Source organism: Micropterus salmoides, unplaced genomic scaffold (assembly GCF_014851395.1).
Source record: "Micropterus salmoides isolate LMB-PRFRI ecotype aquatic unplaced genomic scaffold, ASM1485139v1 Ms_hic_scaffold_10, whole genome shotgun sequence".
Classification (NCBI taxonomy): Eukaryota; Metazoa; Chordata; class Actinopteri; order Centrarchiformes; family Centrarchidae; genus Micropterus; species Micropterus salmoides.
The window spans coordinates 18,689,572-18,761,660 of record NW_024040041.1 but is presented as its reverse complement, the minus strand read 5'-3'; the positions used below and the strand labels follow the sequence as shown (position 1 = coordinate 18,761,660).

Genomic DNA, 72,089 nt, shown 5'->3' with positions numbered 1-72,089 from the left:
ACATCTCTGTGGAAGGTGGAGTGCGTGTGTGTTTGTGGGTGCGTGTGAAATTGTGTTAGAGGTAGTGTATGTGTGTGAGTGTTTGTATTTGCTTACTTAATGAGCATGAAGTTTCGTCTCTGCAGAGACAGCAACAAAACATAAGTGGCAGAACTAAAAACAGACTCTGTGCTCCGCACGCGCGCGCACACACACATGCACACACACACACAAATCATTTATCCAGGAGGGCGATGCAAGCTAGAATTCCTTTAATCAAGTTGTTTACGATTTTGAGTTTGACATTGGCTCACTTGGGAACATTTTCTCCCCTTTTAAGACAAAATGTGAAATTATATGAAATTAGAGGCAGCAGCAGGACTCAGGCACTTATGCACTAAAGACACCCCAAGCCTCAATATATCATTTCCATATGCAGAGGCAGACACAGGGTGGACAAGATCGCCTCTCCTCACTCTCTCAGTTTCTCTTTATGATCCCGCCCTCTCTGAGTGGTTCTGCGCAATGAGGAGGGGGAGGGGGGGGCAGTTAGGGAAGGGGTCCTCTCTGGGCCCAGACTTGTCAGGAAGCACCTGATGTTCATGGTAGAGGCAGAGGGGGGGGGAGTCCCCTGCCTGGTGGGTGGGGTGGGCCACACACACACAGACACACACATGCAGTGAACATTACCACACAAGTCATACACACCTCCTTAAGTATGACCCCATGAAATATGTACAGTGTATGTCACACACAATTAATCATAGATTATCCGGGAGTGCAGATTCATTTTTTGTTTCCATATTTTATAATCATGAAATTTGGCAGTACTAATATTTGTTCACTTTTGAGCCTTAAAGACCGGTGGCAGCATTTAAAAGTGCTTCAATTACATATGACCAATGAATGAGCTACATGCACCCATGTGGGCAAAACACAAGTTAAAGTAAAATGAAAACCTGTGAATTCAGGTGGAAAAGAAAGAAATGGACTGCAGACTAGTAAAACATAATAACAAGGAAAGTGCAATAAATCTTCAAAATCTCTGACAAGTACAGTTTTCCAAGACTCTGTAGCAGCTCTCCAAAGCAGTCATTATTTGAATTCCCTTAGATTAGGACTAATGTTAGACAGTATGAGCAAGACTTTAAGTAACCATATTTTATTGATAAAAGGGAGAATATATATCACTGTACCAAACTGCAATAAATCAGATCTCTTCTGCTGCTTGAAACTAAGCCATTACAATCACAATATTTAGCAGAACAATCGCAATTACCATCTTCATTATCATACAATGTGAGAGAGTGTGTCGGTGAATGTCTCTCCTCTTTTTATCTTACAGGGCAGCACACTGAGGAAGAGAAAGATGTACGAAGAGTTCCTTAGCAAGGTCTCTATCCTTGGTATGTCTGTATCAAAATGTTTCACATCATAAAGACTTTCAATGACATTTCTGTTTTTGTGTGCATTTATGAATGCAGTGTAGTGTGATATGTTTGCATGTGTATGCCATGTTATGCATTCACTTTTTACACAGTGTAGTCTAGAGTGCATTCAGTTAAAGCGCAACATACAGTATACTGTAGATTAGCCCACATAAACACAATTCTCACACAAGGCCCATAGCTGAGTAGGGTCTGTGTGTACAGTCCTAATCTCCTCGCACTGTTCATACCAAAGCCAGTCACACTCTGCAATGTCGCTGTGCGGACAATTAAAGAATAGGGAGTTAAGCTAAGCCTCTCTTTTCCTACTGGAATTTGGATAAAACCAGCCTACACAGGCCATTGAGTTTGGAGGAATGGCGAATGAGATTCATTCAGACTTTCAAAACGAGTTGCAATTGGAACTGACGTCTCATCCCTTCCACTTGATTGTGTGTGTGTGGTGTATAGAGTAAGGCCATGCCCTCTGAGTTATTAGCTGGCTGAGTAAACACATACACTCAATTCAGGTCTTAGGAGAACATCTCTGCAAGGTCCCCTCTGTTTTCATTCGCCTCCTTTCTTCTGCTTCTCCCTTTTTGAGAGCCTTGTCGAGGCCTGTATTCAAATGCCCGCCTCCCTCTTCGAAGTGCTTTTCCTCTCTTTATTCCTCTTCCTGCCACTCTGCTTCTCTGCTCTACCTCTTTCAATCGGAGGAGGGGTAGGAGGCGGGAGTGTTTTTGTTTGTCTTTGATTTTTGAGATAGCCACGAAATTGGGCACAAGCCCTTGATGTCGAGGAGTGAAGGGGGGGAAAAACAACGTGTTCTTTGTCACACACACAGAGGCTTCATCCCAATGGTCAATGGCATACTATGTATGTGTGAAGCAAGGTGATCCAACTTGGTGCAGGCTCTGCGAAGCGTGAAATGTAGGTTCTTTAGTCTGCACATTTGTGTATCATGTTACGTGGCTAGCTGTTAAGGATCACTACTATAGGACCTGCTGCCTTTAACTTGCCGCCAGACAGAGGACATCCATCTGGGGCCAACAGGCACCACGGCCCCAACGGGAGCGACAATGGACACCTCCAACCGACCAGACTTCTCCTTTGTTAATCCTAAATACATACACATTTACACACACATAAATAGACACACCGGGATCAGTTACTGAGCACATCAGGAGACAACAGTCTCAGACTAAGAGATTCTGCTTTAGTTTTACGCGTCTAACTCACCTCTTAGTCAAATCAAAACAATGAATCATCCTTTTATCTAGACAAAGCTATAGATGAGGAGTGTTTTCACTGCAGATAAGTCACATTCCACACGTAGATGAATATAGACTGTTAAGATTGGGCAACGATAATCTGCTGAATTCTGAAAGAAGGATGAGCTCATTGGGCGAATATTCTATGTGCAGGTATTTAATTATTAGTGAGTCATCTTTCTATAAATATCAATAGTTCTGTGTTGCTCGAGACTCCTTTAGTTGGAATATTTTTCCCAGTCAGAATGTGTAACCATCTGTGTTTTTGGTTTTAGCTTGAATACCAACAGTTTCTAGAAATATCCCAGGCTAACCACGTCACTGTACATGTGGTTGGACGGTCGGAAAGACAGCTGTCGCCACCAGCTCTCAGGATCAACAAAAAAATGAAAAAGATAGATCCTATCACAAGTTTTTGGCAGGACTTATTTACAAATGGTCAGTTGTCTTCATGTATGTATGTATATTTAAAATGTAGTGGAGCCTTAGAAATAAATCTGCTCCTAGGTTTCATAGTCACCTATCAATCTAAATTAGTTTTAATAATTTACTTGATTTCGTTAAGTTGATTCAGCCACTGAACAAAAATTGTTTTCACTTTGGTTTACACTACACTATATTTATTTGATTACAATTTATCCTATACATATTCACTTTTACAAGCACCCAAACACCATTTTATCCTGAGCGAGCATCTCTCTCAAGGATACCTGACTGTACTGTGTGGTCAGACATGGATAATCCTCAAAGAGGACAGCTCTCTGTCACCACACTCCAGCATCAGTAGAGTTGAGGTCTTATAGATTTAGGGGTTAGTTTCAAGGTGTTTAGCTCCATGAGGCTCCATGAGAGGAGGGAGGAGGCAGGGGGATCTTAGATGTAATGGTCCCTGATGAATGACTGGATTAGCCCGAGGTAGGAATTACCGTTCCCACCAGCTTCCTGGACTTGTGCAAGAGACAACCCCACAGACCATGGAACACACACAAACAAATAGAGCATGTGTGTTTGTGTACCTACTGTTGCATTCATCAGCGTAAGCAGCACATTGTTCTTACTGATCTGTATGTATTTTCCATTCACAGAGTCTTTGGATAAGTGGGAACGTCTGACTGTGGCCGATGCTCTGGAGCCAGTTCAGTTTGAGGATGGGGAGAAGATAGTGGTGCAAGGAGAACCTGGTGATGACTTCTTCATTATTACAGAGGTGAGGTCTGTGGGAGGGTGTGTGTGTGCGTGTGTGGGGGGTTGTGTAAGATAGGATGTGTGGAAAATTTCCTTTACCGTCACATTTCATTTAAGCTGTATGCGTGACATGTGGGCCCCAAGACAGTGTATGTGTTGTTAGGTGGGCACCCAGGCTGATGTACATGTCATCATGCAGAGACGTTGGTGGGCTCTTTGCTGAGATCGAAACGGATCCCATTTTATTGCCACCAGCAGACAGACTACCAGTGGTGTTCCCCAGCCCCGGACCACAACCACGATTTCTGCGTGAAAAACCCCCTCACACTGCAGGCTTTGTGGAGCTGGGGCCCCTGCCGGAGCGTCATGAAGGGCCCCCTGCCTGTCATCCTAACACACTTTTGATTAACTCCATACTTATACAGCTTTCACCAGGGTCAAGTCAAGAGAGCCCTGTCAAGAGGGGGGGGGCGGCACAATCTGCTGTGGTTTTGTCCTTGCCTCCTACTTTCCCCTCTCATTCTCATACTCACTTGAAGGCTAGTCTCTGTCAGTTGCTCTGCTCTCTGTCTAATTCTATGTCCAACAATAGTGCTTGTGAGGCGCGCATTGGTTACAGCGCATGGGAGTGGTTAGGTGCGGTTAAAGGATTTTTATCAAAGGTGCTGATTGATGTAGCGCTCCTTATACCTCTTTTGGCTCGCTCTCGTTCTCTCTCTCCACCTGTGCCCCTCTCCTCTGCATCCTTCTTTCATCTATTCTTTCACTCTCCAAGTTATGCCTCTCTTTAAACATGTGCATTGCCATCTGTGAGTATTTGGACATCGATATACTTTCTGTTCTAATGCAGCACATTGCAGTTGAAATGCAACAATTAATATATGGTTAAAGATCTGAGTTTCAGCTCTAAAGATTTGATAGGGTCACATACATTGTTGGATGAATGGTATAGAACTTTGTTTTATACATAACCCACAATAAATCCAGTTTAGCAACTGTTTTACATGCTGAAAACCAGACTGAAGGTTAAAAAGGGAAGATATGTAGATCCACTGATCAAAAGTAATTTAAATGTACATATATATATATGTATTTATAAAAATGACTAATCTTTCTACATTGTTCATCTGATGTGAAGCCTCTTTAGACTCCTTCATATTAAAGCAAGCCAATGTAACTTTAGCTGAACTTTGTTCAGTGTGGTCACAAGTGACATTTACAGGATAATGATAAATGCTAAAACATAGTGTAACAATAGTAAAAGTTGAGAAGAGCCATAAATCCAGCGAACTGACTCAGTAAAGAGATACAGAAACATCTATCTAAATTTTGCTTACATTAGCCACCATTGATCATACCAGACCAAGTAAGGCTGTAGCAGCAAAAGCACTGAGTGTATTGAATTGAGCAAGGGTGAAAGGTTTTGCTTATATATAAAATTTTTATTTGTTTTTGTAAGCAAAAGAATGTATTGTTTCTTCTTTCAAAAGTTTTAATTCAGGAGCTCGTTGGCTTTTTAACCTCATAGACCATTGTTTCATATCAAATATAATTTGCTAAAGTACAAAGCCAAGCAACAAAAAAATGCAGCCCTGTCCAAATATTTATAGACTACTCTGTATATATCTCATACACACCTCCCATTATCCGACCAGTGTTGGTCAAGTTCGGAGCCTCCAATTGAAGCCTCCTGAAGTTGCAGAAATCCTTTAAAAGCCAGTTTGACTTTGCAGAAGATGGACTCAGTTTGGGTTTTAGGACACAAATATAGCAGTTAGCAATTCATGACTCATCAATCTGAGACTTGAACATTCCAGAGAGGAGAAAGGGCGAAATATGCAGAGGAATCTTGAGAGAGGGGGGGGTTATAGGATGGAGAGACGGAGCAGGAAGAACAGAAGAGCGGAAGGAGTCTTAGCAGGCAGCTCGTTCCAGTTTGTCATCGAGGTCTGTGTGAGTGTGTCACATCAGACACCAAGCCTCATCATTATTTAGAATAGGCGGGATGCATCCACACTCGTCGCTAAGGAAGAGGGGCAACTTCCCAACTTTCTTATTCTTTTCCTGAACAAGCGTAATAGTTTTTTAGCGGCTCCGTCTTTTATGTCATCACCCTGCAGTAGTTTTTGCCTCTTTCTTTAATCCACTTTCCCTTTCACCTATCACCCATTTTACTCTAAACTCTCTCTCTCAGTCCTTACCATCCTCGCTCTCTCACCCTATCTCTCTCTCTCTCTCTGTCTCTCATGCAGCGGGGCCTAAATTTCCCAGAGCAGGGTGGACCGTGGTGGAATGTGTGTTGCTGACTTTCACACGGGGTCAGAGGACCCAGCCTCCCGTGAGGGAGACGAGAGAGAGAGAGGGAGAGAGACACGATGAGTCAGAGAGGGCAGGGAGGGACATATAGTGAGAGAGGATGATTCGAACAGGACCACAAGTAAGGCAGGAGGGAAAGATTTTGTGTGAGATTGTCCTACAGTAATATCAGTCTCGCCACAACTTTCCTCCTTCGCCATCCTCTCCTCTTTTCCTTCATGCGCATGCCTCTATGTCTTTTCATTAAACCAGGTTGATTTCGGTGCTCTGTTCAGTCAAAACTCTCCCATTTCCCTCACTCTCACTCCCCCGCCTCCCTGTTCCTCTCTCTGTCTCTTCTCACTCTTTTGTTGTTTCTGCGGTTTTGGAGCATCAGCCAAAGACCAACCCCACAATCACTAATTACATGCTGCTGATGGGGAGGATTAACAAAACGGAGGTACAGTATAGAGACATCACTTTCTCTGCCCGGTGGGGGGAATGGGACTCTAATCAAAACTGACATGTTTACATTTTTTTCTCACACTGTACTAACAAGCCTTTACAGCACTCCGAGCGCCGTGAAGACTCAGCCTCACCTTCCCTCGCATGCCCTCCCTCCTCTCTTCCCTCCATTTCCTCCCTTCCTCAGGGCTTATGCCCCTAAGCACCCAGTATGCACACTCTTTCTCCCTCATGTTCATACGCTCAAGCCCAGCACCCTGTCATCTGTGGTCTCACCACTGCCACCTAAAACGGTGCATATGAAAAGAGGGAGAAGGAGTTGTGAGGAAGCTTGTTGAACATCAGAGAGGCAGACGTCAGTGAGCGTTTTGAAACGGTGTTGAAAAGAAACATGTTGGATATGCTGCTTGTTACGTACACGGTTGTCTTTCAGTTTTCTTTACGTGTTTTCTTTACTAATCTTTTAGCAGAGGTGGGACAGAGTTGCTGTTTTGCACAAGTCACAAGTAAATCTCTTTTTCATCTCTTTAAGTTAATGGGAGGGCAATTTTACATTTCTGAAAAACACTCAGCATGGCACAAGTCTGAAGTGAGTGTCGTCAGATTAACGCAAAGCAGCACAACATTAAAAACACACGAAGATTTAATGCTCATCTGATTAAAATCAAGGTAATACATTTATTATGGTAGTAAATAGAATCAATTTAACAAACTCAGATTTCTCTCATGTTAGATCAGTCTATGAAATGTTTTCCCCTCCCGACCACACTAATAATCAGGCCAGTCAGAACTGTATTCTTATATTTTCACCTTTTATGTTTCATTGAATACATGAATATCCAGAAAAGCCTTTCGCATGTGAGCGAATAGGAAGTAAATAAGAGTCCCAACTTAACGCCTTGACGTCACTTTATGCTTTGCCACTGTCTGACATTATAAAAGAGGCAGCAGAATTTGCTATTTAATAAATAATAAATCTGAGAATTTATCAGGGCGGGGGCGAGTGCTCCTCATGCTGCATCTGAGTGTTATCACATGAGGGATATATTTAAAATCTTATTTATCTTATTTTTAATCTTTAAATTATGAGTCATCTGTGTTTTATTTTGAAGTCAAGTCAATCAGACTAACGACTTGAGTCTTCCTTATGCCCAAGTCATGTGATTCCTGCCTCTGGATGAAAATTCAGTAAAGATAGGCGACGTGTTCATCCTCTCTGCTAATGCATTTACTCTCATCTCCTCCCATCATCAATCTAAACAACAACTCAGTGTGTTATCATATATTTGTCCTTTGACCCTTCACAAAAGTAATCACACTGAGGGGATCTGAAGGGTCCCTGTGGGTCATACAGCAGAGAAATCCCCTGTGGGCTGTCTACAATATGTGGCCTGTTCCTGTAACCTATGTGTATGCGCTGACATGCAATTTAGCTGATGGAGCCAAACACAGCTTTTGTAGACTGGAGATCAATTCAGCTAAGGAATTAAGTCAGTTTTGTCTAAGTGCAGGAATACAGTCACAAGAACAAAGATAAAGATTAACAGGTCTTTAATTTTTTGAGAGTGGAAGAGTGGAATCGTTGTCTATGTGCGTGCGTGTGTGTGTGTGTGTGTGTGTATATATGTGTGTTGGCGTTTCAGTGAGAAGGTGCAGACACTGCCGGTGCTGGGTGGCCTTGTGAACAGGCTACTCAGGATATCACCTTTCTTCCTCCATCTCTGCTTGTGCCTCTGTCTCTCTTTCTCTGTGCCTGTTGTGGATCTAGCGGTTGTTACTTCCTAGTACATGCAAGACGCTACATTTTGACATGCCACCACGAGCCGACTCGCTACGCTCTGCATGTGGTATGAGTGGGTGCGAGTGTACATATTGGTTAAGGACTGGAAGGAGTGTCATCTGACCAGCAACACCCCTGCTCTTTAAGTTGTTTCACACTCTTTTCCTCTCCTCACTCCATTTCTCTTGTTTACTTGTTTACTATTCATTCATTCATACTTTCTGTTTGCTTTCCCTTTCTTCTGTTGTTGCCTGTTCTTGGCACCCTGTGTCAGACAGCGTGGTGAGGAGAACCTTCGATGTTTACAAAAGAAATATCTGTCCCTGGGGTGGTGCAGTATGCGATGGTTATCTGGACCACACTGGGTGAGGCCTGTTCACGAATGAACTACTGTACGTGACGGTGCTGCACTGTCTCACTTTCTTTGTTTGGACATGAATGGAAAGGAGAGGAATCAACTGGTTGTAAACACAGGAGCTTCGATGCCCCATCCCCCTCATCCTCTCCCCATTCACATCTCTTTCTGTTTCATACCACTTTTGCACTGAGACCGCTTGTTTAGTGCGGTGTGATGAATTTCAGTAAAGTTAAACTTCAGATCAAACATGGGAGATGGTACAGACTTAGTATAATTCATGGTATTTCCTTTCTTTGGTCATCTTATGAAATGTCAATGCAATAACCTTCACTCAGCAATGATGGGTAACTATCTGTCATTGTGTTAACATCCCCTGTTGGAAATAAAAAAAAAAGAAGTGCAAAAATGTTTTTACTCTTGGCTGAGGTGGAAAAGTTCATGTAATAGTGGGAACGGACTTAGCGAATAAATCACAACTGACATGAAGCCCACAGCTTTTTTATCTCAACACACTGATCTTTTATATTAACATAAAGGTTCCACACATATATTTGCATTTTCTGTAGGCAATATAGGAATATAATTTCCACGACAGTTGCAGCAAATGGTCGCCACCTTAACCCCTAGGCCACCAAGGCGCCCTAAGAAGAGTAGAATTTTGAATGAGAGGGATTGAGATCAACCCTTATTTATTCCATGTCTTGACTCATGACTCAATTCGATGGAAGTATAAGTGTCTTCATTTCCCTCCATTTGACGTAGGCTGTGTTTGCTGCAGTCTAGTAACCCTCTTCTTCTGCTTTGTTCACATTGTGGCTTAAATGCCATACCATATGCAATGAAAGGCCTCACTGGTCAGCATAGCAGCATTTTAGTACAGCAGGACAGCAGACACAGGAAGATACCAGTCTCGAGCCTTCAGCCTCATGCTAAGGGCAGTTCAGATAACTGTACTAGGTGATCAGTTCAGGTCCTGAGACTGGCTAATCTTTGATCAAGAGGCCTAATCACACACATTTCATGCAGCAGTCAAATTGTGATTTTAGCTGCAAACCTCATCATCTGTCCAACTTGTCAAATCATGCCAATCCAGCTACACACAAATACACACATTTTTATATATCACTGCAAAGTCCAACTGAAAGTGCGCTGTTATGTAAAAAAAAAAAAAGTCATTATAGAGCTTATTTATGTGCTAGATTTTTATTTTCTAATTCCACAGGCCAGAATTTGAGGTGTTGTTCCAGCATTTAAAAATGTCTATTAGGTTAGATTAAGCTTATTAAAAAATAGGAAGCCAGAGCAGTAAATAGGAATAGCCTAAAAAGAAGATTTTCAGGGAATAAATGTCACTTTCACAGATGCATAGCATAGCATAAGAAAAAACTTCCACCTCATTATAAACCTCCTATCATCTTTTTTTAGGGGAACATGTGAGTAGGGCCACAACACTTATAACATCACCTTCAGCCATGGCCAGCTACAGTCCCACTCCACAGCTCAATTCGCCCTTGTGCATTGCACGTCTGATGATTATGGCATTATGGCACAGTTTGGCTAAGTATCACTTGGAGGTCATGTCTCACACACAGTATGCCCCACTTACTTAAACAGTATCCCCCACTTCTCCACAGTTCATTTCAAGCACAAACTCGCTAAGTCACACACGGATCCCTTTCACTGAAATACAGTTTCACCTTTGTATGCCTTCAGCAAAGAGCTGGCAGTTTGGGGGTTCTCATTAAAGCTCATTATATTCATATTTAACATTATTAGCCTGGTCAGCAGAAGGGGCAGAGGGAGCAGAGAAGGATTAGAGACAGCAAGAGAGCGCTGGAACGGTCAAGTCTGTTTTATGACACAGTCCAAGACAAGCTGGGAAGTTTCCCTGTGGATTTTTTTACCTGCTACCAATTACAGCTGAACTTGGGTCCATGTAAATGTCTAGACATCTACATCAAAAACACATATTGTGCCTGTATTTCAACATGTGCACGCCAAACGTATGCTCCATCACATACAAACAGCCATGCTTTTGAGAAATGTGTTTGGCATGTTAACATGGGCGCACAGGGCATCAACAAGTACAACTCTTATGGCTCATATGCAAAGTTAAATACTCAAACATGTGCTCATTCACACACACAAAGTGTGTCAACAGCTGCAGGATACAACGTGAACTGTTATCATCTGTTGGGCCGAGTGAACGGAAATCAGATGTCCTCCGTTATACTTTTTAGATGACTCACACACTTGAACACACACAACAACCAGCGGGTGATGGTAATAAGCGTAGCGTGGTTGTTCATAGAGTCCAGTCAGTTTGTCCAGCAGACATCAGCTGTTGATTTTCTCACTGTATGTGTGTGTGTGCATTTGCGTCCGAGTTTGTGTTTTCACTCCTTGTCATCGTAGCCTGGCTGTGTGTGTCTGCAAATGCACAATAGACTACATGCTGTACACGAAAGTGTGCTGGTGTTTTGGGGTCGTTTAGGGACACTTTAGCTGGAGTCTTGGACAATACAGTTTTAGCTTAGATGTTTGTATTTATTACACTCTGGAGGAAATAAAGCAGAACCAATCAGCATTTGTATCAGTACCCCGTTGGAATATCTGAGTATGTGTTGTTTTTTGTTTCTGCTCATTCCCACAGAGCAGGTGTCCGTCCCACAGAAAAGTGGGCTAAATCCTGTGCACCTGTGTTCTTATGAAGCAAAGGAATTTCTCCTTGGCTTAATCCTCCTGATGGTTTTCTGCCTCTCGCTAAATAACTCCTCCTTTTTTCTCACTTTCCCTTATTCACCAACACCCCCTCCTGCTTTCATTTCTCTGTCTCTCATCCAGTTCTTGTCTGTGTTTCCTTTCTTTCATCCAACTCTCCTTTTCTTTTCTGTCTCCAGGGAATAGCCTCTGTTCTGCAGCGCAGGTCCGACAATGAGGAGTATGTAGAGGTTGGACGCCTTGGACCCTCTGACTACTTTGGTGAGTGGCTCTTGGCCGATGAGGCCTTTTCCCCCTCCAGTTTGGCAGCACGCATATGAAGCTATTGGTCTAAACAATAAGTGGTTTATATTATAGCTGTTATTTAGCATTAGAATTATAAATTGTGCAAGTAGAAACACAAACATAGCAACTCTGGCAGGTCACGTAGCAGAGAAAGGTCGAAAGATGGTTAAAAAAAAAGTGCAGCATGAATAACTTGTCTTAATGTTTATAAATATTAATTATAATTTTTCATTTCCACCCAGTGAATTTTAAGCAGAGGTTTTGCTGTAAAATTCTGTAACTCGGTGTCTTCATTACCAAACACACAAAAACAAAAAAAGTACCAAAAACAACATTTGGTCTGCAACTAACTATTATTATTATTAATATCAATTCATCTGCGGATAAGTTCCCAGATCCCAAGATGTCATCATGTGTACAAAACCTGAAGAAATTCTTTGTACAATTGTACAAGACAAAGAAAAGCAGTAAATTAACTTATCTTAGCACCAGTGATTTAGCCCTTTTCTCTCGTGAGTAGTTTTCTTTTGGCATACTGTTTTGAGTCTGTTAGTTGTCAGTCTGCTGTCGCAAAAACAGATTAGCAGGATGGAAAAAATTAAAACACGAAAGAGACAATCAGAGCTGCTGCTCACAACAAGGCAGTTTTGTAAATAGTATCAGAATGCATCAGAATTATTTATTACACAGCGATACATTAATGATGCTGAAATTGGATTCATTTGAAAAGCTTAGACGGTATTAATTGTCCTTTATACACAAATCATGCACATGAAGAAGTTTTTTTTTAATTTTTTTTACAGATGCTCAAAACTAAACAGATTTGGAACACATGTTGATTGCCTTCTCTCCTTCTTCCTCCTCCTCCTCCTCTTCCAGGTGAAATCGCCCTGCTGCTGAACCGTCCCAGGGCAGCCACTGTAGTCGCCCGTGGCCCGCTCAAGTGTGTGAAGCTGGACAGGCCTCGCTTTGAGCGTGTGCTGGGGCCGTGCTCAGAGATCCTCAAGAGGAACATCCAGAGATACAACAGCTTCATCTCCCTCACCGTGTGACAGGTCGGCCCCTCAGGGCCCCACCAGCAGGGGAGGGCAGCATCAGCATCAGAGTTTTGATCCGTGGGTGGGAAGAGGTGAGGATGCGGGGTGAAGGACACGGGTTTTACATCCACAGTGACAGGGCGCTCGTTTTCCTGCTTGTTTTGTTTTTCCATTTTGCTTGTTTTCTTTCATTTTATTTGATCTTGTGCACTTTGACTTGACCTGTGCTGTCATGTAGCTTTATGTCAAAAACAACATGCAGGAGTGTAAAAATCAGAGCGAGGACAGAGATCATACAACTGTAAATGACTCATGGATACAGTGCGTCAGCTGTATATGGTGCATGCTTCTAGACTGACAAAGAATGGCGTTTGCACTTTCATGAATTCGGATGAATTATACGGATGAATTCAGGAAACAAGAAGAAAGTAAAGTCATGTTTACGTACAGCGGGAGGAAGTGAGTACACATTTCTTTTTCTCGCTGGCTGTGGTTTGCCTTTTTATCACTTCTGGATGTGCGTGGTGCCATATCTAAGTCAAATCAGGCCCACACTACACAGACCTCTGTTCCCTCAAGCATAGATGTAGAGGTATGAAAAAAACAAAATTTTTGCCTGTTTTATTCATTTTTAGTGCTTCTTAAGTGTGCTTTTACTGCTGTTATCAGTTGGGGGGGTTGATAGATTGAGTTATAATTTTATGTGGCGTGTGCCAGCCAGATTAACTGACAAGTTGCTTTTTTTTCTCAAGAAATCATCTCTATCCCAATATTCCCTGAAGCGGGTTCAGTCTGAAATGTGAGCTGTGGTATTCCAAAGGTGCAGTAGTGTTATCAGTCCAGTCCACAATCACACAGTCTGAAACACACTGACACAAAACACACAACCATACTGTATACGCTTACACCGTCTCAGGACTATGTGAATCTTCAACACACACACACACGTCTTACCTGATGCTTTTTTAAGCTGCTTTTTTTTCCTAGGTGAAAGCTTTTGCACCATTTTAGTTTGTAACATTCGTCCAATACAGAAGTTTGAGTTCGCTGTTTTTAAGACATGACTTGTATGTTATAAATATATAAAAGAAAGAGGTAGAAAATATACTTGTGTTGCTTTCCTTTGATCTACTGTAATCTGCCAAAGTTGCTCACCTGACCCAGCGACTGATGTTGTATTAAACAGGACCTTAAGAAAAAAATCTTTCTGTATTGTCTCTCTCTGTATCTCATTATTTCAACTATCAAACCATCTTGAGCAAATAAAAGTAAGCTTCTGAAAATCCTCTTGAGTTGAGTCGTTATTTTGTCTTGATCAGACCCTCCTTGTGTACGAGAATGTGATTCTTTTTCACATTTTTCCCCCCTGGGTTTATCCCAACTTCTGGCATCCTCTCCTCCTCTCCTGTCTTGACTTTTCTCCCACACCCTACCTCCCCTAATTGTAATAGCTCTAAAGTGAAAACTGCCCATTTCAGTCACACTTTTCACATATTTTCCTACAGGTACCTCCTCGCCATCCTGGCCTCCACTCTCCTCTGGTCTCCATCCTTATCACGTTAAGCCAAGTGTCAGTCATCCGTCAGTCTGAGCTGTCAGAAAGCCTCAGAGTTCCTCCCAGCTAGTACACATCACAGTGGACTAAAGCCTCTGCAGCTTTGACACATTCCTCTTCATCTTAATGCCCACTAAATCAACTAAGGAATGTGGCCCCAACTCGCCGACATTGAGTTTAGTACCCCCCTCCCCACACATGCACACATGCTAACACATACAACTTCATCACTTTGACAATACACACTAACACAGATTAACCCACAAACACACATGTTCGAGATTTGTAGTTCAGTGAAAGTATTGCTCTCCCATCTGCAAGGGTTTGGGGTTGGATTTCCAGCACAACATTTATATATATATGTACTATATATTGTACATGACTGCTTTTTCTCTCATCATGGACAAGCTTACTGGTGCTGTATGTTCTCAGTTATCATTTGGTTGCAGACCACACTGACAGTAATGCAGCTGCTGACTCTTACATGAATTTATATTTTCTCCTCAGTCACTTTGTGGATCACAATTTCATCTTTCCTGTTCCTTTTGCTTCTTTGATTCAGCTGATTCTGATTTCAGTTGCACATCATCCTAAACATACTGATTGAGAAATAGAACATCATTCTAGATACCCCAAAGGAGGCTAGATTGATAAAATGTAATCAATTTTATATGGCTGGATGTTCCAGAAAAAGCTCATTAGTGGACCTTGAGTTTGGGATTGTTTAGTCAAAGTGCTATTTCCAAGGTCAAGAAGGCACTTTCAGGCTTCACTTGCAATAAAGACGTGTAAAAAGTGGTTTGGATGCAATCTTAAAATATACAGAGGTCCAATGCTAACAGATCCTTCTCATGACATGCTCATCATCAGTGGATAGGATTTGTGTGGATGAATTGACTTCATTCAAAGAAAAAGCTAGTAAGTGGACCTTAAGCTGGGATTGTTTTGTCAAACAACCTGCATGACCGTCTCTCCCAAAGAAAGCATTTTTGATAACAGTGCTAACACCAGAGTGAAAACTCAACCTGACCTGACCTTGCTTTTAGATGCGTGTGTATGGTTGTGTGTGTGTGTGTGTGTCCAGACCACCTGATCGCACAGGACCATTGCTCGTCTATCCTGGGTGGGCCAGTTTGAAGACAAAACTTGGTACTCTCGCATGTGCAGTACGATGAAGCCTTGATACCGTGGCACTGTGCCATTGTTAGAAAAAGATTGCACAACCAAACACACACACTCACACACTCCTTTACCAACTTTTAATTTAGGTCACTCGGTTCTGTGTTTGGGTCCTTTATGCTTTCATAGTCCCATAATCTGTCATACTGCTCCTGTGGTCCCACTGTGCCTGTAACACAGACCCAAAACATTTCATCAGCTAAGCTAACACCAGTTCAGGTAACAGCCCTTTCACATTGAAAGCAACATGATCATCAGGTTAGGAGAGGCATCAACACTCAGTCAACAACAGCCAATTAAAAAGGACTTTTTTATGGAATGATTCTACCTGGCAAAATGGCCAAAAAGTTGATTACAGCCATATAAACCTTATCAATTTTATTCACTTCTACATGAAGCACTGCAAAAGTGTTGCTTGGAGGGGCATCCAATTATAAGGCTGATTTTCACAATAAACTGTTAAATGTTCGATTACAGAACTGAACAAGCTCAAGGCTGCTGGATAAAGATTGCTTAAATGCCTCAAGGCTACACAGTGGAATATCTTCTGATACAATTTGGTTAAATGTTATGAGTCTTTCAACACGTGTAACATCTTTTTGTAGTTGTTATAAGTGAAAATATGCTTTCCAATATCTGTCTGTCTATCTGTCTAATCATTAAATGATCTCTGATCTGCTTTACCTGACATATCTCTCTGACAAGTTGCGCTGAGAGTTTCCGCTCTCATTTAGTGCACAGAAATGATCCATGAGAGGTGGACCGCAGCAGTAGCAGGGACTTGGGAGGATGAATGACCCCAACTACTTCCCTGTCCCTTTTTCACTGCTGCAGCTTGGCTCTAATACAAGTCCCAACTACTCCCTCAGCGGAGTATGTGTGTTGCGAGACTCTTGTGTATTTCATTGTCCAAACAAACAAGAGGCCAGACTGTAGGGTGAGTAGACAGAAAGGATGCACAGGATAAAGATGGAGATGGAGGAGGTGACGAACATGCATGATGAGGAATGTGTTTTTTAAGTACCCTCCTGAGTGGTGTGAAGTCTACCCCGAACCTCTGAGATACATTTTAAAGAATTTAACCCAGCATGGGAACGTTTTGCCTCCTCATTTACAGGATGGCTTCTTAAGTGCATCCCCCCAAATTCCAAGTTTTATATAAAGATTGCCAAAAATTTACAAGATAAAATGCCTGGGAGTGATTTGGTGTGTGTGTGTGTGTGTGTGTGTGTGTGTGTGTGTGTGTGTGTATATTTGTTGCATCCCATAACCAGACACAGCCACCCTTGGTCTCATGAGAGAGAATGTTTTATTTAGTGCTGCATATTTAGATCTGGCGCTATCAGCGTAGCCCCATGGGTGTGCGACCCTCACCCCCTCTCTCTCTTTCTCCCTGATTCTCTTTTGTTTCCTGCCCTCTTCTCCTGCTCTCTGTGTTCCCAGAGCCGCCATCTCTGGAAGATCCAGGCTAATTAAAATGCCTGCCAACACTGGGCTACAACCTCTATTGATTCTCCCTGCCTTCTCCCTCCTCCGTGATCCTTACACCCTAGTGGAAAAAAATCAACCCCTATCCGCCTGTGCTAATGACCAGAACCTTTGATACGCAGCTCTTTTCTTGTCAATATATCGATATATTGGGCGTGGCGACCTGACCGTTCCAGAGTTCAGCCTGGCTGGGTCGAAGCTCTCGATCCAGGGGCATCTCATCTCTGCCCAGTCCCCACTTCTGCTGCTCTGATTCTCAGCTCTAATCGTGACCTTCTCGGGTCAGGGGTCACCACCCAAGCTTGGTCACAGGTGATTGAGCAATAGTGAGGCTGATGGGATTGAAGGGTTATGGACAAGAGGGGGTGTCGAGCCGAGGTCAGGGGGAGAAGGAGAGTCAGAAATTGGGTCAGGAGATCATCACAAGGTCCGGCTCAGTTAAACAGCAGCCATGCTACATAGTGACAACTGAATAACTTAGAGGTCGGTTTTGTTATAGTGGAACAAACAAAACAAAAACGTTAAGCATTACACTCATATAACGGTGCAATGGACAATTAAAAATATATCAAAATCAGCACAACCAGAGATACCATCTTATTTATTCCATGCGTTATTCTTCTGTGTCACAACCTGGTGCCTACATTATCCACAGGTCAACTGGAAATTCAGGTGTGTTATGCTAGTAGCTAATTGAGCCACTAGCCTCAAGCAAAGATGGGGGTGGGCTGTGGGGTTATGGTAAGCTCCCACTGATGCTGACTCAAGTGACATCACTGGATGATATTTATCAGATTTTATGCAGCTCCTGAACACCTATAAACTGACTAGCATGTGTAATATCTACACAGTTCCCCTTTAACAAGGCAACCATCTTTGAAGTAATAGTCATAAGCCAACTCTAAGTAATTGAAATGATTTACTTTGAAATTATGTCCCCCCGCCTACCGCTGTCTTCAAAGGGACACGTCCTTTGCCACTTGCCCGCAGTGAGATATGGCCGACTGCCTCCGAGAAAAGAAAGGAGAAAGAGTGAAAGCAAGAAATGAACGAGGGAGTGAGATAGCATCTGTTTGTTTTTCTGCTTTTCTTTCCCAAGCTTGTTATCGTTCCTCATTTCCTGCTGGACGACAAGTAAATAATTCACATGTATACATTTACCAACACTGAGATCAGGCCTCCCGGACTTGCCTCAATGTTGGCCTCAGTTTCAAAGCTATTCCCAGCCAATGGCGCTTTGGTGACTCGCCTCCAAACGACGTGTATAAAAAACAAACAAAGGACTGAAATGTTCTCCCAATATTCTGCATGCTCCAGGGGAAAAATTGGGTCAGTAGCATTTTTGTGAGTGAGATATTCCATCACGCACATGACTCTGCAATCTCCTGCCCACGATGATCCCGACCCAGCACAATCCATCTCTTTACTTCGCTTCTGACTTCTCTCCCTGGGGAGGCAGCGAAGCAAATGTCTCAATTGTTCCTTTTTTTTGCAGGGCCTCCTACTCTCTGAGGAATCGTTAGGGTTTTGAGTGCGGATCATAAAAGTAGTCGAACTCTGTCCTAATCACATTAGGAAGATGAAGGAATGCAGTGAGCGAAAGGTTCCTGTTGGACTGTTTAGGAAATAGTCTATTTGGGAAAAGCCCACTCAGATAATGTTAATAAATCTTTGGCTTTGAAACAATCTAGATGGATGATTTGCTCAAGACTATTACGATTCCTGCACTCTGGAGATGCGATGCTCCAGGTAGGACTGGGACATTCTTTGATATCTGGATAAGATTCGGCATCCTCCCCAGGAACAAACATGTTTTGGGGATCTATTAGATGTGAGAGCTTCACTAAGTCTTCCCTCGCATCCCAGAAGATTCCCCTCATCCCTCGTCACACAGCCACTCACTGCAGGTGTGCAAAGTCACAAGGCAAGGGCTGTCAAGTGTCTCCTGATTATCAGGCCACCCTACACATCCGCAACCCTCCAGCCCCTCTTTAAGGACCCCCAAATCCATTCAACGTCCCAGCTGTACCCAGAGCAATGCCCCTGGGCTGAGGCAGTGGCTGGGGAGTCCACAGGGGTGACCCGGCTCTCCCTAAACCCTGCAGGAATGTGTGGATTTGAGTGAGTGCTGTAACCAGAGAGCACTCTCTCCTATCTTTAAGCCCATAATGGAGCCACTTCCTGTTGATAATCAGTTTGTTGTGATCTCCCTCTGCCTTGGGATTTTGACACTTCATCTTGTGTCCTAGGAAAGGAGGAGCTAGGAGAGGTGTTATTATGGTGCTAGCCTGTGTAGTGTAATGACAGTGAGGGGTGGCATCACAGCCTTAGGGACTAAGAAAATGTGTTTTTTATTTTTCGAATTTGAGTCATATATCTTATAACAAATCTCCATGTATGCACATATGCACACATGTATGCGTCATTCTTTGATGCAGGGGCTCTAGGGGCTTCCGTGGATAGCTGTGTGGGGGGTGACATCTCCGGTTAAATTCGGGCAGGGATGTTTCCCAGTTTTACTCGTTACTTTCTACTCTTTACTATCAAATAAAGGCAACCAGGAAAAAAGGAATGGGGGTCTTGCCCTCTCATTTTTTCCCTGTCTTTCTCTCTCTCTCACTTGCTGACAAATATCCCTCAGTGCGGGATCTTGTACTGCTTTTATTGCCTCCAATAATAACAACAACAACTACAATAAAATAGCCAAAAACCTGCTGTAATTATTTTTTAAAAGCAGCTATGGTGCTGCTGCCAGAGGAGCTAGCTGAGAGCTTGTTAGGGTAGGGGGCTCACATTTTACCGCCGTTACCACGATGCGTGCGAAACAGCATCATGGCATGGCCTATAAACTGGATAGGGCTTCTCTCCTGGAGGTTAAGTGCTTTCATGGCTCAGTTAGGTGTGTGGTTGCTATAGGAATGGTGCAGTGTTGAGGAAAATCTCAGACACAAGGGCCTTGCTCTGTGTCATAGTATACCTCGAGCTGTATTGGGCCCTGGGGCTGATGGCACATGATAAAGTGGTGAGCAACCAGGTGCGCCAAAGTGGATTCTCTAACTGGTCTCAATCACCCTTTAATCCAGGGGTTTTCTTTTAGTGGCGTCTCTTCCTTCAAACCCTTGCAACCCTTCCTCGTCTCCTCCCTCCCTCTCTCCTCCTCCTTCCATCCAAGCCTTTCCTCTTCATCTCGTTCACGGATAGCTAATGTCGCTCAAGTCAAGCAGAGAAATTTCTCCTTAATCCCCCTAAACCCTGCCCCCTCCCACATGCACATCCCCACCTCCATCATCACGGTCACCAGTGGTCCCCCCATCTCATGGTCCCTACACCATCAGGCCCCACTATGGCTAGTGAAAGACAAGGGGAGGAAGGAAGGGTAAATAACAAAGTGAAAGCCCCATCTGACATTCCAATTGGTGTAATTATGGGCTTATCGGCTCCCAATACATTTCTGAGGACAACCCCTGGGAGCTGAGCTTGTCTGTCATGTAGATACATAAAGATGGCCTGTGTGGTCCATTTTGCTTATGGTATGTTTTTTGATTAGCTTTCAAATAAGGCTCCGACATCCCCCCCCGTCTACTTTTCCATTCCTGATATTAGTTTCTTACTATTTGTTTGGATGACTTTTCTTTGCTAGTCAAAGCCATTTCTTTCTGATTACCATTGGTGCATAATCCTATAAACTCTCATTTGTTTATTATGAGTATGTCCCTGTGTATGTTTCATTCTTTAATGTCATTATTTCAGGGCCAGATTAATGTAAGGCAATATTAGTCAGATAACTTCCCGTAGGCACCAACAGAAAGCTTACATTTGTGCCACTAGAATGTCTGGACTGTACACGTAGACCTCAAATTTTCCTCCATCCCCTTGGGACCGCAGTGAGACAGGGCAGCTCTGTCCTTTCCACATCGTCCTGCTCCGGCTTTTGATGTCCGTGTTCCAAAAGTCTGATGTGTGGGTTAGTCGTGTCCTCCCCTCCTTGCCTCTGGACCTACAGAACATGGGGACGCATTGGGAGTTCCCAGAGTTTTAGGGGAGTTGGAGTGGAGAAAGGAGGGGGGAAGGTTGGGTCAGACCACCACAGAGCTGGGGAGACCCCTGTCTTCCTCCTCGCCGGTTCCCACTGCTCCCAACACGGCACACACATGTTGAAAAGGTCAGGCCTTGATAGACAACAGAGCACCGGCAATTACGCTGCTATGTCTCAGTGGCTGGAAGTCCCCTGTTTTCTGTGTGAGTGTGTGTGTGTGCAGAAAGAGAGAGTGTTTTTTTTTGTTCATAGAGAATAAAGAGGCAGTGTTTTAAGGGGGAAAGGGAGCTGGGAGAAGGGAACTGCATGTAAGGACTTGTACCCCCCAATTGCTTCAGGTTTGTCTGTCCATTTGTGAAATATGGAGATTGCGCATGAGGGATTGCAGGTGTGTAATTGTTAGTGTATAGGTTTGTGTGTTCATTGTAGATTCCCAAATACACAGTTTGTCTGTGTATGTAAGAGAGAATGCATGTGAGTGTATGTTCATACCTGAGCTAAGTAAGTTTGTTTTTCTAAATGGGATTTCCTTTCAACATCTGGAGCTGAGGCTTGCTGTTTGCTGCTTCCTCCTTACTGTTGTGGTCGGAGGCTGCGGTCAGGAGTCCATCTCTGATCTAAACAACCCCCGAACCCGCAGGCACTGGATGCTGAGGCTGCACGGAAAGTGCAAAAACACACACATACAAACACACACACTCTCCCACACTTTCTTCCAGCGGGTTTTCCACTGTGTTCTCGCATCTGTGTCATTTCTCCTTCACACCGGACACCTATTTCTAGCTTTCCAAGGATGGCTTTCATGGAGGAGTACAGAGTGAAAAAGTCAAGGCAGCGTTATGACAAGAGCAGACCGCAGTTTGACGATCTGGAGATCACACAGAGAGGATGCCGTGGTCCCTTAACAACTGCAGTGTGCTGCCATAATGTATAATGTGTTGCAGCTGGAAGTTTGCCTTGCATACCTTGTACCTCCAGTTTTGTGCATTTATGTGTGCATGTGGCTTAATTTTTGATCCCAGAGGTGGACTTGACTACGCAGTTGTGACTTATGAAAGAGTAGTTGGGCATTGTGCCCCCTGAATGCCTGCACACCTATAGTGCCTTAAAGAAAAAGTGGTCCGGAGGCGTGCTGAGAGGCCCCACAGAGCACTTTATTCATGTTGCTGTGCATGTTAAGAGAGGTGAAGGCCTGTAAATGGCTGCCAGTAATCGTCCGTATGTTAAACCAGTACTAAGTTCTAAGAAAAGAATGGCTGCTACCTCCTTCAACTGCTTAATATTTAGGTGAACAAGCAGTAAGAGTCTGTGTTTGAGTCTTTCTCAGTGTGAATGTGCACATGTGCGGCTGCTTATTTATGTGTGTGGAAGTTGCCCTGGATATGCACTCTGGATAATTTCCAAGTCCAATCTATATCACTACCAGCCTCTGGAATGTACCTTTGCTCCTAGGAAATTTCACCTGAATTACTTGTGTGTGTGCGTGTGTGTGTGTACATGAGTAAAGCAACCATAAATGTTAGCACTGTTTCTAATGGGCTAATTACAAGACACACGCTTGTGTCAAATAACACAGCTCCACACTAAAAACATCAACACACAACACACTAATGGAATCAACTTTGTCATCATAGACACTGATGAGTTAGTTAGGGCTTTAGTTAGCGGAGCATAATTGTGCCCTGAGGAGGAGGGAGGAGATCACTCGGTAGTCTGCAAAGGACCTGCACCTTGTGTCAGTGACTCATGCAGGCTCATGATATGACACCAGGTTAACGTCTGTGTTTGTTCCTCTGTTGCAAGGCAATCTACTCGGTCTTTGACATTATATGGTGGGGATGCCCAGTGGAAAATATGTAATAGCTTTCACTGGAAATGAAATATAACAATTGTAGGTTATCATAACCACCGTGAATATGTGGATATCAGTTCATTGAGTTTCTATTGTCAGCTCTGCTATCTTTTTATGGTTCCCCAGCGCACTGAAGTGTAAGATTCTTTGCTTTCTTTGCAGGGTCAGAGTTCAGCCACTCTGGGATGAAGTTGAGATTGGGTTATGGATGATAATGTGTGTGTTATAACACTTACTTGTACTAAGATCCCAAGTATTTTGCTTTGAGTGTATTCCAGAGGTGTCAGGACTGTATCATACTATGGATAATAAAAGAATATCACACATTTTTTAGATCTGACCTCACAGGGTCTTCATTAGGTCAAGGAAAATGATTAAATGGCCGTATATTTTTTGGTGGGGTGTGATAGAACAGGGGCAATGATGGAAATATGTCTAGGCCTTTATCATTTTATCCTTAAATCTGGTATGTTGTCATTTATAAGTATATTTGTATTTTGTCAATAAACCAAACCAAATGATGTGGTGCTAATTAGCAGAATTTCGGGAGCAAGACCACACATCAACCACCTCATCACCAGTATTTCCATAAATACCCACATGTCGCTGCTCCTCTTCTTCAGTCTCGCATTCTGCATCCTCCCCCCCCTTTCTCTGTCCTGTCTCCTGATGATCTTCTGATGACCAGCTGTTGATTGTGTGGTCCTTGCTAGTGAAATAGCAGTATATTCCAAAGTTCTACAGATGGGGGGGGATGCTGAATGTAAAGTCTGGACAGGTACTGTATATAACATGGGACAAATAGATTTCCATAATCATGCTTTACCTCCTTTCTGTCTAACATCCTAATTAAAAGGTCATCTTTGGACTTGCCTTATTTTCTTATTCCCTAATCATCCTTCATCTTCATTAGTTTATTCTGATTATGAAACAGATCTGAAACTACAATCAACTGGTATTTACATAAAAAACATTAATAATAACTATAATCTTCCTGTCCCAGCTTAAAGATATTTGTGCTCACAAGGTCAAGACTCCTCAAATGACCCCTCCTTCTAACCACGGAAACAGATTCACCCAGACTAAAACGCACACTCTAATCCCCCAAAAGGCAATGCAGCTCGTATCCACTACATTCTTCTTCCTACTCCACTGGGAACTATGTGTGGCCTCGGGTAGGGGGAAACGGGAGTCATCACCTTACTCAGAGAACGTCCTCTCTGCAGCGTCTTTATGGCTAGATTTACTGTGCACCAGCATCTATAAAACCATTTAATGGGGTTAATGTTGTTAGGTACACAGACCTCAGTTGCCAATAAACATGTTGCCTAATAGCTTATGCAGAAAAGAAGGCGGGAGAGAGAAAGAGAATTATTTCTGGTCTTGCTGTTTTAATTTCTTCTTCTCCCCTTGAAATGTTTGTCTAGTGATTCTTTTCTCTCTTTTGCTGAGTTCTGTTTGTTTTCCCCACCTGGTGTAATTTTTTTTTGTTTTTATCTTCTGCTCACCACCTCTATCCTCTCTGTCTTACATGTGCATCACTCTTCTGTGTCTCAAGTTCAACTTTAAGTTTTTAAACCTCAAACATCTTAAAGCACCATTTTGTAAGACGTCAACACACCCACATCATCCCCACCTGGTACTTTTTTCCTTTTACTCACTTCTTCACCATACATAAAAAACAATCTCTCTTCTTAGTGTTGTAGTCAAGACCACTCAAACCAAGACCAAGTCAAGACCAAGACCAGAGTTTATCAAGACCGAGACAAGACCAAGACTTTTAGGGGCTGAGACCAAGTCGAGACCAAGACCAAGGGAGGATGAGGCCGAGTCAAGACCAAGACCAGTTCCCCACATTACATGACACACAATAAAATGTGGAACGAGATCATAGGTAGTTCTCAAATTGTTCTGAAAGATCCACATTCCCATTACAGCACCCACATACAAATACCAAGAGCTGAAATCAACGTAAGCATCTTTATTCAACACTGCTTTTCCATGCTTAACATCACGGGGAGGGGTGACAGTCATTAAGGGGAACAAAACATTTTTAATTAGGGTTATTGGTTGCATTTGAAACAATATGTTTTACATCCAATCAAAGGTTAGGATGTTAACAAATAAATCAGACAATGCAAAAGCAATTTAAGGTCTTGATTGGTCTTGAAATAAAATCCTGAGTCCTCAATGTCCGAGACTGAGACAAGACAGAGTACAAATGCGGTCGGTCGAGTTCGAGACGAGACCATCAAAAAGTGGTCTTGAGACCAAGACCAGTCCTGAGTAATACAACACTATCTCTCCTACTGTATGGCCTGCTCTCTCACCTCTTCCTCTGACTCCCAGTTTTCCACCATGATGCGCAAAGTACATCTGCAAGAAGCATGATTCATGCATGTCAGTGAGAGGGCACATCCAGGCAGGGAGGCTGATCTGTGATGTAACCATGATGACACCATGGGACTGTTGCATACCACTAACCTGATGATGATAAACCCATCTGTCCCCAGGCCAGTATTAGTCATTTTGCCATAGCATGCAAAGTTAAACCCAGGAATCAATCTAAAAAAAGAAGCTTCAATAGGAGCAATGTGTCACATAAATGGCTTTAGCAGGGGACATTTATTATAAAAATATTACAATCATTTTACAACACTGGTACCATCCTAAATTGAACTTCATGGGCTTATTAAAATAGTTAGGCTAATGACTCCACCAGCTGCTGCAGAGCTATCTCCATGCAGTGTTTCCAGCCACAACGCCCTTAGGCTGGCCTTGTGCTGTGCGATCCAGTTGAATGGACAAGGTGGAGTGCAGACCACCACCTGGCTGGCTGACCTATGGCTCCCTGCTGATTGTCACCTCTGGCTGATAATGTGTGTGTGCGGCACGCTGTCTCTGTCTGTGCCTCTGCTCCTGTAGCTATGTCTCATTTATCAGGCCCCTCAGGCTCTTCTCCCAGACCTCCCAGTACAGCACCACACAGCACTTTAGCTTCCTCACAACAAGTTAAGACCAGTCTGTTGTTAACCTGCTGTAAACTAGTTGCTTCATGTGTCCCAAATTCATGTCCGCACATGAGTTTTAAATTAATAAGGCAGTACTGGGTCATTGTCACCATCCTTACCATTTTGCTTGCTTTTTGAACTTTGTGCTAATAAGTAGATGTATGTAATGTATGTTATGTAATACATAAATTATATAATAGATATATAGATTATTCTGTCTTAAACTCAAATACAAAACGCTTGCTTATGTTCTTATCTCATCATCACCACCAGACACCATCAACACCATCTTCACAACCATGATAATGATCATCATCCCTTTACATTTTATGTTTTCTGTGTCCAAAATTGATTACATCCTGAGAATCATAAAACCTCTCCACCTCATCCTGGGTGACTTAATATAAATGTGTGTGACTTCCCCCTTCCCAAATTTGTTATTCAGTCACTGCCCTGATTGTTAACAATGAGGAGAGCAGTGTCTCATCGTGTTCATCAGCACTTTCATTGTCCTCCTTTTTGTTTCAGTGTGTCCACAGTTACTGCAATTGCGCATCCTTTCCAATCAATCAATATCGATTACAGCCTGAATCTCTGCATGGACTCTCTACTGAAGGGAATACATACACGCACGGGCTGGGGGTGGGTGGGGGGGCATGCTATAGAGTCTTAAATCATCCAACCAGCCAACCAGCTCCCCTCGCTGAATAGATGCACGATCACCGAAACGCGAGGGGAGGCGCAACGGGCACGGAGCTGCTGGCTCTCTATATCCAGCGGCTCAGAGGCGCTCTGACTCCATTCACCCACACAGCCAAGGACCTGTGCAGACTGCTGCAAGACAGGCTCTGGATAGCACAACACGGACAACTTTCTCCCTTGTGATTTTCTGAGAGGATCTGCTCGTTTGGATTATATTCTTTTATGACTATTAAATACTATCATATAGAAAATACTCGTGCGTCTTAATTCTGTGTAACTCCAACAGCTGCGTTGTTTGATATTTCAGTAAACTGTGCTGAAGTTTGAAGCCTGTTTGTTAGGGGGTGAAGGACAAGTGCAATGCGCGTCTCCTGGGATTGTTCCACTTGCGCCTAAGGAGCCATGTCGAGCTGCCGCACAGAGCCTGTTCAGGGGGACGCAGTCCAATGTGAATAACAAAAGTCAACGTCCAGGCCCTTAAGCTTTTCACAGTTACAAACGTGCAGCAACGGAGTCTGACTGAGTCCGCTGAGCAGCTCTGACACCCCGGTTTCTCTCCCCGAGGGGATGGTTGTGGATCCTGTGGGGCCAGGAGCGATTCTGCGGCTCCTACAGAATTACACATATTTCTTGATTGGGGTTAAATCTAAATTAAAGGGAGATGAGAGCCGCACTTTGCTACTTCCTGCTGTGGACGACGTACCTGCTGCTGGCCACCTCTGAGGTAAGGTTACCAGGACAGAGAGGTAGGGGGCTGGATAGACGGTGTCCCTCCGGTCCCATGTCAGACACAGTAGTGCGGGTTTTTATTCTTGTGATGGTGCAAAGTGGTCACAGAGCGCGCATTTCTGCAACAGCTACACACTGAACCACAACTTGATGTCCTGAGAAAGAAAACTAACTTTTGATTTAAAACCTGCAATGAGGCAGAGATAAGGTTAGGTTAGCGCGTAGCCTAATTCATTTAAAGTAACTCTTCATTTGAATGAAACTATAACCGATCCAAACTGTCTTTTCACAGAAACGGCTGTTTAGACTGTGTGGCTATTTTAAGAATTCATTTTTCGAGACTGAATAAACAGCATATCAGCTCCAGTTACCACGAGGGTCAGTGACAACGAGCTTTTGAGAACTCAACATCGCGTCTGCACTTGGACTACTATCACAGTTATTTTTGGCCTTTATGCCAAATCTGTTTGTAGCCAGAGCCAACTGGGCAAACGTTTTGGTTGGGCTAAGCGCTTTCATGGGAACCGCTCCGGGCGATATAAATAGCCACTGTTCCTGTAAGGCTGCGCGGTTCGCTCAGCATGAGGTGCTGGCAGGACCGCAACAAGTGCCAAGTGTGGGGAGCTGTCGTTAACACGGGCGGACGTCGCCCCGATTCGTAGTGGAGTAGCCTACCAAATTCCTTTAGAAAACAGACGGTGTAATGATGTTTCAGCTATCAGCCAAGGGAACAAGATTAGTAGCATAAAACGAGAATTTAAATAGGCTTGGGGCTAATCTATTTGTTAATTCGAAATCCAATTAAAGCAATTAAATCAAAAGCAGAAGCTAAATCAACTCACAATTACATTTTTATGATCACAATCATCGTCCTGCATGCCAGGTACAGGCAATGGAAATATTAATAAAAAATATTATAAAATATATATTTACAGGGAAATAGTACTTATTCTGGAATTATCTCGGTGCTGAACTAATCGCAAGATCGTAATATTAATGTCTGATGTCATCCTTCAAGCATGCTCCTTTCCATAGCATAGATTACTTAAATTGCATAATTTCTTAAGTGGGTTAGGCAGCACCTTCTCTCCAAGTGAGTGGAAGGTATGGCAATGGGTTCAGATCTGCTCGCTGTGGTTGGCACATTGTTGTTCTTCCGGTTAGTTGTTCAAACCTTTGCACGTTTATTTACACAGACAAACAATTACACACGCGTTTTGCCACCGAACCGACTCATCTCTAACCTTCGTCTCTTGTTTGATTCCGTAAAGGAAGTGGAGTTTCCCCAGGAGCTGATAGACAGGCTGTCCCACAGTGAAATCCACAGCATCAGCGACCTCCAGCGGCTACTGGACATTGACTCCATAGGTAAATTGTGCCTCTTGATACTTCTATTTACAGACCAGATTTAAATTTTTATGCTGAAGCCCTAGATGTTGTTCACGTGTGAGACTGCTATTGTTGATGAAACCACACGTGGTAAAGTGTGTGTGCCTTTATTAGCTGTAAAACGCTCTATTGTGGAATCAACTTTAAAGATAGCCTTCTTGGTAGTCACCTGAATATTAGCTGGTATGGCGACTTTCCATATATGTTTGCCTTAGTGAGACAACATGTGATGGCCAAATCAACCAAGCCAAATAACTGTCACATACATTCATTCAAATATCATAATTAAAAAAATCTTGCCTGGGAAACATTCAGCCCTTGTGGTCCTTTCAAACTGCAACATGTTCACTACCTTTTTTAATAGATAGATGAATTTTGTGTAATAATTACTCACAGAAACCACTGACAAAAGCATCATTAAGTCATCATTAATGGATCCACATAGGGAGGAGCTGAAGTTTGAGTGACATTTGATCAAATAAGAATTAGAGACTTTGTCAATCCTGCAGCTTTGGTGGATTTGGCGAACAAACAGGAATACCTGTTGTTTTGGCTCATTCTGCAAATTGTGTTCAGGTAGGAATCAGTGACGTTACGGCTCCTGAAATCCACCTCCAAAGACATGCTCATGACTAACAGCCTGTACAGGAAAATGCAGAGGGATCTGTGCACCCAGGGGAGCTGCCAAGTGCTGTCCTGGCATGCATGATATCACAGTAACTGTGATAGGTGTGCCTACTGTACACATGTGACATAGATGGACTTTCACTGGCAGGCATTTATTTGTGCATATTCTATCAGCTGCTGCAATAAACTGGCTAGAGAAACCAGACTTCCACATAAGTTGCCCTGTAAACAGAGACACAAGCTCGCAGGTCAGGCGGGTTTCTTCAGCTTCAGGTTCTTAGAGGTGCTGCTTCTTCTGTGGTGGATTACTACTCTGTCTCAGACTGTCTTATATTGAGTTACAGGGGTGCGCTAGATGAAGCTGTTTGCCTTCACACGAGCCTCTACTTACACATACCCTGGCCTAAATCAATTTCAGGGCTCTCCCCTAAAGATTTGTTGATGGAAATAGGTAATTACTAAATTTACTTTAACAGTCCCTAATGATGTAAGCTACCTCACTGGTCATAGCTCATTAGTAACCTCAAAATTTATACTCAGCAAAGGGACATTAGGACTGGTTCACTCAAGTCTCAAGTATTTGTCTGTATAACCACACGATTGCTTTTCCGATGGACGTATCAATTAGGCCTAAAAGCCCCACATCATTAGTGTGTTTAATACATTAATTCACAATCAAACCAACCTGTACTCCACACAGTGATCACCCCACTTTACGCTGAGCCCAGAATAGAACCACCGGAGTGCCTCTTGCATGAGAAGAGGTGTTTATAATTGAATTAACATGTCTTTCTTCAAACAGAGGAATGTTTTGCAGGGTAACAGTAGTAGGCTGATTATTATTATGAGGACATAAATCTGTCTGAGGGCCAGCTTGGCGGTCCAGGCCAGCCCATTAAAAAGACCTTTGACGCCAGCCAGAGGGGTATTTTCTGAACTTTTGTTGCGGACAGGAAAGCTACCAGTATAGGCTGAACTGTACACGGTACAGCATGTCAATCAGGGAAGGAGAAAGGGAAGGCTAATATGAGGTGTTTGTTAAAGCCTTGGGGAGGATCTAAGGACTGATGCTGTGTTTTGAAGGGCACAACCAGAAATTTTGTTTTAGCATTTTATTAATCTAGGCAGATGTTATTTTTGTGGTGTTGGTTTACCCCTGTTGACACTTGGTTGTCATTATCTGAGCTCTCTGTCTCTGGATGGATGACTTTATAATTCAGCTTGTGTGTGTCAGGAGCACCGAGAAGGCCTGCAGGGCTTATCTGGAAATGCTGGATGTTTCATTCAGTGCCTCTTTGCTCAATGCCGGCTTGCATTTCTTGTTTTTGTGTGTCTGTGTGCACACGTCCCGCGAGGACAGTGTCTTCTCTCTGACTGACAGATGAGATGACCCCACCGTAGTCTGCAGATGGCTGTCTGGCCCCTGAGGTGCTCCTTTCCTCGCTTTTCCTCTTCTCTATCTCTGTCTCCCTCCTTACGCGGCCCCCCGGCCTGCCTGCTCTTATCTCTCTCAGTGAAGGACTTTGACAGAAAAGGGAACCTGACTCTTGGTATGAGGCAGAGGTAGAGGAGGGAGCAGGAAGATTCTGGAGGTTATATTCCTGCTACACTTCACTCAGGAAGGACACAAGTTTGTTGCTCAATCAGCTTTGTTTCTGACAAGCTGGCAGTGTGTTTACCTCCTGGACAGTTGGCAGCACTTCATATGAACCTACAGTGCTTCAAAAACAAGTTATTGTGCTTCCTACCTGCTTTCACACCCATGGGAAGACCTTTTGCCCCTATGACCTAAACTAATACTGATACAACTCAGCCATGTAACTGCTGACAATAAAGAAACAAGGGGGAAAGCCAGAGAGACAGAATTATAGGGGCACTTACTACAAAAAGTCAACAACATGTTGGCTATTTGTAGAGTCGAGGTAGAAAGAAAAAGAGGAGGAGGAGTAAAGGGAGGGAGCCGAAGCCCTCAGCTAATGGAGGGAGTAATTTGCGAGTCATGAAAGCCTGATTCATGGCGAGAGACTGTCTCCTGTCCTCTGTTCTCTTGTCTCAGTTTGACGACGCTCTGGGCGTGTTATTACTTCTTAGTCACCTGGAACCAACAGAGAGCAAACCCCTCACTCTAGTTTTAGTCTCCATCTTTCTCTTGACCACCCATTCTTTTCCTGCCTCTCTCTCCTTACCAATTCTTTTCCTGCATCTACCTGCCTGGTCACTGATTGCTTCCTTTCAGTATTTCCTTGTTTCTCTTCTCAGTATAAAGAAAAAAAACAGAAATGTCCTTTTATTGTGCTGAAAAGAGGACTCTGCAGTCTATAAAGGACTTCTTTATGTCCCCCTCCCTTTCTCCTGTCAGCTCTGACACAAACTGTCTCCGGTGGCCATTGGTGTGACGCCTTCCCTCACTCCTGTCCTCTACTGACAGGGGGAGACGAAGAGAGGGATGGCTGTGATAGAGTGAGAGGAGGCATAGTGGGAGTTTTGTCAGTGACCCGGAGTGTTAAAAGGTTGTTAGGTAGGAAAATCAGCCAGCTTTCACATCGAGTCCACCTGACGGTGCAGACAGTGTAGCTGTATGTTTGCATTTATAGGTCATGCACTGGAGAGTGTGTGTGACATATGTACAGTTCCTGTGTGTCTCTGTATGTGGGTATACTGGTCTGACAGACTGAGAGCTCAGCTGCAGTCAACACTTCCTTTCTGTGGACCTTTGGTTCTGGGTCACTGGGTGTCTGACTGACTGCACGACAGGCTGGAAGGTAATTCCCTCCACTCTCACTGAGGGGGCAGACCTGGAAAAAAGAAGGCATCCAAAAGCAAATAAACAACCAATCCCAGAGGTGGACCATGCATAGGCAGAGGAAATCCCTTCAGACGTCTCTGGTCAGAGCACAAAGGAGCTGGATAAGTGGAATGTGTTTGCCTGTGGCTAAGCTTTGTTGTGCTGGTGTACATTAGGTTTTAGCATGTTATGGAGGATAATGAGAGGAGTTTGTGTAGTTGGGAGTTGTGTGTTTATGTTAAGTGTACAGGTGTAGGATTGTATTAGCCAGGTGGGTGGGTATGCTGTACCGACAGACAGGTAGACCCACCTACTTAGCAAACACTCTCAGGCTCTTTAGGATAGGGCAGTATCCTACGAACAAGCTTTATCGTTTTATTGCTGCTCTGGCACTCTTCTGTAATCCACCTCATTCTCTGGGTGGGGACCAAAACAAGCAAGCTTTATCAGATGACCATGGCTGTGAATAAGCTGAGCTGGCTATATTAGACTGGAGTTGGGGAGCTTTAAGAAGCTACCACTGCAGCACAACAAAACATGTACTTTTCCAAGCCACTGAATGATTGAAAAAAGCAAACATTTTCAGGTAAATGAGAGACACGAAACCACTAATTAGGTGCAGGGATAATGGTGGCTGAGTACCACCTGTCAAATGACCACTTTAGTCCCCTGTGTGTCTGTGAAAGCTGGTTGTTTTTGAAGGAGCATGCTGACTCACCTGCGCCTGGTTACTTTATTCCCTCTGGGAAAGTTCAGCCAAATGAGTGAGTGAGGCTGACACACAAAGCTTGCAATTACACAGAGGTCTGTGTAAAACTGTGCACCATGCATGTACCCTGTGTACTCTGGACTGTTTACCTCAATTTGTGACATCATCAGTAGTCACCCCACCTGCCAGCCAGCATGTCGAAGGGAACACTAACCCCTTCAGGGAATCAAGGCATGTGTTAAATACAGCCCAAGAAGCCAGTTGGAAGTTACCATCTCATTATGGTCGTGTGACTTACCAGTACGTTGGTTGTTGTGGAAGGGGTATATAAAAGATCAACAGCTTTCTGGTGAGGCCTAGCAAGCTGCAGCGGTGGTTAACAGACTCATGGTTGGTTTATTGGTTGAATAAGCCTTTTGTGTTCTCTCTGTGTGACATTATTAACATGGCTGCCTTCTGTTTTGACGAGGTACGGGAAATGATGTTATCAAGGAGCCCAAGCACCACAAACACCACAACCACCATAAGAACTACTCCCGTAGTCATGGTTACTACAATGACCTGAAGACCTCCCAGCTCCACACCCGACGCAAGAGGAGCATCGGTAAGACTGAATGAATACTACCTGCTTCACTTTGCAGCTCAGAGGTTCCATCATGATTGCATTTTGGCACTATATATGTCACAACTTGGCATTTCTTATCTCTTACAGTGTCACAATGTCCTAAAAATAACCTCTATTTTAAATACCCCCGACGCACATGTTCCCAGAAGATAAAACAGATCACCTTACAATAATTACAAACTAAGCTAATGGCTTTTATACAGCTTTTGAAAGGATCCCTAATGAAGAGATCTACCCAGTATTTATGGCAATCAAGGGATCGTGACGTTGACGAGGACGTCTGACATGAAACCTTTTAATTGGCCAGAGGCTTGCAGATCTAAGACACGCGTCAGGAGAGAAATATATCCTTGAGCGTGGAAATTCCAGGCATTCAGGGCTCAAGTTGCAGCTCGCCTGGGCTCTCAGTTAGATTTCTTCATAAAATGCCACGCGGTACGATATCTGATCGAGGCGTGGAGAATACTACGTTGTGTGCAAAGTGTGTGTTGTGAGGTGTGTGGGACTGGCTGCGTGTTCCCATCTCTCCCAGCAGCGCAGCATTTAAAGCAACGCAGTGGCTGGTCGTGTTTCATGTATGTGCACTGTATCATAAGTGTATGATACAGTATACCATTTTGGCAGCTTTCCACAAAAGCCCTCATGTTCTGTACATGATGTACATATCATCTTCATGACATGGTGGTATCTTACTGTCACATCTTTCGGTTTGAGTGCCTGTCAGAGCATTAAATCTGAAGTGAATGCTTACTGCCATCCTCTTTTCACTATGGCCGAAAGGGTCAAAGGCCATCATTAGATTTCCCAACGCTGAACATAAAGGTTTTCTGGCGCAGTCACGCTGCATTAACCCCAATGAGGGCTCTGAACAAAGGAACAGTCTCTTTCTGTCTCACCGACTTGATCCCAAATCTCCTTAGCTGATATGAGATCAGCTTTTTGGATAGCTTGTCTTCTTGACAGCCTTAAAGGAGGTTGGGCGTGATCTGAGGTAAGACAAACAGCTCCCACATCAAGTGAGTCATCAAATAATGAGCAGTGAAGGAATGCATGAAGCAGCTGGGAGAGAAAAGCACAAATTACAACAATACATCAGCACGCGCCTGCATTTGGAAAATGTGTCAGTGAACACTCATGCAGACCAAATGCATTAACTCGACTCCTCCCCCTCCCTGTCTTTCTTCCAGTGGAGGAGGCGGTCCCGGCGGTGTGTAAGACGCGGACGGTGATCTACGAGATCCCCAGGAGCCAGGTGGATCCCACATCTGCCAACTTCTTGATATGGCCGCCCTGTGTGGAGGTGAAGCGCTGCACGGGCTGTTGCAACACAAGCAACATGCGCTGTCATCCTTCCCGTAAGCACCACCGTACCGTTAAGGTAAGACACACAAACACACACACACACACACACCCCCACCCACACTACAGAACAGATTGCCTCCAAGCTAGTTGACTTGCTAAAAAGCATTCCTACAGTATATCCATAGGCAATGCACAACATCTCATTTATTCCACAAACCCCCTCACCTGCACCACTTTCCCTCTCACCAGGTAAGTGAGTAAAAATGTGATTCAAGGTTGGTTAATCTGCCTCACGCTCCTTTCCTCCCTCACTCCCTCATTCCTCTACAGCTCCTCTTCATTTCAATTTCCTCTCTCTCCCTGAGCCATGCATGGCCAGTAACTACAGTGCGGCCACCTTACCTCCGTTGAACCCTCCCCGTCTCCTTCTATTACAGCCGATCACCACCCTCTCTCCTCATAACTCTGTCCCATGTTTGGCGATAGGCCAGGGCTGCTGTGCCAGGGCAGCGGGAGAGAAGGAAGAGAAGGAGAGAGAGAGGACAGGGAGGGAGGGTTGTTGGCACCTTCAGCCAGGACATCTGTTGAGGTTTCGACCAGAGAGGGATGCTGCTGCCAGAAATAAGACAGAAAGAGAGAGAGAGAGAGAGAGAGAGAGAGAGAGAGAGAGAGAGAGAGAGAGAGAGGACGAGGAAGAAACAGTCTCCCGTACCTTGAGAATGTCATCGGCTACTGCGCAGCTATTTCTCCACTCCCTGTTTGCTTGGCCCTTTGTATTTTCTGGAAGCAGTGAGCCTGGAGGAGACAAGGTGACAAACAGAAAGAGAGAGGGGGTAGAAGGGGGTTGCACTGTTCTCAGAGGCTCGTTGGCATCTGTAACTTGAAAACATGTCCTTCTGTTCAGGATCAGAAGAGACACAGTGGCTGAGCTGAGTTGTATTTCTGCTGTATTTACACTACAGACTGTTAGCCTGTGCAAGGCTCTGTTCGGAGGTATGGGAGTTATGTGCTCTGTTCTGTGAGAGCAGAGACAACCGGGGGATAAACAGGATAACCTGGAACACTCTGACTGTCTTTGTTTCTCTTTGAGTCAATCTTTGGTCTGTTGTCTGTTCTCTTCATTCAGTCATTGTGATCTTGCCCAACCACCATGGGCACTGGGACATTGCTGTCTGTCTCTGTTATTTTGAAGATGCCGCCTTGATAGACCAGCAGAGTAATAAAACAAATACCAACCCCACCTGCTGCTGCCTTCTTGCCCATGGCATACAGGAAGATTTCAGTATGGATAGGAGGACATTCTCTCTGACCTCCTCTTTTAGTTGTAGAGTAAAGGCTGCACTGACAAGGCGGCCGTTGTCAGGCACAGGGCACTGCATCCAGGGCAGGGGGTTTATGGTCAGACATGCTGACTCAGAGCAGTAAGAGAGTCAAGCTCTGATATAAAGCACAACTTTGTAACTTTGTGTCTGTCTGTCTGTCTGTATGCAAGCTTGTCTGTCTCGCTGTCTGCCAGACATTAGGTGTCTATCATCCTCAATGGGAGCTCTGTCTGTGATCAGAGTGACGAGGACGGATGGAGAGACATTGACGAAGGCAGAAAAGACATTATGAGGCTTGATTCAGCTATCCCTGGAATGTCGTAACCCATGCGACTTTGTCCGTGTCCCCCTCATGACACTGAGGACAAAATGAGCACACAGACTGGAGAGGGGCCTTCAGGCGCGGTAGGCAGGGTTTCATAGGGCCATTTTTCCATGCAGTTCCAGCCGCGGGGTGAGGGGGGCTGAGATGTGTTGTATCCCTGGAAAAGGTCATCCGTCATGGCTTGCTCCGGTCAGGAGACATTCACCACATTGTGTGTGAGAAACATTGTTTCATGCCAAGTTTTTTTTTGTCTGTCCTCAGCAATTAGTCTGAATAGGGGTTTAGTTTGTGCTTCTCCCTCCGTTTATTAGAATCTAAAAATGTTGCCCGTCTACCCTGGGTCTGACTTGTTTTCCTTGTGCTGGCCAAGGATGGGAAAAGAACACATTCGCTGTGTTTCTTTCCATTTCATGCCACTATGCATTTGTCCAAAAGCACCTTTATTTATTTATTCCCCCTCTTCTGTGTCTCTCCCTCTTTCCTTTTTCATGCTGTGGACCCAAAAAAAAGAGAACGGGTCTGTGCAAGCCCTGTACTGTACAAGCCTGTCCTGTTCAGTGGTGGGCTAATAAAAAAGATAAATTTAAATAGGACCAGCCTGAGGGAGGAGAAAGTGCAGATCCTAAAGTCTCTTTTTTTTGGTCTCCCTTTTTCCCCTCGTTGGATTCTTTTGCATTTCTCTTGAACTTATATGATAATCTGGTCGATCACTGTCATAGGTGTGTCTTTAAAATGTAATTTGTGGACATGTAGGTTGCGTTTCCGTTGTTGCTTGTGTTGTCAGCATGCATTGACATAGGAATGACACAGTAAATGTGTCAAGTGTAAAGATAAGAGTTTTGCCTGCTATTTTGGGATGATTCAGCATTCATAAAAGAGAGAAAGAGAGGCAGAGGTGGAAAGAAAACCAAAAATGAGACAGAATTCTTAATGAGTTTTTATGCAGTCAGACTCTATCATCCCAGCATTCCTTTAACTCCTCCCTCACCCCATCCCACCTCCTTTTGCACTTTCAGTGACACCACATTCACTCCCTCTATCCCAGCATCTTGGCTCTCCCATTTATTTTCCATCTAAGTGATTTCTACATATTTTGTTCTCATCTTTTACTTTTGGTGTTTTCTCACAGAAGCCTGGCTGAACATGTTCGCGGTTTTGTCAGTGTTTTTGTGTCATAGTGTTCTTATAGTACACAACCTGGATATGATGTGAAAGTAGTCAGAGTCAGTTAGTAGGCCTATATAAGTGACACTTTGATGGCGCAAGACAAATTCTCTGAAACTCCCTCTGCCTTCTTTGTTTCTTAATCTTTTATCTCTCCTCTCTCATTCACTCCTGGCTTTTTCTCCTCCATCTATCCTGTATTCCTGTTGTTCTTTCTCCTCGCCGCTTTCTCTCTGTCTGTTTATGGCTGCAGCTGCATGCAGTTTTCCCGATGGTTTTCTCAGTGCTTTTGGCTCCGAGGCTTGCTAGACGAACTCACACACAAAACAACTGGTGATTTTGGACAGGCAGGACTGCAGAGACTAGTAATAATAATATAGTTAATAGTTAATAATAATAATAATGTGCATGTGCACTTTTGAATGTGTGTGGGTTCTTCCTATGGGGTTGATTACATAGTCCACGATACAGGCAAATAATGGAGCTGTCACTCATCCCCTCACTCATTAACTCTTACGGCTTCTGCAGTACTGTAGTATTTGGTCTTTAAATGCATTAAATTCCCCTTCCTCCATCACAAACCCGCATAAGCAGATACAGAAATGACACCACCTGATATTCATGATTACATTTGTGGTAGGTAATCAGGTGAGGTAATGCACAATATCAAAATGTTTTCTGCAGCACATATACAGAGTTTAGAGGAAATTAGGTCCTCTTCTTGTGTCAAGGACAGCTTAGAGAGCGCTTTTCATTGCCGTCATCAGGAGCCTCAGTCAAATCAGTATGGCATTATTTGCCAACAATAAAGCTCAGTTTCTCTAATTTGGTGTGGTTTAGTAGCTGGACATTTTTGATGGTCCTCGAAGCATATTGGTATTTTGCAGAGGTCAGAGAGGGTCGTCAGCGCACATCTGTGTAAACCCAAGAAGGAGATTGTTTGTATGTGTGTGTGTGTGTGTCAGATGGAGAGAGAGAGAGAGAGAGAGAGAGAGAGAGAGAGAGAGCTCCATGCTGTGCTATGTAACCCCCCCACCATCACAGTGCAGGGACAGGGCCATTTGTGTGAAGTGGCAGCAAGAGGAAGACGGGCCACAGAGTAATGAAGTGTTGATGGCTGCTTGATCAAAGTGGAGGCTGACAGAGGCCAGGCAGACACTCAGCACAGTGCTGAGTGTGGGGGTCCACACATCTCCCTGCACTGGCCCCGACCCCATCACACACACACACACTGACAGTTACTTCAGCGACAGTGGGTGAGATCTGGGTGTTGGGGGACGCAGTAGCTGTAGCCTTGCGGTTGGGTGGGACCCTGACTTATGGGGTGTTTCATAAATAAAAGACACTGTGACGGTGATACAGTGAGCATGATTTATGATTGTCTGAGGGGTCCTGTGGATTACGTGAGGAGGGGGCAGATGGGAATAAGGGGCCTCCCTGTTTGAAGTCCCTTGCAGCTGTGAATTATTTTCCCTTTGATTCACGCAGCTCTTCAACTAGATGAAGAAGGGTGAGGGAGTTTGTGTGTGTGTATAAATGCGTGTGCGGTGTGCACAGCGGGGGTTGCGGGGCGGGTCAGAGACCATGGGAGCGTCCCGACCAAGCCAGAAGCCGAGAGTTTGGCTACTGCCACACCGCCTGGAATGTATCAGCTTGAGCAGGAAACGTAGCAGCCGTATTTTAATCATATTTTTACTCCATTTCTGTATTTTCCTTCAATCCTCGTCTCCTGTCCTCCCGTTCGCTCTTCCCCTCTGACTTCATCCTCCCCTCCACCTCTATTCTCCGCTCCGTCTTGGAGTCTGATTGTCTGTTATGTGAAATAGTTGTTCACTCCCTCCTCACTCGTTCTGCAACACAGCCATCTCCCACTCTCTAATTTTACCCCTCTGTCTGTCTCTGCCATTTACTTACTTTTTTGCTCTCTCTCATTAAAATCGTATTTACTTTCCCCTCTTTTAAGTGCTCAGTAGTGTCTTTCTCATCTGCAAAGAGAGGAGAAATAAATGGAAAGATGGCAAAGATTCTTTGATATTTGATAATGCACGATAGCACACCAAACGAGGGGCAGATAGATATTCACATCTGGAGATACATTAATGAATGTATGTGAGAGAGAGGTGGGGAGAGAGTGGTGTGCCATGAAGTGCCTTTTTGCCATTGCAGGCCTGTGAGAGACGTGATAAATGTTCTCTTTGCTTCCTCTCTTCTCCACACACCACCTGTGATAACCCCTTTCACCCGATGCCCTGTGTCTGTGTGTGTTTCGGGGGTTGAAGCAGAGGGCAGCAGCAGGTTGTCTCGGCTGTCTTCTTATGTGGTTTGCTCTGTCTCCCTCTGCAGATCATGTTGCCCTTTTCTGAGTGTCAATTTTTCTTTCTTAGATTTCAAAAGACAATCAGATAGACAGATGGAAATACAGGCAGCTTCTTTACGTTCCTCCTCCCCAGAACTTGCCCCACCTCTCCTCCTCTGGCTCACAGTTTAGCGTCACAACAAGAGCGCTTTTTCCAGGGGCACAAGCTCTGAATGTCCCTCCTGATAAATAAATTGCCACCCCACTCTGTGTCTCCAAGATGCCTCCTTTCTCCAAACACACACATGCATTCTTATTTATTTTTGCTCGCATCTGTCACTGTTCCAGTTCATGATGGCCCGCGGTGCACATCCACATCCCCGTTGTGTTTTCCTTGGAAGGTTGGAGTAAAACTTTCCCCTCCATCATGCTCTCATCAGTGCTTCGTGCTCAGGGAATTCCCAATTAGACCGACCGGGACAATCGGCTTTACACGCAGGGTACTGAGGATAACATAGACACTGAGGACAAACCAAGGGGGTGTACTTCTCAGAGCCCCTGCCTCACCCCAACCTTCTGGATCGGATATCATTCCACAGCCACTCAAGGGAACTCTTTCTCAGGGCCCCGGCTTCTTAGGGAGTTTAGAGCAGTTTGATTTATACAAAGAGAGTGTGGGGCCCCTGGTCATAGCACGGGGGTCTCTTTCTGATGTATGTTTTATGTGGGAAGTCATTGACTCTGCGCCGGATTGGAAGTTAGTGTTCTTTGTACAGAAGTGAAGAAGTGGCAAAAATGGCAGAATTAAATATGGATTTAAAGTGGAATAATTGAGTGGAGACCGCCATTCTTGTAACGTCAACACTTTCCCATAGCACGGGAAACAGGAAACAAGACAAAAGGAGAAAGAGAGTCAACAAAGTGGGCAGAGCAGTGGCTGAATGAGAAGTATTATAGCACAAGTTATACACATTCGCAGACAAATATGAAAGTGTGAGTGTGTGCTTTTGTGTGCATAGTAACTCCTGCAGAGAGTGTTTTTAACCCTGCAGTTTGAGGGGCAAGGAGACAAGCCCACCACTGGGCCTCTCATCAAGGGGTCCATCCCCTTATTCTATAGCTGTTTGTTTGGCCAGAAGAGTTTGGGTTTGTGTGTGTGTGTGCGTGCGTGTGTATGTGTGTGTGTATATATGTGTTAGTCATGAGGATCAGCCTTAGTAGCAAGTGTTAGACTGTTTTTGCTGCATGCTGGTTACTCAGCTAGCTAGCTTAGAGTTTCCTGTAATCAATGGCAGCAGAGCCGTCTCCAGAGACAGTGACATCGTTCATCTCTCTTTCTTTCTTTCTTTCTTTCTTTCTTTCCCTTCCACCCTGTTTTTCAGTCAGATCATTTGATTAAACATTAGCAGTGGTTTTCTTGGAAATTTGTGTCATCCATTGATACTGTCTGCAGTTTTAGATAACAATAAAACTTCTCTATCTATCCTTTCAGGGTTAGTGTAATAAATGTCCGAAGTGGGTAACCCAGAAACTAAATGTTAATAGGTAACACATGAATGTCATCTTATGCTAATCATGATCAGGGTCAGTCCCTCCTCCCCCTTCCTTAAATAACCCCCCCTGTTTGCACACACACACACACACACACACACACACACACACACACACACACACACACAAACACTCGCGGTCACTAATGAGAGTGATGGTCCTCCTTCCTGATCTCAGTTCTTGCCGCTCTGGCCCTTTCACCCACTCTCTCTCTTTCTGTCAGGGCCGATAACAGCAAATACACCACCGCTAACCCAGACAGCATTGTCCTCTGTTTGCTCACCGCATACCTCCTTTGCTTGCTTACCCTCTTTTCACTCCCTCTTTTCTTGCTCTTTCTCTTCTCTCGAAAGAAACGGTTGCAAAGGAGCGGCCAGTGGAACCGCTGGTCCCCGATTCCAGTTTTAGCCTCACCAGATGACTCTCCAGCCATTGTTACAGCACTGACATGATGCAGCTCTAGCTGTGTGAATGTCAACATTATACTTGACAGGGATTGGTATGTTCGTTTGTCTGCATGACTAATTTACCACTGAGAGCCAGTCTTGGCAGTATGCCATGACAGGATACAGGAAGAAAGCCTCTCATCAGTTTTGGCCCTGCGTCTCTGCGTGCATGAACCTCATGCTGACTGCAAAACGGTGTTGTTCATAACACCAGAGAGCGCTGGGAGATTGTCAGCCAATATCCTCTCTCGTGCAGTGACCAGGAAGATAGGTGAAGCAGGGGAATATTGTTTCCATGTGGCCCCCAGGCCCTCAGTGGTGGATGAAGAGGTTACCTGCCCTTGGCACTCAGATCAGAGAGGGAAAAGCATGTAGCCACCTCCCCTGAGTTACACAACACGATCATCATAACCTCCATGCAACCTTCTCTATTCAGCTTTCATCTAAGCTTTAATCAACATAGCCTATCCATAACCCTCCGAGGATTGGTCCTTTTCATTACTGGCTGTTGGGTGGGAAGTGGAGGTCAGCCCTCTTGTGTTAAACTGGGTGGGTATAAGCTGGACTCAAGGATAGGAATTCATGCATTGCTTTTGTGTTTGTTAGATTGGAAGGGCTACTTTCTGGGGTTCCACAGCTTGATTAGACCATGTAAACGTCTTGCATTGTACATGTTAAGCAACACTTTCCCTAACCCATAGAGACGTAATCATGTGGTTTAAAACCAGCCTACATGTCGGAACAAGGCGAGGGAGTTTGGGTGTGTGTCTGTCTGGATGTGGATGCTCCAGGCCTGGAGCAGGGGGGGGATCTCCAAGCCTCTCTTCTCCTGCCAGGGTAAACCTTCCTTGGGCCATAGGGCCTATACCGCTCCCCCCTACCTCCCATCTCTCCTTTCCCATTGTTTGAGCTTGCTTGGACAAGGTCATAGACTCCATCCAGTATTTACACACCTGATCAACAGCCCATAGAGCACATAGCGAGCGGAACTCAATGCATCAGCCTCTGAGGAATGCTGTCGTCACACTTCAAACACAGTAAGGCAAAGCAACGGCTGGCGTTTTTTATGAATTGGTTTATGAAAGAGTCATCAGTCACAGCTCTACGCCTCTTGATGTTAGTGGATGGGCATAGAGTGTTTGCATTCATTGACGACCCATGTACGGCGAAGAGTAATGATGTCACAGGAGCTCGGGAGCTAACCATTTCTCTCTTCCTTTCTTCAGGTAGCAAAGGTGGAGTACGTGAAGAGGAGGCCCAAGCTGAAAGAGGTCTTTGTGCGTTTGGAAGACCACCTGGAGTGTGTGTGCACGTCACATCATCATGTGGTGGAGCATTCAGATGCAGAAATAGGTAAATCTGACCCTCAAAGTTATTGTACATCATAGTTACATTATCACAAATAGTGGCCCAGCATTGCGTTTTTGAAGAAAAATCACTCTGTGGCTGAGTTTGATGGCTGAGTCCCGTTCTGGTCCCTACGTCATCATGCATCATCAGGCTTTTCTGCCTTCCTCTTGTCAGTCTAATGGTCTCTATCTCTCTGTCTGGCTCTTTGGCTTTGCACTGGATGACCTTTTTCTATGATTGCTCCCAAACAGACAGACACATGTGAGGTGGCTCGCTATTGCAAAATAGCTGTAAATTGTAAATTGCTGTAAAGCTTGAATGTTTGTGCATTGTGGGACGGGAATGTGTGTATGTGTTTGTATGTATGTGTGTGTGTGTGTGTGTGTGTGTATGTATAAGCGCAAATCTGTGTGTTAAGGGAGTCTGTGTGTTAAGGGAGGGTGTCCAAAGGCTGCTTGGCATGACAGCAGGTTAAAGCCTTTCTCTCCCTCGGAGCAGATAAGCGCTGTGATGTGTACTGATAAGGCATCTGAAGTATTTATAGTGTGTCATATCTTTGCGCTCTCTGCTTCTGTCCTTAGGCTGTTGTGCCTCTTTCTGTGTCATAAACCATGCTTCTTGCTTTTAACCCTCCTTCCTATCCACCCTCCCCAACTTTGTGTTTTCAGGCCATCGTAGGGCTAACGGTAAAAAAAGGAAACCTAAAAAGCTAAGGCCCAACAAGGATTTATTGGCGACATAATAGAGTTGCACTCATTACCTAAAGTCCACTGGAGAGCTGTGAAGGGAACAGGTAGGACTTTATCACCATGGTGTCCTTTCACCTTTTGGCACTGCACCGGCCCAATCAGGGCACAAAGAGCCAATCACCATCACCAATCACATCACTGTCAAACAGTGCGAGAAGAGGGAGGGCTAAGGAGTACCATGCTTGATGCCCTAATGCTGCATGCTGATTTTGTGGTCTGCTGAGCATGCGCACTCCATAAATCTGCTTTGTGGTGTTGTGCTTGTGTGTGGTTGTGTGCACTGTTTTTGTCGTGTTTTATTGTAAGACACTGTATGGCACTGTTTGTTTCACTGTTTAAAAGACACCCTTCTCTCTTTTTTTGCTTTTGTTCTTCCTCATCTTGTTATCAACAATATTCTCTCTCACCTCTGTACCTAAAAGAGTTTTTTGGTAATAAGAATTGCACCACAAACATTCTCATCCACCTCTATGTCTTTTACTTTGTGCACACAGAAAATGACACATATTTTTGACTGGACATAATGATGTCTGGTCTGATCACAGGGCTTTGAAATCTGGAGAAATGTGATTCAGAACATTGTGGGGTCTTGTGTTTGTTGTGTCAGCTTGTTTGAAATGCATGAACACATTGATGAAATTGGGCACAAAATGCAAAAGATATAATCTGATTTTTTTTCACAATGAAACCCATGTGTTGTGTTTGTAGAATTGTGATACTAATCTCAGCTTTGTCTTTCTCTCTCCCACAGTGGACGTGAGGTGAGACAAATCAGAACAAGGGACTTCAGCGTGGGAGGGATCTAAATAGAGGATGCCGCCAACAGGAGACCTGCTGTGTCCTCATTCCCACTGCCATTCAACCTTCATTTAAAAAACAGACTTTTCTGTTAGAAGAGAGACTGAAAATACACAGACAAAAATAATTAAAATGCCAAAAGTGCTTTTTTTAAAAAAAAAAAAACAGTAACCAGTGATGATGACTTCCTCTGTAGCATGCCACCTACCCAGACAACTGAACCCTGCCGCTGATTAAGAATAAAAGAGAAAGATGCTGTAGAGCTCAGGCAGGGCAGAAAGAGGCCGAAGGGAGATGATGAAAGGGATTTGAGTTGAACTTTTTACAGACTTTGTTTGAACAAGACGGACAACAGAAACGGCTATGAAACAGTTGGATCAAGCTTTCGTGGGAATCTGGTGCTCAGACTCCAAAACAGCAGTGAATGACCTCCAGCTGGGCAACATAAAAGTGCCCTGCCCTGTTTGAATGACTTGCATACACAGGAAGAAAGAAGGACAGATATAGGAAAAACAATGGAAAGAGAGAGACAAATGGAGGTGTTTTTCTTTCTTCAAAAGACTCTCTATGGACTACCAAACATTTTGAGTTTTTGGATGTTTGCTCTGAGTAAAGAGGAAATCTTCTCTGACACCCCTGATGGTCTGTGACTTTGCCCACTTGCAATGTACAGTTAAATTTGAGAAGGAAGATGCGCCGCTACTTACAAACTATTTATACGCACGGACATTTGCTTTCTGTGTCTTACAGTACAAAAGAAAGAACAAAAAAGATATCTTAATGATTTGGGGACATGCAAGAGTTCAGTGTGGTCTGGTTCTTTGTAACCATAAGTATCACAATCTCAATGTCTGTTTTTTTTTTTTTGTCAATGTTATTCTTATCATCCATGTTTCTTATTATATTACAGTATATCTGAATTATGTCAAGTCTTGTATATGGTTTGGATATATGTGCGCAAGGAGGAGATGTGAGAGTCAGTACAGGAAGATGCTTTATTTTTGTTATGAAATATATTAAGCTTACTTATATCCAAGCAGGAATTATGTTTATTTCTTTTATTGTGGTTGAATGCCTGTATTTAATCCATTGGAAAAGATGCAAAAATGTGGGCAGGTTTTGAGATAGATGAGGGAGAAAAGGCTGCCAGTGCTTGCTGGCCTGTGTACATCAATGCGTCACAGCTGTGAAGAGAGGGGATAGAGAGGCTCAAACATGACAACTTATCAGTGAGTGGCCTTACTGTAGCTTATTCTACTGCCATGATTACCACTGTCCAATCCTTAATGTAAGAAGTGATATTTCATATAAACATGCATACAGCACATTAAAGTGTGTGCCAATCATGCCAATCACACAATATAATGTTCGAGCACTCTAGTGTGCATGTATGCCTGTATGGGTTGGGATAGACAGGGTGTGTGTGCTCTCACACAAGATTTCTCCTCTACAAGAGGCTATTTTTCACCCATATCACTTTAAAATTGATAAGGAGGATGCCGGCCCACTCTGCCTTACAAGCACACATGTTGTGCCTGCAAAGAGTAAAGTCCACCTTAAAGAGTGAATGAGCGAGCACAGCAAATCGACAAGTGTATGAATGGGCTCCTTGTTTAGCCAGGCAATACTCTTTGTTGACAGGAGAACAAATCACTCCACCCTGGGAAGGTACTCACACCTTATGCAGCCACATACCGTCAGGACAGATGATGTTGCGTGCTCTGAGGTGGCCTGAAAAACCGTACAGCTGGACTGCACTCGTGCCCCGATGGAACAAACATCCCCACCAGTTTCTGTAACAGTAATGAACGTGTAACCAGGCCAACACGGTACAAAAGTAGCGGTCGTCTTCCACCCTGTGTTCAAATGAGGAAATCACTTTGAGTGAGTCACTGCACTGTGAAGTGAGTCACGTGAAAGTCAAACGAGAAACGTTTGTTGAAACATGGCTGTATCGGCTGACTTGTGGACATCAGATCACACACAAACACACCCAGCCCACCTGTGAATGAACTAGCCATCAGTTGACTGGTGCTATATTTATAAAGCTGATGTTTCATCACTGTTCACATTCACATTTATATCAATGTAAGATAGTGTTCTTAGTAAACCAGGGACCACACTTAGAGCTATTTGATAAAAAAAAATGCCATTACACTATCACCAAGCCTTCATTACTTTTCTTTTGGGCTTCCATTGGATAAAGACAGCAATAATCATAATTTATATATTTATGTTTTCAACAATAAATATATTTCTGCTTATGAAAATGTTCACTGAATGTTGAGTCCCATAATTTGTTTGCGTTGTGTCTGAAGGATGATATTAAATGTAGGTTTAGACCAAGATATGCAGCACCAAAGACAGACTGGAAGTAAAAAAGGAAATGAGCAATATTAAGCTGGACTGCAAAGCAGAGGAGAGAAGAATCTAAAGGTTAAAGGGACCACCCTGCACCAGAAAAAAAAACGTACCTGCTCCCTCATTAGTAAGAGATCTAAATAACTATAATACACCACAATGCAAAAGATATATAGATAATGTAAGCGTGTGCTGGTGCTGCCGCAGGAGGCAGGACAGAAGCTGGATGTGAGGGTGGTGATGTATACAGGAAATGTGAGCTTTTCCAGGCTTGCAGGCTGAGCAGGAGTTGGGCTTTATTCCAGGATCCACAAGCAGCAGACGGTAGGTGCTGGAGGCTTTATTACTTTTCCCAGAGCAGCTCACCCTAATCCCAGAGCTAAGGGACATGAAAGTCTCTCTCCCCTGCACTTCCCGGCCATACACCCAGCTTATTACCTCAGGAGGGAGCCAGATAAAGAAAGGCAGAACATGAAAGAGAGAAAGGATCAGTAAGACAGCAGCTCAGCAAGCCAGTGGAACAGAGGATGAAGTGAATAAAGTAAAGATAAAAGGAAGAGCAGAGGCTTGATTGATTTTATTGTTTTAATCTGACATGCACAGCTTCATTCATAAGGAGGGAGGGACGGTTGAGGAGTCAGTATAGTGTGTGCAGTATGTTCACCATGCAGGAAAAAGAGAGCAATATGTCATGGTGAGGAGGATTGAGCGCAGGGGAGAGGGGTGAGGAGACCCTGAGGAGTGAGAGTGCAGGGGGATGTGTGGAGAGGGACAAAATGAAGAACAGAGTGAATGAAGTGGACTCATGATGTGGGTAATCGGCACCGCAGCAAGAGGGGGCAGACAGGGCAGCACTAAGTGGACATGGTTTCATAAACAATGCCAGAGGGGGACAAGGGGGCAGACAAGGTGTGAAGAGGGCTGCTGAATTGGCTCTCTCTGTGTGTGTGTGCAAGTGTGCAAATGTGTGTGCAATTGAACAATACAAAGGAGGTCTCCCAGTGTGAAACATGGACCGCTGGAATTTTGGGCTGTTGCGGAGGACAAACTGGGAGTTGACTACCCACAATGCACAGGGTCGGAGTTCAAGGTTCAGGGGTCATGTGGGGGATGTTGCTGGTGGTGCCAAGTAGCGGATGCATTGTAATACTTTAATCACCTCCCTCCATTTCCGTGTTTACTGTAAATAAAGTCTACTATTCTAATCAAACATTTTTTGTACATTTTAGGTTTTTACATTATTGGATTTAAAACTTGATCTATCTCACAGAAGCCGTTCATTTACGAACTCAACCCCCTCAGAATCAGCCTTGACTATTTCCTTCCCAGTTTACAGATCTTGCAACCTTTGCTTCATTACTTGCACCCCTCTCTTCCCTCCCCCATCCTCCCCTTTCCTCTTGCTCTCCATGTCGCCCTGTTATGTTCCTCCTCTCTGCCCCAACCTGTGGCCTCTGGGTTTTGAGGAAAGGCAGAGGTGCCCTTTGAAGATGGCGACAGCCAAGTTTGTCTGGGGCCACAGCCATGAATGCACGTCTTTGTCTGCCTCTCTCTCACGTCTTCATATCCTGCCCCCACTACACTCATCATCCTCCCTCTGCCCCCCACAAACTCACACGAACACGCTCAAGCCCTCACTGGGGCCCCCGTTGCACAAATGACCCTGCTAATTATGTATTTAAGGTATTTGGCTCCTGTGAAAACAGCTTTGGGTTAGCGGTGGAAGGTGGTAGGGCCTTGGGGTGGTCCATGGTCTCATGGCTATCATTACTGCCCAGCGATTTATGTAAACACTGGATTAGGGCAGCCAGGGTTGATTGAGGAGAGGAGTGGTGGAGGTGGTGGTGGGGTTTGGCAAAGGGGTAGGTAAGAGGGTCGCCTGTGCTTCTGAGTTCTGGTCTCTGGTTTCACCCCTGGGTGGCAGTCCCTCAGAAACTTTTCTTTCATGTGCACACGCACATCCTAACTCACACAGGTAATGGTTTATTGGCAACACTGAGATGATACAGCAAATAAATACTCACAAATTTTCTCTCCTTATGATATTCTAGGTGTGAAGGCCTGTTTGCAATCGCTCTGGAGTCACGTTAAAACCTTTACTTCCTGCAAGGCATTGTGGGATGGCAGGTGACACAGGACTTACTCACCTCATTGCCCTTCTTCTTTCTCTTTGATACAGTAAAATACTATGTTGGAGTCCCATCACCTGTCATGTTTCTGGGCCACAATAAAGAGTGGGGCCTTCCCGTCTTGAGCAACCCCCAGAAATCAACTCTGAAAACGGATTGTTACGCTTTGGATCCCCCAGGGGATGGACATTAGCCTTCTCGGCTCCTTAGTGGGAACCTGCTGTCACAGGACTCCTTTCTCCACTTCAGCACCAGTACACTTGATGAGTGTGGATGCAAAACTTTTTTACTTAATCTCATCAAGGGTATTCAGTTGCAGTTCTGTAAAAGACCAGGAATCACATTATCCCATGTGGCAAAATTCATTCACCAAAGTTGGCAAGAACACTCAGCAAACAGTGCTAATCCATTCAAACCAGGGCATACAGGTTTACTGGTAGGGTGATGGAATTAGTTTTCACTTCCTCTTAGTCAAATCCATCTGTATCGCTTTCAATCAACTTTGCCATTGTCTGTGGAGGTTGAAAGAAAGCAACCTGGAAATCCTCACTGACTGATCCATAAGTACTCCACTTGCTCTCACTATGTGATTGAAGTGAACCTAGCAGGGCCTCTGTCAGGTCTTGTTAAACAGAGAGAGAGAAGAAGCAAGAGAAGCAGGGAGTGAAGGAAGGCGTGGAGAGAGGGAACTACTGAGAGTGTAGAGGTCTCTGTAGGGAGATAAGTCAGGTTCTAATGGGAAATGAAGTTTGTACGTGTTGTAATTACAAAGGAAGATGCATGGAGTCATTGACTCTACTGTATATGTGTGTGAGAGAGAGATACAGTGTGTATGTGTATGCATGTTTTCCGATGGGAGCGCAGCTAAGGAAGTCAGTTTCCCTTTGCACATCAGATAAATCAAAAGTCTACAATTAGAAAGAAGGAGTGAGCAGTGTTTGGTTTGTGGGAAGAGAGGAAGAAAGCTTGGAATGTGTCACTGCTATTGAGGAATGAGGAGGGTGCGCATGTGTGCGTGCGTGCTCGTTTGCGTGTGTGCAATTATACGTGTGAGGTCGGGAGTAGCCAGCCCAGCCAACATTCTTGGGCAGCAGTATTATTAACTGTGGTGGAACCATTATCAGTGTTTACTTTGATCCAACCACCATCAGAGGAGTAATGGACTTAGCTGAACTCTGCCTTTTTCTCTTTATCCCCTCAGCAATTCTTGTCTTTATCGAGGGGCGTTGATGATGTTCAAGATGTTCTGTACCTCATTATTTTTAACACATGACGGACTGGCCAGCCAAAATGAGACTTCAGCAAGACACCGGCTAAGTGATGTGTGTGTGTGCATCCAACACAGTCCATTATGGTTCCTGATTCTTTGGATCAAAGCTGTTGAACTTTCTCTGAAGTGAGCCAAACACAGAGGGCTTAGTGGTCTCTCCTACGTCCCGTTATTCAACAGTGCGATAAGACCACCTAGTTTTACCACCTTACTATAACACTTGCGAGGAAGCAAACACACACACACACACACACAAATCTCTCTCTTATCTTTACTCTATTGTCAATAGACTTGGCAGACACACACGCACACACACACACACACACACACACACACACACACACACGTTGTGCTGACTGAAAGAAAGAAAATGACATGTATTAATGTAGGTATCTTAACCTGTGTGTTTGTGCAGTTTACATTCAGAGTGTGGGAAAGACTGAGGAAGCAGCCACACATCTATCTGTCTGATGGGGGTATGATGAGAGCATCACAGAACAGACCTCACACTGTTCACACCGGCTGGCAGGTGGCAGACGCACCTGGTACTGAAGTGTTACAGACACACACACACACACACACACACACACACACACACACACACACACACACACACACACACACACGCATTTACCAAAAAGAAAGATTAATAATTAACGCATTTGGTAGCTTTTCTTAAGCTAGTGCTATAGGCCTTTTAACCTGTTCTTGCACAGGTGTGACAAGATTAATCAAGGCTCTATTGTATTTAAGTGTCACGGTAAGCCATTCCAGGGAGCCAGTATACACCAGGAACCTAAAACCCGGCACATTTAAGTGGTGTGCTAGCTTGATAATCAAAGGGAAGTGCCATTTTGTTTCACTTAATTCCTCCTCTACATGAAGCTGACACTGTGTTCATGTTAGCCATGAGTGCTGCTAGCAGCAGTTAATGAAATGTCATATTAATGTAAGAAAGAGTTGTTATTTCTGCCAGTCACCAAATGGATTGCAGCCATTATTGATGTAACTAGATATTAAAAGAGAAAAAAATTGAGAATTAGGCTAAAGTCAAATTTAAAAAAAGATTTGTTGGCTTTTTTATTCATTTTTTGGTATTTGGTGGGCATTTGAGGTATATTTAAAGAGGATTCAAAGAACTTTAGAACAATAGCAAATTTTCTGATTATGTATGTAGTTTAAATAACAATCTTACAGCAGAATTTACAGAATTTATAGAGTCTACACCCAGATAACTTAATGTAACTATTACTGATTTCTGGTATGGCTGAAGTAGATCCTGCAAAACTCCAACCCATTAAAAATGAAAGCCATATGAGTATGGTGTGTGGTTTGTTGGTCTGTGTTTGGCAGGATGGTGAATAATGTCAGTGAGCAACACAGTAAATCCCTCTTTTCTCCAGGAACGTAAAATTTACATTTTAACATTCAAAACAATCTTCAAGGTTCGTGAAGGCTACAGAACTACTATATCAGTGAGTTAACCCTCCCTCAGCATCTGTACTTTGGTGTGAAAGACCTTCCTGAATGGCTGGCTACTGGTTGTTAACTTCCTGTTTCATCCATTTAAAGGCTACGTGTGTGTGTGTGTGTGTGTGTGTGTGTGTGTGTGTGTGTGTGTGTAGCTGTCGAAAACCCTCCACATGACCATCTTTGATGCGAGGCAAGGCTGAGAAGCCGGAGTCAGAAAGGAAGCCGGTTTGACGGAGTGGCTTCTGAGAGAAGGTCACGACAGTGGTGGAGGAGGGAGTGAGAGATGGAGGGACGGCGGGGGAGAGGAAACACTGTGAAGGGATCTCTGACAGCCTGTTAACTTCGCCGACTCTCAGACTTCACATCAACCCCTATGTTTTCGTTGTCACTTCTTTCAAAAGATTTTTTTGTTTCTCCATAAACCCCCTTATCTCTGCTCTTTTCTTTTTATCTTTCTTTTTATGCAACATGAGGGGTTCTCTCTCTCTCTATGTCTATCCTAGTCTAATGTCACATTGCTCTTTTGTTGCATTGCATCTCTTTTCCACCCTGTTGCACTTTCCCCCATGAGTAGAAAATTAAAGCCATTAAAACGGCTTTTGTAGTATTCTGACATCTTCTTATTTTGTCTGTTCTCATCTGTACACAGTTTTACACGTTTCTCTTTGCTTAGTAAGATGATGTCATTACAGAGTGTGCACAGACTGAAGCACACACACACACACAGACATGCATGCACACTTCCCCACCAACCCCAATGCTTTATATTCAGTGGTTTTAGACTGACCTGAATATCTCTGACATGACTTTCACCAAAGTTAATAACAGCAAGAGGATAACTGCTACCAGTGCTGCTGGAAGCTGCCTGGCAAAGTTATTGTCGCAGGATGAGAAACAGACCCAGTAGTGGTCGGGAAACTCGGTGACCTGCATGCCAGCTTGACTCCACTATTTATGAGTTTAATTCAGGTTCAGTCATAGCCCCTTCTTCTTCCCCTCACACACACCCCTCTGTCTCTCCCACCTCTCTCTTTAACTCACTTTCCATGAGCTAAGCAGCATGTGAACACCTGCTATTTTAAATGACACACTTATTGTTGTGCAGAGCTGGAGGTGTAAATCATTTTGGGCAACTGCCATAAATGACTGACACCTCAGACCGGCTAACGGAGAAAAGAGAGCAAAACACAATATGTGCTCAGCGTCCAGGAATTCATCTTTCACTCCCACTCTACCCAACAACAGACACACACAGCTGTCAAACTCTGTGTAGATGTTCAGTAGCTGCTCAGGTTTGTCTTCGCTGTGGAGCTGCCAGTGTGTGTCCTGCTGTAAAATGTCTATAGCCAAGCTAGCTGCTCTCTGGAGCCATCTTGGGTTCAGCAGTGCCTTAAACTAAATGCCAGGTAATGTTTACCATGGTTACTATCTCTGACATTTGCTAACAAGCATTAAACACAAAGTACAGTTGAGGCTGTTGGGAATGTCAACAGTTGCAGGTATTTGGCCGTATTCATTTCCATCTGATGATGGAACTAGATGAAAAGTGAGGGGTTTTCTAAAGTCATTATAGATCCATCCTCTGGGGGATCATGAATGTCTATGAAAAGTTTCATGGCAGCCTCTCTAATGTTTGACGCTTTTCAGTCTGGACCAAAGAGCTGGACCTACTGACATTGCTATTCCAAGAGAGAGAAAAACAACATACTTCTCAATTAGAAATACAATGCAGTATTTTAATATGCATAAAGTATCAGAATCAGAATCAGTTTTATTGCCAGGTATGTGTACACATACGAGGAATTTGACTCAGGATTGTACATTGCTCACGATGTGCTTACTTATACAATAATAAATAATAATAATAATAATAAAATAAAATCAGACACAAACTACAGAGTAGACAACACTAATATACACACTATGAACAAAACAATATAGACATATTGACAAATAGCGCAGTATACTTACATTTATTTTATTTGAAATATAAAATGTTACTAAACCCTGAAAAACATTCATAAAGTCTGTTTTCAAAATAAGAAGAGCAGTAGTTACTATAATAATAATAATACATTTCTGAACACTCAAGGTCACCTCACAAAACATAATAAAACAGTACAGCAATAATCAATAAAATGAACAATTACAGTGCATAAAATCAGGGTACAAACTGGAAACAAAGATTGAGAAAGAGTGATCACATGGTATATGCCAGTTTAAAAAGATGTGTTTTCAAGTGGGATTTAAAAATGGAAAGTGAGTCAATGTTGCGGATGTCAGGTGGAAGAGAGTTCCAGAGACGAGGGGCAGAGCGGCTGAAGGCTCTGAACCCCATGGTGGTCAGATGAGCAGGAGGTACAGCGATGAATAGAAGAAGAAGACCTAAGAGTACGGGTGGGTGTGTTAATATGAAGGAGGTCAGTGAGGTACCGAGGAGCGAGGTTATGAATGGCCTTGAAGGTCAGGAGCAGAGTTTTGAAATTAATGTGGTATTTAACTGGAAGCCAATGAAGCTGCTGAAGGACAGGAGTAACATAATTAATTGAAGGGGTTCTGGTGATGATACAGGCAGCAGAGTTCTGAACCAGTTGAAGTTTATGTATGGATTTGAGAGGAAGACCAACGAGAAGAGAATTACAATAATCAATGCGGGATGTGACCAGTGTGTGAACGAGAATGGCTGTACTAGTGGGTGAGAGAGACGGTCGGAGGCAATTAATGTTGCGTAAGTAAGTAAGTATGCAGACCGAGTGACATTATTAATGTGAGCTTGAAATGAAAGTGTGCTGTCAAGGATCACACCCAGACTCTTGACCTGAGGGGAGGGGGAAACTGTGGAGTTGTCTATGACTAAACCATCAAATTTAGTCAAAGTGGATTTGGTTCCAATGAGGAGAACCTCGTTTCCCCTTCGAGGGAACTCTAATTGTGTCGGTGATGACACTATGGGAATGCCTTTGGGCGTGGCAGGGCTGAAACATGAATGAAACTACTCCGATCTTTTTCTATTCAGCAGGCACTCTGGCATGTTTGAAGACCAAAGCTACAGCGAAAACCAAAGAAGCTCTTACCTGGAAGGAAGTCAGATGGCAGACAGAGAGATGGCTGTTGAACGATTCAGGCGGTGTGTTTTTCCATCCCAGTGCTACATCTCCGAGGGCATCGGGACTGCCGAGGCTTTTTCCCGTTCCTTGTCTGCTGACTCCGCCTCCTCTCTTCCCCGTTCAGGAATCCGTTTCTCGGCTTCTCCCGCCTAGGTATGAGTTTGGAGAGGCTTGCACATTCTGATTCTGAGGAGCTAGACGTGCTTAGCATCATGGAGGATGACTTCCGGGAGCCGGGCTGACGTCATCAGACCGTGCCCAGCTATGAGAGGCGGGGCAGGAGCCGTGGGCCAGCAGTAACCTCTATGAGCTTTTTTCTGCAGCCCGAGCGCCACCCCCGCGTTCTTTCCTGATTTGCACAATGAGTTATGTAAATCATGGAACAGACCAAAAAATAGATAAAAAAAGCTGCTCTGCACGGTTGACGGTGTCCCCTCTGCTGGACTACAGCAGCGTGACAGAAACTAAGCAGCGCGGCTAAAGAGAACGGAACGATGCCTTGGGGGGAGTAAGTGCTCGCGAGCTATCTTTCTCCCACCCTCGCTTTGTCCCTTCAGATGTCGGCGCTCCCCACCAAGCTGTGTCAGACGTAACATCCGCTTTGGTGGGCAAGGCTCAAGACTCTGACCTAGGGGGAGGTCCCTCTGAGGAGGACCTGACTGAGCTCCGTAGAGCTACGGACTTAAACGCTCCGTGTTACTAAGCATTGGTTGCTCCATGGCAGTATTGGTGGCTATGGAGCGCCATCTGTGGCTCAACCTCTCGGGCATCCAGGGGAAGGAGAAGGCTTTTCTCCTGGATGTGCCCCTCTCTCCTACTGGCCTGTTTGGTGAGGCGGTGGATGCTGTCATCAGCAGGTTTCAGCACGCTGAAACGCAGGGAGAGGTGTTTGAGCAATATCTCCCCCGCCGGTCTGGGTCCAGGACGGCTGAAGAGAGACGAGCTCAGCCCTCGTCTAGCTCCTACCACCACCAGCCCCGAGGGGCTACTGGCCTGTTTGGTGAGGCAGTGGATGCTGTCGTCAGCAGGTTTCAGCACGCTGAAACGCAGGGAACAGCCCCCCGGGAGGCTGACCGAGGTCCCCTACCTCGTGGCGGCTCAGGCAACAGGCGCTGTTTTTCCCGCCTCGAGGGGTTGCAGCTGGAAAACGATCGGGCTCACACACCATGGGTCGCAGGCGAGTTTTCCCTGGCGGTCTTCCGCCACCCTTGCCCTGCCCTGTGGAGACTGTGGGTCTGGCCCCTGAGGGGGCCCAGTTCCTGGAGGCGGGCCTGACGGCGGGAACAGTCGAGACGCTGCTCAGCTCCAGAGCCCCGTCCACGAGAAGGACGTATGGCCTGAAGTGGAATGTGTTGCCACCTGGTGTAGTGGACGGCCCGGTGAGGCCAAGCTCTGCTGGCCTTTCCCCATCCTCAAGGTGTACCCTGGCGGCGTTCCAAGATGGTCCTTTCCAATCCTCGTGGAGCTACCGTTCCTCCCACTGGGAGGAGGGTGGGGGATCTCCAGGCACTTTCGGTTTCTCCTCAATGCCTGGAGTTTGCCCCGGGGAGGGTCAGAGCTATTCTGCACTCCTGTCCGGGCTATGTCCCTAAGCTTCCAGGTTGGCAGGGTCTACGGTGCTGCAGGCATTTCATCCCCCACCTCATGTGACGGCGGAGGATGGGAGACTTCATCTGCTCTGCCCGGTCAGAGCACTGAGTATTTACACTCTGAGGTCCTCCTGGTGGAGGAAAGCAGACCAGTTGCTGGTGTGTTTCGGGTCCCCCAAGGCTGGGCTCCCCGCTTCTAAACACACGATCAGCAACTGGATTGTTCAGACTAATTCCCTGGCCTATTAGGTGCGCGGGTTACCTTCACCTATGGCCGTAAGGGCGCACTCGAGGCATGGCGGCCTCTAGGGCACTCCTCGTAGGGGCTTCGCTCCAGGATTTGTGTGAGGCAGCTGGCTGGGCCACTCCTCACACTTTCATCCGGTCTTCCTTCTGCACCCAGCACCCGTGCGCTCTCCTAAGTGGGTATCTCGTTCCCATAGTGTCGTCACCGACGCAGTTCGAGTTCCCTCGAAGGGGAACGTCTCGGGTTACGTATGTAACCCTTGTTCCCTGAGAAGGGGAACGAGACACTGCGTCGTACCACAGCACCTCACCCTGCCTGGATTGCCTTGCTTCATAGCAAAAGGGCTAATGTGTCCAGTGTGCCGGCGTGCTTATATACGCCTCCAGTTACGCCGTCACACGCTACCGTTCTAGCAACACCAATAGGATCGGAGTAGTTTCATTCATGTTTCAGCCCTGCCACGGGATGTGGTAAGTTTGGCAGACAAGTAGTGCTGGGTGTCATCCGCATAGCAGTGGAAATGGATGTTAAATTTACAAAAGATATGGCCAAGAGGAAGCAAATAGATGATGAACAGAAGGGGCCCCAGGACAGAGCCCTGGGGAACACCGGTAGTGAAGGGGGATAGCTCTGATTTGAAATGTTTGAGTTGGATGAACTGAGTGCTAAGCACTAAACAGTTTTAAAAGGATAACAGAATATATAGATCTTTTGATAGGGAAGAAAATGTACAAATAAAACAAATTACATGACACATCTTCAATGACTGCAAACAGCTCAACAGTTTGCCAGTTTCTGATTTTTAAAAACATTGTGCTTAGCAGAGGGTGGCACGGTGGTTCAGTGGTTAGCACTGTCGCCTCACAGCAAGAAGGTTGCGGGTTTAAACCCCAGTTGCCCCGGCCTTTCGGTGTGGAGTTTGCATGTTCTCCCCGTGTCCGTGTGGGTTCTCTACGGGTGCTCCAGCTTCCTCCTACCATCCAAAAACATGCAAGTTAATTGGTGTCTCCAAAATTGTCCTTAAGTGTGGATGTGAGTGTGAGTGGTTGTGAGCTGGGATTGGCTCCAGCACCCTGCGACCCTGTACGCAGGATAAGCGGTTGATGATGGATGGATGGGTGCTTAGCAGATTCTATGTGAAACTTCAGAAATAAAAAATACCCTGCAAAAAAGGTTTTCTCTATTTCCATTTTGATGACAGGAGGAGGGAGGGAGATGAGCGAGTCTGTTTGAGCACATATATGCATGTGACTGTTTGTATTCGCGGGGCATGAACATTGTGTGATGCTGTGAACAAGTGCTGAGCGGTGAGGGGGTCTGCAGGAATGGGGAGGGAAGTAGTCTCTATAAAGAGCTCAGTAATCCCTGGTTGTGCAGCAGGGGACTGAGGTGATAACTCCAGGGTGAGAGCCTTGAGACTCAAGCCTCCTTTTCTCTACCATTCTCTCATTGTAGCCGTGGAAACTGACACGCGGGGGGCCAAAGTGAAACACACATGCTTTGTCATCATTCTCTGTAGTTACACTGCTAATCACCTCTCTACTTTATCTCAACCAAGCCTCCTTTCTAAAGCCTGCAGTGCACTAAATATGTTGAATCCATTGCTGTGAAATGCAACTTCATTCATTCAAACTGAGATAGTGTATTCAGTGTTGGGCATGTTACAGTAGTCAGTATTGTGAGGGACTGCAATGTGAAATTCAGTACTTAAATTCCAGTTATTAATTCCAGTAACTGTATTACTGGGAGTTTGAGGGCTGAAATCAGTTTTGTCTTTCTTTGCTCAGTAGATAAGTACATGACAAAAGAGGAGAAATGTGACTCACTGTTATTTCAAAGTGTGTGTACTTCGCTGTTTCTTCTTAGCTGGCTGGCTCACATTACACGACTACATCACAAGGAGGGTTGTGAATCCTGAAGCTTTAACGTGAGGATTTAAACATGGCTAACTTTAAGATAGACCATAGAACAAAGAAACAAAGCTTCTACATCCTAAAGTATGCTGATGACACAACACTGTTGGGCCTCATCAGGAAAAATTATGAATCAACAATCAAGAGAGGAGATGGAATATTGTCTCACATTCAGGCTATAGCCCACATAGCAAACCTCTAGGAATAAGCATTATAAATTATTTCTACTTTATATATATGATGTATGTGCAAACACAAGCAGAATATTTTCTATTGCTTCTTTTTGTAAGACTGAATCAGAGCTGCAGTAAAAGTTGATGTAGTAATAGCAGAGGGATTATATGTGATTGTGGTGAAAGAATTGCCCGGGGTGTGTTCTGAGTACCTGAGTAGTGTGAAACTGTTTTTTTCTATGTTTCTCCTGATCTAATCACTCCATTTTTCTTTTATTACCAAGCCTCTAATGAGATCACTCTGCCCCATAAGTAAAAGCAGTAGCTTTGTCTCTGAGGTCAACAGCGTCAGCTCTAAACATTCAATGTCCCATTAAAAACAGATTGTGCTGTTGCTCAGCCTGACTCTTGAATCCCATTAAAAACACCCCACAGAAGTGAAACAGTCATTAGCGAGTGAATCGGTTTTGTAATTAACTCTCTCTCCCACTGCCAGCCATTGTGTTCATCAGTCTCTGCAAAAAGCCCTCCAGGGCGCAAAGTGCCAATACGCGAGTTCCTCACTGATGTAATGTTTTGGTTTACCTGCAGTCCCGTGGGCAGGAAGTGAGAAAGGGCATTTAGATGATGTGTGATAGGAAAACAGGAAACTGAGTAAAATAAACAGAATTTTGGGTAGATAGCTACATTTCCTCAAGCCCAAACAGGTCCAACAAGGGACTTCATTATGGCTGAGGCCTGTTGATTAAACAAAGAATAACACCACAAGTTCTCAATTTAGGATTGCTTTAGAGATTACTGGGCTTGTGTGGTATACACTAATTGTGTTTATTTGAAAGATTTAACCTCCATTAGCTCAAAATGTAAATGCAGAGTGTAAAACAGAACATAATAATACTATACTGCAAAAGTTTATTTATCTGAAAACAAAAAAACAAAAACAAACATCATACCAAGGTGGCTCAAAAACAATGGTGTTACTTTTGTGTATTTATAAAATACAAAAACCATCCGCACTCACAAATTTGGGATTAAAAATGTCATTTAAAAGTTTTATTGGCAAAATCTAAATTTCTGTTTGTAAAAAGAGCTGAAATCTCAAGGGGTTGGACCCATGAAAGACATGTCCCTATTGGCCAGCCTCGATCAGAGTGACAGCTTAGCTACGTCCAAACATGAGAGGAGGAAGACAGAGCAGGAGCAAAGAAAATCAATGCCATCTTAGTAAAAGCAAGAATGCTGTATTTGAGCTGTGCATGTGAATTGGATTGCTTTGGTCAAGTGAGTCATCATTTGTGAAAACCAAAAGCTAGCCGCCATATGGACTTTGGTACATGTCTTTTCATGCAGTTACGGTACCGGTGCTTGGAGTGGCCAAAGAAGACAAAGAAAGCCTCAATCATTTCTCACATTTGATATACAAAATAAAAACAACCTTACTTTGCATATTATAATGTAAAATAAATCTTGATGAATATGTAACATTACCAATGGCCTAATATGATAAAACCATTTCCACAATAGGTTTACTGAGAGGCTCAATGGATTTCTCCTCAAAATGTTCCTCACTGTGACCAAATTAAATCCATGAGGTGATTGCTTATTGATGCTCATCAAACTCCAAATGCTAGCTGGCTTGACTGAGTTTTCACAAATGGCCCCTCACTTGATCGCAGTCAAAAAGCAATCTACATGCACCAGTTCACTTATTACTAAGATGGCACTGATTTTCACTGCTCCTGCTCTGTCTTCACTGACTTCCAAACTCTCTTGCTTTTACTCACAGTGGAGACACGTCAAAAGAAAACTTTTGGATAACACTTTTACACATCATTTTCACAAATGTGTGAGTGTGGATTGTTTTGCTCTCAAACCACTGCATAATAAAGACAAAAAAGTTACTCGATCAAAAAAGCTTTCTGTCCACTTTTCTGTTTCTGTTTTTTGTTATGTTTTATTCCTCCTATCATCCCCAAAGTTCAACATTTTTAATGGAGCTGTAACAAAATAATGCTTTCTTTTAACACTCAAGTTTTTCTTTCCCCACCACCCGTATCAAAGAGCTGGCCTGATTCTGTCGGCACTGTCAGTGGTTCAAAGGCTGTGTTTCAGAGTGGGGCTCTATGACGTCCAGTGGCAGTGTTTCAAATCACCTCTGGTGCAGTAGATATAAAGATAGCATTCATCTATTGACTGCTTTATGTTCCCACTGTGGCACAGATAACTACCTTACTGTCCCAGGATAACAGGGCCTGTGTAGACCTTTGTTGCTCTTATGCCAGTGGCGCAAGTGTGCATTTCAGCTCTAAGTTCATCCGAGACATTGAATGCTGAAGGGCTCGTGTGTATATGAGAGTTAGAGAATGACAAGGATAGTATATTCGCACTGGGGAAACCACTACAACAGCAGGAAAATGTTAAGGTGTTTGATAATTTGATAATATTACAGGTTTTGTCTTAGAGCAAATTAGGATAATGGCTCCATTTTCATGACAGAGCTAGTCACTGAGCCTCCTATGTAAATGTGTAATGATATGTAAGAAGAGAGGAGAGCAGGATGGGAGCAAAATGGGAGGAGAGGAGAAAAGTGAAGGAGATTTAGCTGAGTCATCTGAAAAAAACAAAGGCAGGGTGAAGAAATAGAAAAAGAAAAGAGGGCAGCAGGAGGGAAAATGGGGAGATTTAGTGTGGAGATACAGGCAACTGGCATGTACTGTATTTCAGGTATGCAGTTTAATAAGACTGCCTTATTCAAGCAATCAGATCAGTCAGGAAGCAGGCAGTTTGTAAAGGCAGAGTGAGGATGCTTTTGCAGCATTTCACCCCAATTCTGTAGTAAACATCTGGCAAGTTAAAAAACAAATGGAAGGAGAGTGATCCTTCTGCATGTATGTTTGTGAGATGCTCATGTCTATGGTGTGTGTGTGTGTGTGTGTGTGTGTGTGTGTGTGTGTGTGTGTGTGTGTGTGTGTGTGCTGAAGATTTCACTGCAGCTCTGGTTCAGGGGAAAGATGTCCTATTGTTGGGTGAGTTGATGGAGAAGAGAGATAGAGATAGCAAATGGCTGGCATGTTAACACTGCTCTCTCTCTTCTCTCCCTCTTTTTTCTTGCTCTGTCTCTGTGTCGATCCTGCCCTGCGATAACACACACAAAGATGCAAAATCAAATCCCTGAGTTACTGGCAACAGTGGAAACATTCTGTTATTTCTTTCCGGCTTCTGTCTCTTTTCATCTCTTGTTCCCAGACTGAGAACAAATGGTCTCATCAGGCTCTGGTGAGGCACAAGCATCTGGTGGTGGGTGCCAGGCTTAAGAATGGGTGGCATGCTCTTTCTGAACAGCTGTGTTACTCTGCTGTTGGTGCTACAAGGTGGCATCGTGTGGTCTAATGTGTGGAGAGATCACGTAAGTCTTCTGGTTAACCTCAGAGCTTCTACACAATGGGGTCACTGAACTGATTACTTCATGCTGGCATGTGGGGGTTTGCCAAACTGCAGATTCTACCTAAAAGAAAGATCCACTTATATATGCCTTTAACAAACCTAGTGTCCGGTTACATTTGTGACCCAAAAAACTAAATTTGATCAGCATTTTGACTTTTTGGGAAGGTTTCAGCTTAATAAATGCTAATAATTATCAGTCCAAAATCATAAATGTTGGGTTAAAACCAACTTTATTTAATGTCTGCTTCATGTATAGCAGTGAGGCTTTGTTAGACATCAGTTATATGGTCCGTTGTCTCATGAAGATTCATGTGCATCTAAAGAGGGATAGGGTTAGGGAGGATTAAGGAGGTAACAGATGGGGTCCGAGAAGGAGAGAAGGTCAACAATTTTGGGGGCAGAGACAGACAGAGAGTCAGTTAATGTTGTTGAACACCTGTCTGTGTTGCAGGTCATAGCACTGTTGAATGTAACTTTGGAAAATATGGCTTCTCTGACCTGTTCTGTCACTAATAGCATGGGAGGGCAACGGAGATCTTTTTTTCCCTCTCCACCTGTATTCAGTCTTTTCTAGTCTTATACCAGTATTCCTGTTACACTCATTTTCTAGTCTTCAGATAGAGAAACACATTCAGTGGATAGAGATCAAAACTGAAGGTTCACCCTCCAAAAATAGGTTGTGATAGCGAGACCAAAAACAAAACAGAGCAAGCAGATGCCAGATAGTCCAAGGAAGATGTAAGGTTTTTCTTAATTCTATTCTGGAGTGTGACTTCGCGTGATGACAGATCAAAAGCAAACCTCTGCAGGCTCACTGTAGTTACAGAGGTTCCATTGTGCGAGTGCATGGCCCTTCCAGTAAGATTGGCTGTATGGTGCTGGAGGCCAGCATGCAGCCAGTCCTGCCTTTGTGTTACCATATGAAACAAATCTCTCTGTGACAAGCCTGGGCCCAGGAATTCACTGCTGCCTTGAAATCTCAAGCACTGCCAGGGGCGGCACCACCAACATCAGCCATCATCCGTCCTGCTGCATCCCAGCCAGTGACCTCTCTGGTGTCATAATCACAAAATCTCAAATTTCCCAAATTACGGGCATTAACTTCCTTGTTTTTTATTATAATATCATTGCCAGGAGTGGCAGAGTGTCTTCACAGTGTCAGCATTGTGATTCATATCCCGTCAAACTGGAATGCATCGATGACTCTGCTTTGTGGTCATTTCTCACTTTGTTTTTCACCGAGGTGGCAAAATGACCGCATGTCTTCGGAGTCTCTCAGCTCCCCAGGAGCTTAATGAGTTATAGCTTAAGTGTTTTCTAACCATTGATTTGAAATCCAAATCAGCAACTTTACTTGCATCTATAAACTTCCCAGGGGACGAGGTCATAGCCTTTTGTTTTCATGTCGGGGTGTGATGGGGCCGGGCCGGTTCACTCCATATCTCCCAACAATCCCAGTGTCACCTCATTGACCTCTCACCTCTGACCCCTGCAAAATAGTGGGGGTCACTGTGCGACTGACAGCTGCTCCTGTTGCTACAAATAAGGCAACAAGGCTACTGTGGTTACATTCTGCTCACTAATATTCATATAGATACACAAGGCCTCCGGATTGACACACATGCACAAAATCACTCCACAATACCTGACCTGCTTGATCGCTTTATGCTCCGCTGTGGCATAGAAGGGTTTCTTTTTGAGAAGTGAGAAGGAGCTGCTGAAAGCTCGTCTGGCATGTTATTTTATAAGGTCATTTGCTCAGATTCCATTCCTGAGCGGTGCGTTTTTATGTCTCTGATATTCGGGTGATGGCAGCTCAGAATAGCTGCCAGTTGCCCTGGTGTTCCATCGTTTAAAAAGAAAACATTGTGTTTACAGTCTAAAAGGGAGAGGAGAGACAGAGGCCCAGCAAAACAGAGAAATTGGAACATTCAGGAAGAGGTAATGACAGAGAAAAGGGAAGTGAGCGCAGCTTTGTGCGTACTGTTGTGTATTGTCATCGTCAGTCGAGGACTAAAGGGTCACAGTGAAGTAAGAGTATCATGCTAACAAGAAGTGTGAAATAACTTCTTCATCTTCTGTTTCTCTCACCTCCTCTGCCCCCTCCTGTCTCTTTGCCTCCAGCCAATCAGATATCCTCTCTGTTTGTTTCCTCCCTCGTATCATCTGACGGCCTCAATCTTTTCTCCCTTTTTTCACAATTTCTCGCTGTATTTCAATTTATCCTCCATTCCCTCTCTTTTGAGTCACATTATTTCTGTATAAACCTGTTGCTTCATTGATGTGTCAATCTTTTCTTCCTCTCTTTGTCTTGTTTTCTTTTGCTCTTAAATAGAGCAGGGAGGAGAAACGAACAGTCTCCTTGGAGGAATTTCTCTCACTCTTTTTCTCTCCTTCAGTCCCCCTTTTTTCCTCCTGCTTTTGGCTGCTCTCCAGCAAATTTTAACACCCATCAAGGCATGCTGGGCATTATCCAACAGATGCCCTTGAGGAGGACATTCCTGTCTGGCACAACTCCTCTTTTCACGCTATTTATACTCAAATATCTGAGCCCTGCACTGATACCAGAACAGAATGCAACCAGATCATTGTTCTCTGTAAAAATAAAAAGAAACACACTCTTCTCACATGGCAGCATTACAGGAACTCAGTGAATGATAAAAACCTGTACATTGTTGCATTTGTGGTACAATGTTAATATTTGTTTCTTAAGTAAATGTTTTTCAGATAAAGGCACACAGATTCTTACTGAATTTTCTTTATTGTCCTTTTGTTAACTTTTCATGTTGTCACCATTAGCTATGGTGTTTTTTAGGGGAATTTGGCATGTTCCCAACTTTTACCTCTCCATTCATCTACACAAGAGCAATGAGCCACTTCTGGGTAATAAGGACAGAATGTACCATTATCACAAAGTGAAGAGGGAAGTCAAGGGAAGGTTTTCTCAGAAGTGCTCATTGAAAAAAGACATCCGAGTAAGGGAACACTGGAGCTATTTCTTTCATATAAAGAGCCCCATCAGACTGCCGCTTTTGAAATCCACTCACTGTGCAGCTCTCCTGCTTCGTGAAGCTCCAGTGAAAAGAAAAGAGGGGGAAGAAGGAGGGAGGGAGAGAGGGACACTGTGTCAAAACTGACTGAAAGACAATTTGTTTGCCTGGTTTTAGCTAATTCAGGTGCATCTCACATTAAGTGTGCATTATTGCCTCATCAAAAACTGCAGTGTTAGCGGTCCACTAAATATCATTCACACCATATAGGAGGACCATGAGAATATTTTCTCCTCAGCCTAAAAGTAGGCTCATATACACCAAATGTATATTAGTTCATAAGGTGAAAAACATAGACTCCGTGCACTTGTATATTTGTCTTTGGTTTGTTCATGCTTACTTTTCAATTCCATACCTCATGACCATGATCAGGTATAAAAGTGACTACTTCACATGTTTAAAATTAACACCTGAGAGGTTCAGAATGCCGCCACTATTGCTACATATCAACTGGAACAAGGCAAACAGGGAGCTACACTTATGAGAGCTACACTTAGAAACACTTAATACTGTCATCAAAGCTGATGCTGGGTTGGATGGTCTCACTGTGACGCTGTGTAAGTGGGATGAGAGGTGGTAATGGGCAGAGGGAGGGGTGTGGAGAGGTTGGTTGAAGACTGGAAAGCTCAGCACATGTTGGGAAACAGTCTCCCTAAAAAGCTCCTCTAAGCAAACAAATGTGTTTTGATGGTCGACCTCCTTTGCACGCCTGTCCACAGTGTATTTACACAATTACGCAATAATAAGCTAGCTAGCTTTTAGCAGTTCTATTTTACATGGATTGTAGACTTTATTTACATTGCAGCACAGAGATCTTAAAAGCATTGTCTAGAAGTGCTGTGTACTGTCTATTATTTGGCATATTTGACTTCAAGTGACAGTGAGAAGTGATAGGAAACAGAGGAAGAAAGAAAACAATGTGATGACATGCAACAAATGTCTTCATCTGGAATTGAACCTGGCATGTTGCAAAAATGCGCCATGTGTCCCATGTGACCCCCAGGATTTACCCAAATCATAAAAACATTTCAGTCAGCAACATCTAAGTGAAGGAATTGACCATTATAAGAATTCCCTAAAAGTGGATCAGAAGTCAATAGGCTTCATACTCTGGGGGAAATTAATATATGTGCAAATCACCAATACATCCAATGATTGATATATTTATTTACTGCCATTGCCATCTATGGAGCCAAGCTGCTAGCATTGGAAAAAAATCAATTGCAACCTCCTCTCCAGGAACAGTGCCCTGTTACTGTAAGCAGTTTTTATTAGGATAATTCTTTGATAGAGAGTTGCAATAGATAATATTCTTACAGACCAATATCTCAAAACATGGACAAACAAAAACCAAAAACTGGATAGCCTCATACTACTGGGGGGTAAGCGAGAAAACATGTTTCTATGTACTTTGGGTGAACTGACCCTTTAACCTTACAAACAGTATGGGACATTTTTCTGTGAACCCCGAACCAACATTGTTTCCTCTTCTGTGATTGAGACAAAAGAGGTGGACTGAGGAAAGACAAGCTGTGTGCTTTTTAACAGAGGTTAGGAGGGGAAGTTCATAGGTCGACAAAATCAACCTGCGTGACCATCCAAAGTCTGCTCTCTGAGGTTGCTGTTTTGATTTTAGACAGAGCACCTGTTGAGGGTGGAGACGTGGAGACATTTATTGACATTCAAACAAATGTGTCTATTACAATATATTGTCTTATTCTGATCTATAGTTTTCTCCTAAAGTATTCTGTCCAGGCCAGATTTTTACTCAGTTTATACAGCAAGCGGTGAGAGTCGATGGCTTTTGGGTTTATCCAAGGCAGCAGTTAAAGTACAGGACCACAGGCGTAAAGCTGTCAACATGTGGACACGGTCGTGGAACACAGCCTTGCCTGTCCCCACAGCAACTTAATAGGAATGTTTAACGGCCCCCCACCACCACCACCTAAACATATCTGTCCTCTGTATCGCATTTTCCCCTCGCCAGGCTGCTTAATATGCAGGCTGTGATTTCCCCTCACATTCCACCAGATAAATCTCCACTCAGGATCTTTCTTGAACAAAGCCGTTAAGACTTGTTGGGAAATCTCCCACTTTCATCTAGACGCTTGCCCACCTATGTGTGGCATTTTAAGTTGCTCCTACTGATATCAGTTTACCCACTGAAGGATATTTGCGCTGTTGATATGAGCCACTTAAATTGTCTGTGTGCGTTGGTTTATGTGTACAGACAAAGTGAGAGGTGCTTGTGTGACAGTGTGTCTGTGTGTAAGATTTTTCCACCTCTTTGAAGTGCACAAGAAGGGACGGGCCAGTCTTTGATGTGTGATTAAAGGAGTGATGTATGCCTTTATGTAATCAGCTCCAACATTTGACAACCTGTATCCCACAATGCACCACTTGTGAGAGAAGAGTTTTGAAACATTATTATTATCCTGCCTGTGCTTTTTGATCATCTTTTGGTGCACTCTTTATAGGCTGGCAAGATACACAGTTACAGAGCACAGAGCATCTCTGTCAGACAAATGATTCTGTCAGCTTTGCAGGATTAGGCAGGTGAGAGACCAGCGGCCGGTGTACACAGAGGGATGCCTGGTTCGGTTGGAGTCAAATCAAAGAGCACAGAAAATGGAGCAGGAAGGTGAGTGTGAGAGTGAGTCAAACACACAATCGTCGCCTTAGTGGGCACACGCTAATCTTTTTGGGCTTTCCAAGCAATTACCCTATGAGGGATTGGATACACAAGAGTGCTGCTTATACCCTCTGCAGCATAATCAAAGTAATAGTCATAACCCTGGCAGTCTAATAGCACAGTGATAACATGTGATAGTATCAGAGGTGGCTTTTTTGAAATGCTAGAGTCCTTCAAGCCTCCCTATCAACATGGACATCAGCCAGAACCCGGTCTGCGCAGCCACGCCAATTTTGTTTTGCTTTGTTCTGTTCTGCTACTTTCTCTATCCCATATTTATTTTACTGCTTGATACTCTTACTTTAAAGTGGAGTGACACACAAGCTGGGCTTTCCAGCACATGTTTCCTGTGTTTGGAAGAGGGGGGCAGGGATATAAAAGCAGAGAGAAGGGTGAGAAGGTCAGACCCAAAAAGAGGGAAAAAGAGGTTTGAAAGAGTGGGGGTTAATTGAGGAGTAAATCCGAGGACCGGCCTTTCTATTCTGGCATTTAAAGATCACCAGGATATAAGGAAAAGTAGAAGCTACTATATGGTGATAGGATTGGGACCTGAATTAAATAAACAAACTGTTAAATTAAATTTCACACCTTTCTTGACATTATCCTTGCGTAGAAGCGGCTGATTTCAGAAAGTAGCAACGCAACGAGCTGTAATGTGACCCCGAAATAACAAAACAGCTCAGCCATGAAGTCACACTCCACAACCTATCCCAACGGCTACACAAACAAGATACTACCTGACTTATCTGCTAAACATGACCACAACAGAGACGTTGTCAGGCAACGACCCCAGCAACCATGTCTGAAAGATGGCACTGGACTCCAAGACATTATCAGCTCCAGATGAATGATATCACACTTGACAGAGAGATTGTAGCCGCCTGGCTTGTGGATAGTGTTAAGGTGTTACAGCTCATTTAAGGAAGAGCACAAAAGGCATCTTTGTGTGCGGGAGAGGGGAAGATTGGGAAAGATTGGGATGATGATGCTGTTCAGTACCAACACCTGTAAGGACGAGAGAATTCCTTTGCCTCTACTAACCCTTGAAACTTTTAATGAAAAGATTAATAGCAAAAATGTAACCGGAAATTATACAAATTCTTAGGAAAGCAGTTTTACTGTATGGTTTAAGCTTGGATGAATAAAATACAAGAATACTTGAGACTGTCCTCACAAGAAAAGACAACACAACCTTTTTTTTTTACGTTTACCTGTCAAGGCAGTTTAACTGCCATGTGAATTACGACCCTTGTCTGCCAAGAGCAGTACTGGAAGTAGCATGACATTGTTATAATGCAGCAAAACGTAGGGAGGATGGGTCAACAAAGCATGCGACTTCACACTGGAGCCTGCTGCTTCCCATTTCCTAACAACCATCAACTTTGGTTCCTTTTAACCACAAGCATGCTCTTTCCCAACAAGTCCTCCACATTAAATGACAAATTACATAGTTTGTCCATGCCCTCTAGAGCGACACATAGAAGTGTTTTCTGAACTGACAACCCTGTCAGCAGGACGACATCATTTGTCTGCGTCTTCCAAAACCGTGACAAGTCACAACTGAAAACTAAATAAGTTTTATGATGTGACAGCGTTATGGTTAAGGCCTTGGTTGTATTTATTCACAAAGACAACTTGTTTGGGTTTAGGGAAACATTGTGGTTTGTGGTTAAAATGGCTACTTCTATACAGTTATGAAAGCTTCATCATCATGGTTACAATGATAAACGTGGTTAAGATTGTGGAGAGATTGTGGTCATGTTTAATAAACCAACGCTGACCATTGGTTTGCAAGGGAAATGAACAGCAGACTCCCACGTTAAAGTGAGATGTTTTGTTTACCCGTCCATCCACCTGACCTCATCCCTATATAGGCTTCAACGTCCCTTGACTTCCACCTTTGTTTCCGTCATAATGGCTACAGCTGCTAGAGTGGTTTTGTCACTTGAACTTACAACTCACAACATGTGTCCTTTTGGGGCACCAAACCAAACCTTAACCAAAGAGGTGGCAGATCAGAAATCGCTCACATACTCATTTTGGAAGAAAGATTATGTGTACTGTGTTTTAGTTTGGACTTGTTTTACATTAAAGGCACTGATAACTTATTTCACAATATGGAATGAAGTAATGGGGTTCTTCATGAACACACAATTTTCTGCCAAAGTTTTCACTATTTCATATACTGTCCATACTGCTTTGTTTGAGCACTTCAAGTTACAAGTGGGCACAGCACATACTCTGGTGCAATCAGTGTAATAACGTTTGGATCTTTTATATGTGTTTTCTTCCAAACTTTAACTTTCATCATTGCTTATTTAGTCAGGAATGTTTAATGTTGTAGACAACTTAAGACAGTACTTGTATACTTAAGATTGGAAACACCATTTCCCATGCCAGACAAGCAGACAGCTGTCTGCATGTGCTATTTGTATGACTCACACTCTTTTACTACTAACATGGTGATGTAGTCAATCCAGATAGGTCAACATTGGATCTGGTATCTCAACCCTCCTACTTTCCTGGGTTGAATGCCCAACTTTGGCAAACTTTAATACTAACGGGCACGTAACTTTAATGCTATTAATGTTTGAATGACATTTGGATGCACTTGCTCACCACAGGACTACAAAAGGATGACATAAAGAGAGAAAGACAAGACATGAGAGACAAGAGCATGCATGAGAGCACAAACAGAAGAGTCTGTGCCAGTGAAAGGGAAAAGCTGAAGTGAAACTTAACTTAACTTGGTACTTATGTAATCTAATTCTGTGTAATTCCGTGGTTTAGCAGTCATGTCCAAAACTACAGTTGCTGACTTGAGTCTCTGTGACGCCCAAACCTGTGACAAAGGTCAAATATGAGAGGATCAAAAACGCTTTGCATGCACAAATACACCAGCGTCTCTCAGTATCACTCAAGGTCACACTCTCAGCAGAACACATTGCTGATGATGTGGATGGTTGGTTATGTTTTTCTCATTCCCATCCCACAAACCTCCAGCCATCTCTCTCCATCCACAAGTAGTATATTCATCCAAATTACGCAGACAGCGTTTCCTGTGAGGAACAACGTTATGTCTGTGTGATCATGAAATCATTCTTACCTTCATACCACAGGAAGATACAAATGAGGAACAAATTATAAATGAGCCAATTATAAATATATTTGTGGTAATAATCCTAATAAATAGCTGGGGGAATCAGGCACACAGGCACCTGTGTCATCATGGGAAAGTGATGCCTCTGCGCCTTCTATTCACGTCTAGAAAAGAGGCCTAATAATTGTCTGGCTTTTTGTCGGTGTGAGACTATTCCAATAGTGTCAAAACACAGCAGAGGTATAACATTACCGTCTGTAACATCTACAAGCAGAAGAAGTGTACACACACCCTCCTCTACACCCCTCTCTTTTCTCAAGGTCCCACTTCCTCCCACACTCCCTCCTTTTATCACTTTACCAGTCACATTACAAGATCTTCTTTTATACAACCTTTCTCCATTCATTTCATTGTGATTATTGAAAATGGTCCCAGTCAGGAACTACTGTTTTGTAATTTGCACTCTCATAAATATAATATATCCACCACACTGCAGTCATTGTTTTCCAAGGGGCCAAATAAGAGTGTTTTCTTCCTCCCTTTCTGAATGACAAATGCACACAATATTCAGGAGTCTCTATTTTTCTGTCTGCTGTCCACCTTTGTTTTTGAAGTGGGAAAAACAGAGGCCCACAGTGAAGCAAACATGCTGACCTGCTCTGAACAAAGCTGCAAGACACAGTAGGAAAACAGACACACTGAGGAATGTCATTACTGTGCAGAAATCTGCAAACGTGACTTAATCGGC

The 72,089-nt window shown here is 43.9% G+C and overlaps 2 protein-coding genes across 5 annotated transcripts in view; both read left to right on the top strand.

The window, feature by feature from the left end:
- Positions 1-14,089, top strand: part of prkar1b (protein kinase, cAMP-dependent, regulatory, type I, beta) — a 65,507-nt gene extending 51,418 nt beyond the window's left edge. For both annotated transcript variants that reach the window (XM_038700468.1, XM_038700472.1), the window contains 4 exons: positions 1,325-1,385; positions 3,763-3,884; positions 11,661-11,742; positions 12,646-14,089. In XM_038700468.1, the coding sequence (XP_038556396.1) occupies positions 1,325-1,385; positions 3,763-3,884; positions 11,661-11,742; positions 12,646-12,818 (438 nt within the window). In that variant the 3' untranslated portion in view covers positions 12,819-14,089. The remainder of the gene's footprint in view (positions 1-1,324; positions 1,386-3,762; positions 3,885-11,660; positions 11,743-12,645) is intronic.
- A 12,639-nt stretch (positions 14,090-26,728) lies between these two features.
- Positions 26,729-47,072, top strand: pdgfab (platelet-derived growth factor alpha polypeptide b). 3 transcript variants are annotated; one of them, XR_005442138.1, is made up of 7 exons: positions 26,729-27,350; positions 28,627-28,723; positions 33,335-33,469; positions 34,678-34,868; positions 43,123-43,249; positions 43,915-44,039; positions 44,747-47,072. XR_005442138.1 is itself a non-coding variant. In XM_038700488.1 (6 exons), the coding sequence occupies exons 1-6, from the start codon at positions 27,288-27,290 to the stop codon at positions 44,758-44,760; spliced, it is 627 nt and encodes a 208-aa protein (XP_038556416.1). In that variant the 5' UTR covers positions 26,729-27,287; the 3' UTR covers positions 44,761-47,072. The 3 variants fall into 3 exon arrangements, 1 of the variants encoding a protein (XP_038556416.1); XR_005442139.1 differs by lacking the exon at positions 33,335-33,469; XM_038700488.1 differs by lacking the exon at positions 43,915-44,039.
- Positions 47,073-72,089: the final 25,017 nt, after the last annotated feature.

Excerpts from the sequence above, each read along its gene's own strand:
- pdgfab (XM_038700488.1), top strand. The coding sequence starts at position 27,288 with ATGAGAGCCGCACTTTGCTACTTCCTGCTGTGGACGACGTACCTGCTG. Across the intron at positions 27,351-28,626 it reads TGCTGCTGGCCACCTCTGAG|GAAGTGGAGTTTCCCCAGGA; the intron begins GTAAGGTTACCA and ends GATTCCGTAAAG. Across the intron at positions 34,869-43,122 it reads AGCACCACCGTACCGTTAAG|GTAGCAAAGGTGGAGTACGT; the intron begins GTAAGACACACA and ends TCCTTTCTTCAG.